This window comes from Talpa europaea (genome assembly GCF_964194135.1).
Source record: "Talpa europaea genome assembly, chromosome: 8".
Taxonomy (NCBI): Eukaryota; Metazoa; Chordata; class Mammalia; order Eulipotyphla; family Talpidae; genus Talpa; species Talpa europaea.
Window position 1 is genome coordinate 60,240,183 of NC_140075.1, and position 70,426 is coordinate 60,310,608.

At 46.2% G+C, this 70,426-nt stretch overlaps 5 protein-coding genes and 1 pseudogene across 13 annotated transcripts; 3 read left to right on the forward strand and 3 right to left on the reverse strand.

The window, feature by feature from the left end:
- Positions 1 to 2,979: 2,979 nt before the first annotated feature.
- On the reverse strand, positions 2,980 to 3,810 carry LOC311174937 (etoposide-induced protein 2.4 homolog; annotated as a pseudogene). Its single transcript has 2 exons — positions 3,205 to 3,810; positions 2,980 to 3,089 (listed from the first exon to the last, which is right to left on the reverse strand). The product of its transcript is annotated as an etoposide-induced protein 2.4 homolog (transcript).
- Positions 3,811 to 33,439: 29,629 nt separating this feature from the next.
- On the forward strand, positions 33,440 to 39,616 carry METTL17 (methyltransferase like 17; the record flags this gene model as incomplete). The annotated part of the gene is made up of 14 exons (XM_084240227.1): positions 33,440 to 33,541; positions 33,670 to 33,823; positions 33,905 to 34,039; positions 35,204 to 35,285; positions 35,553 to 35,634; positions 35,984 to 36,057; positions 36,541 to 36,635; positions 36,993 to 37,063; positions 37,248 to 37,355; positions 37,918 to 37,986; positions 38,628 to 38,678; positions 38,922 to 39,014; positions 39,240 to 39,424; positions 39,499 to 39,616. The coding sequence occupies exons 1-14, from the start codon at positions 33,461 to 33,463 to the stop codon at positions 39,614 to 39,616; spliced, it is 1,398 nt and encodes a 465-aa protein (XP_084096353.1). The 5' UTR covers positions 33,440 to 33,460.
- A 1,617-nt stretch (positions 39,617 to 41,233) lies between these two features.
- On the forward strand, positions 41,234 to 44,549 carry LOC311175704 (zinc transporter ZIP2-like; the record flags this gene model as incomplete). The annotated part of the gene is made up of 4 exons (XM_084240733.1): positions 41,234 to 41,490; positions 41,681 to 41,811; positions 42,056 to 42,103; positions 43,917 to 44,549. Exons 1-4 carry the CDS (start codon positions 41,376 to 41,378, stop codon positions 44,547 to 44,549), a joined length of 927 nt encoding a protein of 308 aa, XP_084096859.1. The 5' UTR covers positions 41,234 to 41,375.
- Positions 44,550 to 51,650: 7,101 nt separating this feature from the next.
- On the reverse strand, positions 51,651 to 57,271 carry NDRG2 (NDRG family member 2; the record flags this gene model as incomplete). Of its 8 annotated transcripts, none has more annotated exons than XM_084241159.1 (15): positions 51,651 to 51,817; positions 52,055 to 52,106; positions 52,253 to 52,288; positions 52,541 to 52,588; positions 52,875 to 52,893; positions 53,440 to 53,484; positions 53,964 to 54,067; positions 54,240 to 54,296; positions 54,485 to 54,571; positions 54,775 to 54,835; positions 55,741 to 55,803; positions 55,983 to 56,103; positions 56,316 to 56,421; positions 56,808 to 56,849; positions 57,194 to 57,268. In XM_084241159.1, the coding sequence occupies 15 exons, from the start codon at positions 57,266 to 57,268 to the stop codon at positions 51,651 to 51,653; spliced, it is 1,083 nt and encodes a 360-aa protein (XP_084097285.1). The 8 variants fall into 8 exon arrangements, with proteins under 8 accessions (XP_084097285.1, XP_084097284.1, XP_084097283.1 ...); XM_084241158.1 differs by having other exon boundaries at positions 52,845 to 52,893; XM_084241157.1 differs by having other exon boundaries at positions 52,842 to 52,893.
- Positions 57,272 to 64,837: 7,566 nt separating this feature from the next.
- TPPP2 (tubulin polymerization promoting protein family member 2) lies at positions 64,838 to 66,699 on the forward strand (the record flags this gene model as incomplete). Its single annotated transcript, XM_084240228.1, has 3 exons — positions 64,838 to 65,073; positions 65,302 to 65,455; positions 66,511 to 66,699. Exons 1-3 carry the CDS (start codon positions 64,901 to 64,903, stop codon positions 66,697 to 66,699), a joined length of 516 nt encoding a protein of 171 aa, XP_084096354.1. The 5' UTR covers positions 64,838 to 64,900.
- A 2,340-nt stretch (positions 66,700 to 69,039) lies between these two features.
- On the reverse strand, positions 69,040 to 69,498 carry RNASE13 (ribonuclease A family member 13 (inactive); the record flags this gene model as incomplete). The annotated part of the gene is made up of 1 exon (XM_084240229.1): positions 69,040 to 69,498. The coding sequence occupies one exon, from the start codon at positions 69,496 to 69,498 to the stop codon at positions 69,040 to 69,042; it is 459 nt and encodes a 152-aa protein (XP_084096355.1).
- Between the last annotated feature and the right edge of the window lie 928 nt (positions 69,499 to 70,426).

Consider the following 70,426-nt stretch of genomic DNA (forward strand, 5'->3'; position numbering starts at 1 on the left):
GGCCCCACTATTTAATTTTATATGCAGGGGGCCATCACAAAAAAAATAAATACTCAAAGAAATAGTGATATTTGAGAGCATGTTACCATCTTAACTTGGGAAAGGCGGGAGGGAAAAGGCCACATGCAGGGGAGCAATGAATTTTAGGGAAGATAAATGAGCCCTTGGGAGAACATATGGGAGACATTGATAGTCTATGACAATGTCTGTCTGGGTAGTGCTAACATTTCTTCTCATTTCCCCCCTGTGATATGACTGACATCTTCCTTGGCTGATGAAATCCAATGTCTCCTCCTCTGTTTGTTGATTCTCAAATGTCATCAGTTCCAATAATCCTTGTGCCATTGTGACATATCCTCGACCCCTTCATGGATTTCTTAAAGAAATAACTTTTTTTTTTTTAAAGACTTATTTATTTATTTATACATGCACTGGGTACAGTCAGAAGCGCGGGAGGGTGAGAGAATTTACCGAGTCAGAGGAGGGAGCAGAGCAGGCAGAAGGACCGAAGTACACTGCTGAGGGGAGCAGCGGGCGGCGGGAGAGGTCTGTACGCCATGTGGGACCCTCCTCCGGTGCCCAGGGAGCAGCGGGGGATTGAACCGGCACTGCAGAGGCTGAGGGCAGCTTCGCAACCCAGCGCTCAACCGCTGCGCCACCGCGGAGGTCCAGAAATAACTATTTTAAGAAAAATTGCATCAGCTTTTTCATTTAGGAGATAAGAGTTACAGACGTGGAAGGTGAGCAACTAATAGTGTTTGAAACTGGAGGTGACAATGTAAAGTCACAGTTTTCAGTAGTGACATAAAATAGAGCTGTGTGTGTGTGTGCGCACTCATGTGTATGTGTATGTGTGTGTGCTTGTATATGTGCCCTAATCTGTTCATTCAAAGAGCCTGACAATCACAGCAATTCAATGGCAACAAACACACTTAGCACACAGAAATTGGCTTTTAAATATCAGATACTAAACAGAACCTGAAAAAAAATAAATAACTCAATGGGCCCCTTAAAGAAATAGCTGATGCCAGGCCTTGGGGAAGTGTACAAGAGGAGGCTAAACTATCTTGTTGTGTCAGAAAGCAAGGAAGTACCCAAAGAATGATGGGTCATGTTAAAGCAACACAGAACCTACTAAAGGAGCTCCCATGTTTAAATCTGTAACAATTTGAACATCAAGACAAATAATGGTAATAACAGACTAGAATCTACTAAAAAATAAAAGGAAAATGAGACCATACTGATGTAATAAATAAAACAAAGAAATTGAAAGTTAGATGAAGAATAAAGGTATTTACTAGTTTCCAAGGACTGCCTACTTCCAGTGCTTACTACTGACCAAGGAGAAGGGTAACTTTATATCAGAGAAGCTTGGCAAACATTATCTTAATAAATGATCAAACTTAATCACATAAGTAATCAGGCAAGTCTAAATTGCATGTGTCACCTAATATGACACAAGAATATAACGTCATTTCCCTTATAGTCCTATCAAAGATACAAAACTTGAATTTGATCCTGAGAAATATCAGGCAAAAGCAAATTAAGAGATACAGAACAAAATAATGTCAAATCATGAAAGTCCAGAAAAGACCAGAATTTCACCCATTGACAGAAAATAAAGAGACATGGCAACTAAAAGCTAAATGTGATTCTGAACTGGAATCTTTTGCTATAAAAAAAATATTATTATTGAGGAAATTGGTAAAGCTCGAATGGGATGTAAGGATCAGAGGACAGTAACGTATGGGTCAGAGGACAGTGACATGGGTCACTTCCTGATTTGGGTTGCTGTTTGATAATTGTGATTAAGTAGGAGAATGTCCCTGTTTGCATGAAACACACAGTAATATATCTGGCAGGACTGATGGGCAGGAGGTGACAGGCATCTTATCTTCACTTTGGCTTCTGTCTCCATTGGTTCAAGATCGAGAACGTTCTTGGAATTCTACTTGCAACTTTATGCAAATTTGGATTTTTTTAAATAATCATATATTAAAAAAAACATATCACACTGGGAAAATCTAGATAGAGGACTTCTAATCTAAGAGGACCTGAGTCAAAATTGCAAATGCAAAATATTCAAAATGAGTGTGAGCTCATGAGAATGAGCACAAGGACAAGTGGGCTGCAAGGGCATGAGTGGGATAGTCTTGAGTTGTCATCTCAGATACCTGTGAGGACAGGCGAGGATAAAATACCTGGTGGTCTGCTCTGTTAATGGGCCAGAGGAAGTGAAGACAAAACAGAAATGGGGACCAGAAACAATAGGCTTATTCCAAGAAACATTCCAACAGGGCTCGTAAAGCTCTGATGGACTGGACTTGAAATGAAAAGGATGATGAACAGCAGTCAACATGATTTATGTGAAAATCCCATGGGGCTAATCTCCTCTCCTGCCTTGACAAGGCAGAATTAGGAAACAGAATAGTTTTCATCTTTACTTCAGCAAGGCATTCAGAGGGTCTCTCCAAAGAGTGGCTGCCACCTAACTGGTTAAACCAGGTCTTGGTGACGCTGTGACTGCAGCTGCCTCCTCAGGCCTGTTGTTCATCGTGTTTACAAATCATGTGGATGCAGGTGCCAAATCTCATCACAACAGATGGAACAACAGGCAGATGGCAGAGGGAGAAAATAACATGGATGAGAGAATGCAGATCCAGAAAGCTGTCGTCAGGCTGAAGCAGTGGGCCACGTTCATTACTATAAATGAGAAGGAAATATGCAGTGGGCCCCACCCTTGACAGAGTGGGTCTTGCCTTGCCTGGTAGGGGAGGTGAACAAGGAATAGAGCTGCCACAGCCTCCTTCCAGTCCCACCCCCCTCCCTCCCCATGACACGTGACTGAGTGGACTGTAGCAGCCTTCAGTTTGGCAGGAGACACTTGTGGTGAAGGGAACTTCTCTGCAGAGGTTGAGTTACTCAGGGAAGACTGCAGGTAAACTGTCTTGTGGAAGAGTCTGTTGCTTAAGAAAACTATCAAGGAGAAGAGGCACAACTGAAAAAGGTATACTTTGCCAGAGGTCTTTGCTTCACTGGTGCTGATAATGAATAAAGGGAAGAAAATAGAGAAGAGGCAGCCACTGAAACTGTATGAGGACTGCATTGCCCTGAGGAAAGCCAAAGGCAAAGCACATCCAAAGTAGTAAGGCTAATAATTCCTTTCTATGTTTGACAGCTTCTAGAGCATTACAATTCCTTTATTGAACCAATGATATTCAAATCAGTCTAGCAAGGAGAAAAGGGACATAGGAAGAAGACTAGCCAGCTGACCAACTAACATCCCCTGGATGAGGAAAAGAGCCTGCAGAGTATGTCAGCAATTATTTTGCTGATGCTAGGGAAAGGGTAAGGCTTCCTCCCTGATACCCCAAATGCCAGATCAGCTATGGCTTGAAACCAGATGGCTAAGCATAAACCGAGGGAGCATGCAAAGAACACTGAAATGTGATGAGAGGAAGAATTCCAGCCAGCATCAAACATCTCCATACAGTGATGGATCACCAACAATTTGGACTGAAACACGGGAATCAACACTTGATAAAACAAGAGGAGACTGAACCAGAATACTCCACCATTCCAAGCACAGCACTGGAAAACTCTACTAGCAATATGTGGCTCACTCTCCTGCTTCCTCTCTATACTCTGGGCTCTCCTCTGCATTAGGACAACACTTGCCCATCTCTGACACTGCCCTTCCCTCTTTTGCTGAATTCGAACATCTAGTTTTGAGATGGTACAAATTCCGCAGGCAGAGTCTTTGATTCCCCTAGCAAGGTCCTGCAGAAAAGTTTTGACACTGTCCACCATCTCTCCACCACCCATTCTGCCAGTTACACAGGCAGAGAGAAGCATTCCCCAAATCTTTCATCATGAAGGACCCGACAGCTCTACCACTTTGCCTGCAACTCCGGTTCCAGCCCAAACCAGCCCCTGGCCTCCAATTCCCAGTGCACCTGTCTAATTTAATAATTATTTATTAAATATCTACTGTACACTAGGGGGCCTCCCCGGTGGCGCAGGCGGTTGAGCGCAGCACTGTGAAGCTGTCCACAGCCTCTGCAGTGCCGGTTCAATCCCCGCTGGCCAGGGAGCTACCCACATGGCACAGCAGACCTCTCCTGTCTTTCCTGCTGCTCCCCTCAGCAGTGTATTTCAGTCAATCTGCCTGTTCTGTTCCCCACTCTGTCTCTGGTGAATCCTCTCACCCTCCCACACATCTGGCCTATACCTCAGTTCATGTATAAATAAAATAAATCTTTTTTTAAAAATCTACTGTACACTAGTCACCCCTAATAAAAAGATGAATAAGACATGATCCCTGCCAACAAGGGGCTCACAGTTTCAGAGAGGAAGCCAGACTATAATAAAAAGTTTTAAATGTATAAGGGCGGACTAGGAATTATTCCAAGTCTCCATGAAGTAACTGACACTTGAGAGTTGAAATGTGCATAGGGGTTCACCTGGCAGACAGGGAACTGTCTACAAGGTCTTAATATGGTGCATAGCTGAGCAGATAGCCAACATAGCAAAGCCTTCAGCATAACCTCCACGTCTGTGGCTCCAAGTCTTCTGCACGGAAGCCACAAGCCTCATGCTACACTGTTCCTATGGCTGGAATGCACAGGAAAGGGAGGCGGAGGTGGTGACCTCAGGAGATTAAAGCTATTGCTGTAGACAGGAGGAGCTAGAATGAGACACGGTCAGGGTCTGGGTTCACTGCAGGCAGAGTAATGAGAAAGAAGCCTTTATATTTATCAGGAATGAGCAGACAGACTGTGAAACTGAAAAGGCTCCATGAACCCATCCAGAGAACAAGCTGTCAGGCACTGGGACTTGCACAGGGGCTCCCCTCCCAGAGAGGACAGGCATGATCCTTCTCTCTCCCTTGGAGTGTTATGGAATATTCTATCATTACAAATAAAATGTTAGGATAGAAATACGATACAAAAACAGATACTGAAAATATTGAGCAGATAAAGAATGACCGTGCCAATATATTTTTTAAAACCTGAGGGCCTCCCAGGTGGCGCAGCGGTTGAGCGCTGGGTTGCGAAGCTGCCTGCGGCCTCTGCGGCGCCGGTTCGATCCCTGGCTGCTCCCCGGCCACCGGAGGAGGGTCCCACATGGCGCGCAGACCTCTCCTGCCGCCCGCTGCTCCCCTCAGCAGTGTACTTCGGTCCTTCTGCCTGCTCTGCTCCCTGCTCTGGCTCTGGTGAATTCTCTCACCCTCCCGGCTTCTGACTGTACCCAGTGCATGTATAAAACCAAACAAACAAACAAACAAATAGATAAATAAATAAGACATGCCTCTAGAAAATTAAAAAAAAAAAAATGAAAAACCTGAGGTAAAATGCATAAATTCCTAGAGAAAAAAAACCTGCCAAAGTTATCTCAAGAAGAAATAGAATACTCAACATCTCTATAACCATTGAAGAAATTGAAACAGAAGTTAAAATTTGTCTCAATGAAAAAATAAGGGTTAGGGGCCTCCCTGGTGGTGCAGGCACTTGAGCGCCACGTGTGAGGCTGTCCGCAGGCTCTGTAGCATGGGTTCGATCCCCGCCATCCAGCAAGAATCCCACATGGTGCAGCAGACCTCTCCTGTCGCGCCCACTGCTCCCCTCAGCAGTGTGTTTTAGTCCGTCTGCCTGTTCTGTTCCCTGCTCTGTCTCTGGTGAATCCTCTCGCCCTCCCATGCATCTGGCCTGTACCCGAGTTCTTGTATAAATAAATGAATCTTTAAATAAAAAGAAAAGAAAAGAAAAAATCATGGTTAGATAGAATTATAAATGAATTCAGTAAATAATAATATACAATTCCAATTATAGAAAATAAGATGGAATGGATACTCAATTCCTTTCTGAAGGAAACCATATAACTTGGATACCAAAATCAGATACAGTTTACACAAAGGAAAAACTACAAAGCAATTTCACTCACAAACATAAATACAAAACAAACAAAAAAATCTGTACCTAAATAAAAGCAAACTAAATTCAATACAGAATAACATGGCATCCTGATGAACAGGCGGCCCCTCCTCTCAGCCCACACTCATAGAGCTGGTGGAGTCCAGGTCCTGGTAGTGGCAATGGTGGATCAGTGTCTGAACAGGCAAAGCAGCCAATGACCCTGACATCACTGTTGGGGCTCTTGTGTGTGAACAAATGTTGGTGGTAGAGAACCCTGATGGAGTTTACAGAAATCTGCCATGGTGGCCAAATCCTCAAGAATGAAGCTGTTGTTCTCCTTCCATTTGCATCTGTCAGCCACTATCACTCATTATCATTTCAATTCTGGATGCAAATTATATTATATCCATGAGGAAACTTTGTTTAACAGCCTCTATATATGTCTATATGTCTGTTGAGAAGGGCAGGGCTGGAATGAAGATAGCTTAATCCAGGAGAAGGAAGGACAGATTAACAAGACAAAAAATAATCAAGGACACAATAGTTCTAAACAAACACCTATAACACGTGGGCCTAACAGACATCTATAAGACACTACACCCAAAAAAACATGAGTACACATTTCGCTCAAGTGCACATGGATCATTCTCCAGGATAGACCACATACTGGGCCACACAACAAACATCAACAAATACACAAAGATCAAAATCATACCAACTATCTTCTCTGACCATAAAGGCATCAAACTAGAAATCAACTATGAAAAGAAAGCAATTACATGGAAAATGAAAAACATGCTACTGAAAGACCACAGGATTAATGGGATTAATTAATTGAGATGAATGACAATGAGGATACAACTTTCCAGAATGTATGGGACACAGCAAAAGCAGTAATAAGAGAAAAGTATAGAATATAGGCCTACATCAAGAAACAAGAAAGAACCCCAAAAAACAACCTAAATCCACCTCAAAGTACTAGGGGAAAAAATAACAAAAAATGGCCTCCATGGTGGCCTAGGGGTTAAATCTCAGCACTATCACACCATTAATGCTATGGCCTGAATTCAACCCTGGTCAGGGAGCTAACGCATGTACGGCACAACAGACCTCTCCTGTTGCCCCCACTGCTCCCCTTAGCAGTATATTTCAGTAATTCTGCCGGTTGTGCTCTCCACTCTGTCTCTGGTGAATCCTCTCACTACCACTACCCACCCCATAACTCTGCAGATGATAAATACAGAGAGAACCCTTAAAATCCCATAATTCTTATATGTATAAATAAGTAAAAATAAAATCTTTAAAAAAAAAAAAACAAAGCCAGTAGAAAAAAGGAAATAATAAAGTAAAAATTCAAACAAAAATAAATGAAATAGAATTTTAAAAAAAGACAATCCAAAAGATCAATAAAACCTAAAAGCAGTTCTTTGAAAAAATAAACAAAATAGACAAACTTCAAGCCAGGCTCACAAAGAAAAGAAGGGAGAAAACTCAAATTAATAGAATCATAAATGAAAGAGGAGAAATTACAACAGACACAGCAGAAATCCAAAGGCTAGCTGGAGACTACTATGAATATTTATATGCAAACAAGTTCAACAATCTACATGAGATGGACAAATTCTCCAGTCTGTCTCTGGTGAATCCATGTATGTCTTTCTCTTACCTAATTGCTCAACAATTCTCTTACCTAATTGTCTTTTTTTTTTTTAAGATTTATTTATTTATTTATTATTCATTTATTTATACAAGCACTGGGTACAGTCAGAAGCGCGGAAGGGTGAGAGAATTCACCAGAGCCAGAGCAGGGAGCAGAGCAGGCAGAAGGACTGAAGTACACTGCTGAGGGGAGCAGCGGGCAGCAGGAGAGGTCTGCGCGCCATGTCGGACCCTCCTCCGGTGGCCAGGGAGCAGCTGGGGATCGAACCAGTGCTGCAGAGGCTGCGGGCAGCTTCGCAACCCAGCACTCAACCGCTGCGCCACCGGGGAGGCCCCCTAATTGTCTTTCCATGTATGTCTTTCTCTTACCTAATTGCTCTAGCTAGGACTTCCAGTTTATACTGAAAGGCAGTGGTGAGAGTGGACATCCTTGTCTGTTCCAGATCTTAAAGGGAAGGCTTACCTGTTTTTCACCATTGAGAATGACAACAATGTAGATTTCTCAACAATCTACATGAGATGGACAAATTCTTAGAACTATACAATCATCCAAAGTTGAATAAAGAAGAACTATAAAACCTAAACAAACCCATTTCAAGCAGCAAAATTGAAGCAGTAATTAAAACCCTCCCCAAAAACAAAAGCTCAGGACCAGATGGATTTACAAGTGAGTTCTACCACATGTTCAAGGATGAACTGGTGCCCACCCTACAAAAACTCAAAGAAAATGAGAAAGGAGGAATACTACCAAATACATTTTAGGAAGCCAACATTTGTTTTGCCAAGAGCAAAAACAACACACAGAAAAGAAAACTACAGGCCAGTCTCACTAATGAATACTGATGCAAAAGTCCTCAATAAAATCTTAGCAAACTGATTCCAACAATGCATCCATCAAAAGGAAAATACACCATAACCAAGTAGGATTTATGCCAGGGACACAAGGACAGTCCAATATCTGAAAATCAATTAACATAATCCAACTCATCAACAAAAAGAAAAATTAAAACTATACTCTCATATAAATAGATGCTGAGAAAGCATTTGATAAAGATCATCATCCATTTATGATGAAGGCCCTTGAAATACTTGGGATAAAAGGAACATACCTTAATACAATATAAGCCATATACGACAAACCCACAGCTAACGTCATTCTCAATGATGAAAAACAGGTAAGCCTTCCCTTTAAGATCTGGAACAGACAAGGATGTCCACTCTCACCACTGCCTTTCAGTATAAACTGGAAGTCCTAGCCAGAGCAATTAAGTAAGAGAAAGACATACATGGAATCCAAATAGGGAAAGAAGAAGTAAAATTATCATTATTTGCAGATGATAAATACAGAGAGAACCCTTAAAATCCCAGAGAAAAACTAATTAAAAAAAAAAAAAAAAAAAAACAGGGCCTCCCTGGTGGTGCAAGGGGTTAAGCAAAACACTGTGAAGCTATCCACAGCCTCTGCAGCACGAGTTTAATCCCACGGAGCTACCCACATAGCGCAGCAGAACTCATCTGTCTCACCTGCTGCTCCCCTCAGCAGTGTATTTCAGTCAGTGTGCCTGTTCTGTTCCCCACGCTGTCTCTGGTGAATCCTCTCACTCCCCACACCTCTGGCCTGTACCCCAGTTCTTGTATGCATAAATAAATAAATCTTTAAAAAAAATAAAATTAACCAGTTTAGTAAAGGAACAAGACAAAACTTGCAGGTAAACAAAAGGGGAGTGATAAAAACAGGAGAAGGAAGAGCACAAGGGACTGAGAGATGGTTCACAGGTGCCATGGAGTGGGGGTTGGGGGAGTATTACAGGGACTACACCTGAAGGGAAGAAATAAAATTTTGTATAAAAATAAACAATGACACAATAAAATGAAAAAATAAATAAATAAAAATAATTTTAAAATAAATAAAAGATAAAGCTCCTCTCAGCTTAAGCAGAGGGACAGCTGGTGCTTTCGTGGTAGGGCACAGCAAGCCCCAAGGCGCCCTCTGCAGGTCAGTGCAGCAGATGCGCCTCTGCTGGGGAAGGAGATGGAGCCACCAGGGCACAGCTGCAACTGACTGGCCAGGATCAGGAGCAGGATAAGAGAGCTTCTGAATTACATAGGCGTGGGGGATCAAACTGGCTTAGAAAGCATCACCCTAAGGTGCGGCCACGCCTTAGCGAAATGTACGTTCGCCCCCTCCTACCTCACACTCTGCATACCTAGCAAAGATTCCGCAGGTGAAAGGGAAACCTGCTGACACCAAGTAAGTCTCAGCCCAGGCTGTCCCAGCGGCCCCTGCACACATCTGGCAAAAGAAGCAATTATCCTGGAGGAGACAAAGTAGCCCTTCTCCTGTCGTCCCCCTAGGCCTCCTCACCCCATACCCTGCCATGTGAGGTGCCCCAAGGGTCAGCAGACTGGGCTCAGTGAAGGATGCAGATTCTGGAAGAAATACAGGTGAGGAGCACAGAGACACTCCAGTCAGGGCACTGGGGCACTGAACCCTCCCACCTGCCAGTGTAGGACCCGGGGGCTCGGATCTAGTGGTGCAAATGAACCCACTGGTTCCCACACAGGCTCAGCCTACAAGATCCTATGCCTGAAATGCCAGCCAGGGAGCCAGAGCCCAGAGACACTGCACACTGGATGATTTTGAGTTTTCAGAGAGTGAGGGAACAGTTATCTGCTCAGGACTCTGGCAACCTGCAGGCAGGGCACTGCGTGTGTCATTCATCCTTTGGAGCTCAGGTGAGTGCAGGATGAAGGGCTGCAGATCTTGGAGACAACTCCTGCCCTGAATCCCAGGGCAATAGCAACTGGATCTCCCTGGATCCCCGACCTGCTGTATCACCTGTGCACGTCCTGAGCCTGGGAGACAATAGTCAGACAGCAGCAGAAGTCAAAGGATAAGAATCTTGTTTCCTGTAAAAGAAGCAAGATTCAGAGTGTCTAACACATGTATCTGCCCCCTCACCAACAAATGTGGTAGTGGCCATTCTCTCTGCTCATGAAACCGGCTTTTTCTACATTCTCTCTCAGAAACTCACTTGGTCACACCATCTTCCACCTCACCCCCCTTCTTCCTGTCTTCTTTAGAGCTTTGTCTACCTTTCACCCCATTTCTCTATCTAGATTTGTGTCTAGATTTGTTCAGGGGGCTGAGGTTGAGGGAGCTGTCACACAAGAGAAGGGCCACATTCTACCTCCTACCAGACCTAGCATGGAGACCCCTTCTTCTCCCAAAACATCACTGGCCCTCAACTAATTGCTCCTCGGTCATCCAGAACTGATATTTTAAACTGCTTTAGGGATTACTGTTGTCTGATTCTCACAACCTTGTGAGTTTGGGCAAGTATTTTACATAGCATTCTTTTTTTTTTTATAAAGATTTATTTATATTTACTTATTTATACAATCACTGGGTATAGTCAGGAGTGCAAGAGGTGAGAGAATTCACCAGAGTCAGAGCAGGGAGCAGAACAGGCAGAAGGACCGAAGTACACTGCTGAGGGGAGCAGCGGGGGGCAGGAGAGGTCTCCGCGCCATGTAGGACCCTCCTCCAGTGGCCGTGGAGCAGCCAGGGATCGAACTGGCACCGAAGAGGTCGCGGGCAGCTTCGCAACCCAGCGCTCAACTGCTGCGCCACCGGGGAGGCCCTTACATAGCATTCTTAAAGAGATAAGTGTCAGAAAGTTTCAGTGACCTTTCCAAAATCAGATAGTTAACAAATGAGAAGAGTCTAGAATAATTACCCATAAAAATAAAGCCTCCCCAGACTAGAAACACATATTTCATACTGCAAACTAAGAAACACCACCAGCCTCTTCTTCAGGCTCTCATTCCACCTGCTCATAATCTTCTTACTTGGCTCCTTCACCACCCCGCCTTCCTCCTCTTCTCCCCAGGTCCAAGAAGGGCCACCAGGCTCCCTCTGTCCCCCACTGAGGATCTTCATGTTTAGTTGTGAGTCCTAGTGTGCCATTCCATTTACCAAGGCCCAGGCAGGTAGAGTTGGGGCTCTGGGGCAGATAGAGTTGGGGTTCTGGGGCTGAGGAGAAATTGAACCTCTCGCCTCTAAGGTGTGCTGGTGCCATGCCCGCTGCAGGGAGGGACTGGAACTGTCCCCGGGAGTAACAGGAACTGTCCCCCAATCTCCCAGGGGTGACAGTTCAGGCATTCAGTCTAGATTCAACAACCTCCAGTTACATGTGGGGAGATGGCCCAGGGTCCTTGGGCAAATCAGACCCATGCAAAGACTGGAGGATGAAGGAAAATAAAGAGGCAGCCCCAGCTCCTGCGGACCCCAAATGACTGACTCTCCTCCCTGTGCCTCCTTTTTGCCATGGTCATTGGCAAAAAGCTACATTGTCCCCCTTTATCCAGAAAAACAGTGGCTAAAGAGGAACAGAGCCTCACTAGAAATCATCAATCCTCTGCCACATGCACCCTGGCCTGAGAATAGTCAGATCCACCCATCTCTCTGTCCCAAGCCAGGGGCCTCTCTGACTTGAAGTCAGAAATCAAAGGGCCTCGGGAAAATAGTGTTCAGAATTTTCCAGGGAGAAGGGGTCCCTCAAAGTCAGCTAGAAGGAAGAGAACATGTGAGGGGCTCCTCGTTGGGGGTGAGGAAGCTGAGATCCAAGGAAAAGAGCCCACGCTGTTCACGTCAGTGCCCAACACCCGCCAGATCCCAGACAGAAGCCCTGACCCAAGCCTCCCAGAGCTCAGGCCTCCCGAATTTTGACACAGCCCACACTCGGGAGCAGCTCCCTAAATGTCTAAAACAGCCTCACGCACAGCAGCCCGGGCCACCCCTGCGCAGACCACAGTCTTGTGATTCCGTAGTTGGTTGTCTCCGGTGACCCCTCAGCCCTACCCAGCCCCTTCCTCCTGGATCCAGAGCTTCTGTGACTCAGACTCCATGAGACCCACACAGGCCCTCATGAGTATCCCTCCCCTGGGAGACAAATAGAAAGGTGCACATTCCCTGCGCTGCACAGTCCATAACGGAGGCTACAGAACCCAAGTGACGGGCGTCTGTGGTCCCTGAACCAGGCATCTCCTCCAGGCAGCCTGATGCCAGGTGTTTGTGTGGAGAGTTCCAGAGCTCCCCACATCCTGCTCTAGCAGCTGTCTACTTCAGGGTTGGGGGAGCTTCTCTTAAAGGCTGTGGGATCATGGGGTTACTGCAATTGGGATCCCACTGAGCTTGTTCTGTTTTGGAAGAGAAGGAATATAAATCAAACCATGCGTTGACACTTCTTTGTGTTACAAAACTTTTATTTCCCCAAGCTCCCTTTTCACTTTGTTTTAGATTATAAATCGCCACACCTCCAGGTGTGTCTGCTGACCCCTGGCTCTTCTGCAGGGTCCCTAACCCCCTCTTAGCAAAGCTGGTGAGCAAGGAGAGGCTGTCTCTCTATGGTGATAATGGGGTGTATGTTCACAGCCTCCCTCCTGCTCTGGCCAAGGACCAGGGGCACCTGGCCAGATGGAGATGCATGGAGAAGGAGAGGGGCCTTGCAGATCCTGTGTCCTGTAACTCCAGCCCCTCCTACCCCAGCAACATACTCTGCTTCCTATCAGGGGCTCAGGGCTACGAATTCTCTACATGGTGCTAAGAGGACTCAGGGAGCTCATCTCATGCTTGCCAGTCACTACCACAGGGGAGTTTGAGGCCAAGGTGGCACAATTGTCCTGTGTCTACTCCAGGGAAGGGAAGGGATAGATTGACTTCTAGCTGATTATTAAAACCAGAATCAGTGAAAAGAAACTGAATGTGGGAAAACTTTTTCAAAATTCAGCCTTGACACTCTTTAAAAAGTTCATTCATATAAATTGCCATTATGGAAAGCAGTATGGAAATTTGTTAAAAAGTAAAATTTAAAAACTGAGGGCCTCTCTGGTGGCCTAGGGGTTAAGTCTCAGTGCTATTGTTATAGAGCAACCCCGATATTAAACGGGTTCCTGGCTGTGGGTCCTCACCCGCGCGCTTTAAAGGGACTTATGAATACTCTACTACAGACACATGCAAAAGGGTTAATAAAAGGTTTATTTACAAGAGAAAAGGAAATAAGGAAAATGTACAACTCAGGGAGAAAATAGGGAAATAAAGTCTTTAATGCGTCCTACCCGATCCGACGACCTGGAAACCCAAAGTCACTCTCAGAGCTGGCCGGACGCTGCGAGCTGGCTGAGAGCCCAAAAATGGAGAGAGCCCCTCAAAACCCACTTGTATCCACCTGGCTGCTTAACCCCACCCTCAGGTCCCAGCCACCTTCCCTTTGGTGGTGATGGGATTTGGAGTTCCCAGTGTCTTTGGCTTTGACCTGGGGTGGGGGTGGAGTCCACAAAGCCTATATGGAATTTGCTTTGGGACAACCTTTTCCCCCTAACACTATCACCACTAAGGTTGGAGTTTGATCTCCGTCCAGAAAGCTAACGCACATATCATGCAGCAGGACCTCTAACCCTCTCCTGTCTCACCCACTGCTCCCCTCAGCAGTGTATTTCAGTCAATCCGCCTGTTCTGCTCCCCATTCTGTCTCTGGTGAATCCTCTTACCCACTGCACCTCTGGCCTATACTCAGTTCTTGTATGCATAAATAAATAAATCTTTAAAAAAAAACAAACTACCATTTGTAAAATATTTATGAAAAAAAAAAGGTTTTATACATAAGACGAAATTACTGGTTACAAGGGAAGGGGAGCCAGAGGTGAGCAAATCAGGTAAAAGGGGTCAACTATATGGTGAGGTACAGAAGAGGACTTGTAGCAGTAAAATGTAGTATATACAGATGTAGATTTATAATGATATATACCTGAAACGTGTAATGCTACAATACAATATTACTTCAATTTAAAAGATGTTTACTTTTAAAAGTCAACCTTGAGCAAGGTGGAGGTAACTTCCTGAAAATCCCTCCAGGCCTGTCCTCTAGCCATGCTGAGCCATGGCCAGCCACCTCCAGGTCTTGTTCTGGCCTTGCTCCACCCTCCCCAATTTGGTCTTCCAGGAAAACTGTTGCTAATCATTCCAGATTCATCAGGTGTCATTTCCTGTAGGAGACCTTACCTGTCTCCTGCCATACCTCCCCAGGCCTGCTCTTATGCCCCTTTCTTCCCTGCTCACCTTGGTAGTATCGCTTATAGATATGTTTCCCCCAGCAGACTGTCAGTTTCTGAAGGATACAAACGTCAGTTTCTGGCATCTCTGCCTAGAGTGTTATCTGTCAGATGGAAGAGACTCTTAAATGTTTACAGAATGAAGTTGGGCTCATGTGTCAAAGGACATAAACATCCTATTGAGACACAGGGCAAGCTAGGGTTATTAGGCAGCTTTAGGGACAGTGCAGGAGGGGACCTCTGAAGAATTTAGGGAGGCTTCAGAGATATAACCAATTCCATTAGGAAAAACAAATACCCCAGAACCACGGACAATATTAATGCTGTTAACGATGGTCCTGGTTTTCTTCAGGTGATAAAGGGAGGTGGAGACTAGCGAAATGGAGATTGGTTTAATTTATGGACAACTTAGTGAGCTGCACCCGGATTCTCGCGGGGCGTCGTACGGCATAACGGTCATCTGTTCCTTGGAACAGCCTGGTCCGGGGTTTATACGGACAGACCTTAGCTAAGACGTCCCTAAGTTCCCGCGAGGGACGCGAGTCGGACAGCGCCAGTGAGTGGCCCAGTGCATTTATTCCCAGAATCATGGGACAATCTCAAACAAAGAATAGAGACCTCTTTCTCTCCATCTTGGGCCATATGCTCGAAGGAAGAGGATTGAAGGTAAGTAAAAAATCACTTGTGGAACTATATGAGTTTATTTTAAAAGTTAGTCCATGGTTTCCAGAGGAAGGGAGTTTATCTCTAGAAAATTGGAAAAAAGTGGGCAAAGAAATAAGAAAATTTTATGACCAGCAGGGACCCACGGAGGTCCCCCCACAGGCATTTTCCCTGTGGGTTCAGATTCAAGACCTACTAGCAGACAGTACTGAGGCTGATTTATGGAAAGAAGAAAATATTAGTGAGCATGAGGCAGCACCGTTTGCTTTTCCTTCAAAAAATTATGCCACGGGAAAAGCCCCGTCAGCACCAATGATAGGAACAGAGTATGTTCACTGTGCTCCTCTTAATGATAAGGATTTTTCTGCTAATTCAGATTATGAGGAAATTTTAGATCAAAAGGATCAGACTGATTTGGAAGAACAAGTAGCTAGATATCAGTTAGATGAGTTCTGGGATCACCATCCTAGTAAAGGAATTTTTCCCATTGCTAGAAAGCCTAAGCAACAGCCTAAGAAAGTATTAGGGCCTCTTCCTCCAGGGGGCTTCCTTGGAGCAGCAGATGAAGACAGAAAGAATGGGGATTTTTCTTCTTCCTTCCCTGTGATTAGTGTAAATTAAAATTCAGGGGCGAGCCCTCAGCCCCGTAAAAAAAAAAAAAAAAAATGAGGGACATTAGTAATCAATAATAATAATAATAATAATACACAGACAAACACAGAATTAGAGCTTCAAGTGAATATTCATGCCCTGCCTCGAGCTACCCCTGGTAGTGCTGGCTTAGATTTGGCTGCTACTAAAAATGTAATACTTTCTTCTATGGATGGTGTCCAATTAGTGGACACCTACTTAAAAGGACCCTTACCACAAGGTACTATAGGATTGATAATTGGACGTAGTTCAAATTATAAGAAAAATTTTGAAGTGTTACCAGGAATGATTGATGCTGACTTTATGGGTCAAGTAAAAGTTATGATTAGATCATTAAAAGAAACAATTCAAATTCACAAAGATCAACGTATTGCTCAAATTCTTGTTCTGAATTATGTAAATTTGCCCAATCCAGTCCTAAAGAACAGCCGAGGTGAAGGTGGATTTGGCTCCACTAATGTGATAGCATGGGCTCAATCAATTACCAAAGATAGACCGCTACAAAAAATTTTTATAAATGGCCGCCCTATTATGGGCCTGTTGGATACTGGGGCTGACCGCTCCTGCATTGCAGGAAAAGATTGGCCTTCAACATGGCCTGTTACTAAAACTTCTTCCACATTGATTGGCTTGGGTATGGCTAACAATGTGGCACAGAGCTCTCAATTGCTTAATTGGCAAATGGGCGATAAATCAGGCAGCTTTCAACCATATGTGATTGCTGCTCTGCCATTCTCTTTATGGGGTCGTGATATTATGGAATCAATGGAAGCACTGTTGATTACCCCTGATTCAATAGATGAACAGGCTTTTTCATAGGGGCCATTGAAGAACATTTACATGCTGATAAAATTGCTTGGAAAACAGAGGATCCTGTCTGGATCGATCAGTGGCCCCTGACAACGGAAAAGATCCAGGCTATACAAACTATAGTACAAGAACAGATGCAAAAAGGACATTTAGAATCGTCCACTAGTCCCTGGAACACTCCAGTTTTTGTTATAAAGAAAAAATCTGGAAAGTGGAGACTGCTTCAGGATTTAAGAGCAGTAAATGCTACTATGCAAGATATGGGTGCTTTGCAACCTGGCTTGCCTTCCCCTGTGGCTGTTCCTAGAGAAAATCACATTATTATTATTGATTTACTGGACTGTTTCTTTACTATAAAATTGCATCCAAATGATTGCCCAAAATTTGCATTTAGCGTTCCATCTAGTAATTTTCAGAAACCCTGGCAGAGATATCAATGGAAAGTTTTACCACAAGGGATGAAAAATTCACCCACTTTGTGTCAAAAATTTGTGGATCAGGCTTTGCAAGCTACAAGAACTCAGTTTCCTGAGGCATATATTATTCATTATATGGATGACATTTTACTAAGTCATAAGTCTAAAGACTTACTTGAGCAAATTTTACAACATTTAATTCAAGATTTGACGGCTTTTGGCCTTGTTATAGCTCCAGATAAGATTCAAAGAAATAGACCTCTGAATTATTTGGGTAAAATTATTCATGATGATTTTATCATGACTCAGAATATTCAGATTCGAGTAGACAAACTCACAACCTTAAATGACTTCCAAAAGTTGTTGGGCAATATAAATTGGATTCGGCCTTATTTAAAAATTACTACTGGAGATTTACATCCTTTATTTGAAGTTCTGCAGGGAGATCCTAACCCACGATCTCCTAGAAGCTTGACTCCTGAAGCATTGCTGAAATTAAATCTGGTTGAGCAAAAAATATCGGAGGCTAAAGTTGTTCAAGTGAATTATGAATTACCATGGGATTTGTTAATTCTTAAAACTGTCTATACTCCTACAGCCTGCTTATGGCAGGAGGGCATAATTGAATGGGTGTATCTAGCACATTCACAGACTCGCGTGGTTACTGCTTATGCAACCATGTGTGCTTTTCTTATTATGAAAGGTCTCAGTAGATCAAAAGAATTATTTGGCAAAAGTCTTTCAAATATTGTTATTCCTTATAACAGGACTCAGTTTGATTATTTACTACAAAATGATGATGATTGGGGGATTGCTCTATTAAATTTTACAGGACAAATTAAATTTCATTTGCCTCAACATCCATTATTAAAATTTGCAGAAGAAACGGAACTTATCTTTCCAAAAATTATTAGTTTTGAACCAGTACCCAATGCAAAGATTATTTTCACTGATGGCTCTTCGTCTGGTGTCTCTGCAGTTTACAGTCCTGGAGATGAACCTTTACAAAAAGTTACTGAAAATGTTTCTGCTCAACAGGCAGAAATAATTACAGTCATTATGGCACTTGAGCAGTTTGCTCAGCCTTTAACTTTGTTTTCTGATTCTAAGTATGTGGTCTTTTTATGGTTTCCCCTTCCAAAGTTTTGCCATTTATTCTTTTAAAATAAATAAATAAGGTATTTCTAAATAATAATATTTAAAGTTCATTTACTATTACTAAGGTAATAAAAAATGGTTAAATATAACTATATAATATAACTAAAGGTTTTTATAAAAATATTATAAACCCACTGCAGCAAATGGGTGGGGGCTGCCCCTGGTCTCAACAAGCAGCTGCCTGGACTTTTTCTCCAGTGTTGGGAATCACTGGCAAGTCTCTACTGCCTTCCTGCTGTGGAGGACTGAACTGTTTTGGTTCATTCTAGGAAAAAAGTTTTATTTCCCTATGTTTTTTCTGAATTTTAAAGTCTAAACTGTCTAAGGTAAAAACTGCTAAGTTATTTTGGATTTACTAACAAACTATACAAAATGCTTATTGGTTAAATAAAAGTTTTTAAATTTACTTATTGGACCTGTAAAAGGTTAAGTTTCTTGTTGAAATTAATTAACCTTAAAAAATTTAAAGTAATAATACAAACATATTTGAGCTAAATTCAAACCTCAAATTTTAATAAAAGCCTAAAAACAGGCAAACTGTAAAAATTTCCCTCTTCTCCTGTTATCAAAATAACAGTGTTCTTTTTTGTTATAATATATACTTGCTCTCAGTATAATAAAGCATTGACAACCTAAAGCCAAAAAAAAAAAAAATCACTTAAAAATATAAACTCAAAAAATATTCTCTTATCTAAAAAAGTTAGTAAAAACTGCCTGATGGTTGTGGTCTCAAGCCCAACGTCTTTGATAATAATTAATATTAAATACTTATTCTCTACACAGTTTTTAACTCATTAAAAAACCTCAGTGACATCACAAAAATTAATAAAATAACTCTCTCTTAAAATATATACATATGGCCAAAATTTTAAATGTATGTCAAGAGATCTCTGTATTTGTTTGTCTGTCTTTGTGTTTTGTTTTGTTTTGTGTTGTTTTATTTTGTTTTGTTTTTTATCTCTAGAGAACTAATTATAAACGGCGCCTATATAAATTTTCATAAAAACAAATCTTATAATCACAATCATTTTTGGTAAACAAGAACTAGTTCAAATTTTATAATTCAAAGCATATATGCCTTAAAATTATGTTAAGTATTAATAATTTGCTTTGTTTAGATGTGTTTATTTCAAAAGTCTGGTATAAAAGGTATTTTTGTCTTTCTTATTAAGTCACCTGTATGTAAAAAAGGTACAAAGCTCTAATTTTTTTGTTTCTTTTTATTAATTTATTTAATGCTTGTTTAATAATGCTAATTCACCCATCTGGTTCCTGATAAATTAAACCAACACCTTGGTTCTTCCTCTTCACTGACTGAAACCTGAAAAGCCACAAATCACCCACTTCTTCACCACTTCCAATGGGACTCGTGCTTACTTGAACTTTTTCGTCTTTTTGCTGCTGTGAACACTATCCAGCTTTTCAGCACCAGACAACATATCTACGCCGAATGGAAAGACAATCTTCGTGCCTGCGTTGGATACCCCTATGCATTGCTTTTTGTATCTGCCAACACAATGAACATTTCCCGTCATGGGAATTCCTATTCTGTCACCTGTTCTCAATGTGTGTTGTCTAATTGCCTGACTCCTGATATTGTTCATAATTTTTCTACTATGGTTATGTTAAAAAGACCTTCTTATGTTATGTTACCTGTTGATTTACAAGATACCCTTTGGTTTGACAATTCTGCTTTGCAAATTATTCAGGAAGTCAATGCCTTAATCCGTCCTAAACATTTTGTTGCTGCACTTTTTCTAGGTATTTTAGCTTTAATTGCAATTGTAACTTCTCTTACTGTTTCTTCGGTAGCTCTGGTTCAGGAAGTTCATACTGCCCATCATGTTAATGATCTCACTAGAAATGTGTCTCTGGCTTTGGCCACTCAACGGGATATGGATCAGAAAATAGGACAAAAATTAAATGCCTTGGAAGAAACGGTCTTGGCTCTTGGTGAGGAAATTCAACTTATTAAGAGACAGATGTCAACCCGTTGCCATGTTCAGTTTCGTTTTATCTGTGTGACCCCTAAGGTCTACAATTCTTCCCTTAATTGGAATCTTACCAAAAATCATTTATTAGGCATTTGGCAGGACAATGATCTTTCTCATGATATTTCCACTTTGCAATCTGAGATTTCTGCTATCAGTCATTCTCATCTCTCTGAACCTTCGACTTCTTCTTTTGCTCAATCGTTTGCTGAGTCCCTGCAGTCTCTCACTCCGTCTCACTGGCTTCACTTTCTGATTTCTTTTGGCATTCTTGCTCTAATGGTTCTTGTTCTTTGTGCCTGTCTTCCCATCATTTCTCGCCTTTTGGTGAAGACGATTTTTGGAATAAAACGTGACATGTACGCCATGCAGCTTAAACTTAAAAATAAAGGGGGAACTGCGGCAGCCTCTGCCGCTGAACGCCAGTGAATTTACTGGAAAGAGGGAGGCTTTCACTCAGACACATCAGAGTGAGTAAGACCCCCTTCCCCTGTGCGCTGGACTGGACAGTCAATGACGGGTAAGATCGGGGGCAGACTAAAGAAGGCACTGGCCAGCCTCATGTCTGTGACTCCTGACGACCTAAGACAGGCGCAGTCCCCGAGGGGCTTTATTATGATAAACTTTGGCGTTCAGATCAAACAAGGTCCACATGCCTATAAGCCTAATTTAGGCAACAAGCCCGCAGTAATTAACCCCTCCTTTGATGGAAACAAGGCTGCTAAGAACGTCACCTGCAAACAAGCCTGATGGAATTACCGACAAAGCAGTTTTACCATTAGTCAGATAGCCATTGTTTCAGAATAAGTAGCAACCTAGCAACCTGTCTATAATCATACTACTTTTTCACTTACTTTGCCTTTTCCTTATATGTGTACAATCAGTTTCAGGAAATGCATGATAAAGAAAATAGTGTGTGGCAATGGTAGTTTTATAATAATCATAATACTTCTCACATGAGACAACACCAATCAAAATGCTTACGTAGAGAACATATTGCTCGTGATTACTAAAAGTAGGAGGTGCCAGTAGGTAAATATTAATGCCTTTTGATCATTGTGGTTTTGGGATACGAATCAAGAAAAGCTAGCTTAAAGAATGCTGTTCGGTGTAGGCAAAAGTGATTGTGTAGATTCAGTACCTGGAGATTGTTTACTGTGCCATGTCATGGAACAGCGATCACATGCACGTGAATAATAAAGTAAATGTCTTATGCCTTACAAAGTATTTTATGCTGAGAAAGAATTAAATTGTATGAAATCATCCATTGTTAAAATAGGTATAAAAGTGTATGATGATTTTGAGCAAATTACATTCAGATCTTCACTCTTGAAGTGTGTCTGTCTGTCATTTATGCGCCGATTCCTTGAGCATCCTCACAGTTTCTCAAATCCTGAGACAGTCCTGCAAGTCTACCGCTGCGTTAGTCCGCGGCAATTCCAGATTCATCAGGTGTCATTTCCTGTAGGAGACCTTACCTGTCTCCTGCCATACCTCCCCAGGCCTGCTCTTATGCCCCTTTCTTCCCTGCTCACCTTGGTAGTATCGCTTATAGATATGTTTCCCCCAGCAGACTGTCAGTTTCTGAAGGATACAAACGTCAGTTTCTGGCATCTCTGCCTAGAGTGTTATCTGTCAGATGGAAGAGACTCTTAAATGTTTACAGAATGAAGTTGGGCTCATGTGTCAAAGGACATAAACATCCTATTGAGACACAGGGCAAGCTAGGGTTATTAGGCAGCTTTAGGGACAGTGCAAGAGGGGACCTCTGAAGAATTTAGGGAGGCTTCAGAGATATAACCAATTCCATTAGGAAAAACAAATACCCCAGAACCACGGACAATATTAATGCTGTTAACGATGGTCCTGGTTTTCTTCAGGTGATAAAGGGAGGTGGAGACTAGCGAAATGGAGATTGGTTTAATTTATGGACAACTTAGAAGGGCAGCTGTTTAACTTCAATGTAGAGATGCTCACCAGGAGGACTAGGCCATAAAGATAAAGTGTAGAGATAAAGTGTAGAGATGCTCACCCAGAGGACTAGGCCATAAAGATAGAGTGACAAGCATGACAAATGGGGAAAGGGAAAGCTGTTAGATAAGGAATGTGAAATCTCTCACTTAGTAAGTGTGAGACCCTCTGGGAATTAGCCAATCAGGGAGAGAAAAAGTAAAACTTAAACATAATGAGGGAGAGAAAGTATATATTGCCAACATAATATCCCGTACCGGCTCATCTTGGCCCCTCCCAGGTACTTTATACCTGGGAGTCTTTCTTCTTTGTCTCTTTTCTTCCTAAATAAAACTCTTTTTTTCAAAGACAAGATTTGTCTCTCTCTGCTTACTTACTTCACAAAGTCTGTGAATTCCTTTCTACGGTTTCACGAGACAAGAACTCGTGGTAAGACGGCAGCAGTTGTTACACACGCCAGCATCACTATTGGATCTGGATATAGTGCAAACAGTCCTCAATAAAGTTTGCACCTATTTACAATGCCATCTACAATGCATAAACTATAAGTCTCACTGCAACCTTGCTACTTTACTGGGAGAAATTGTGTCCAGGCGTTTGAACATGCATTTCTTTACTAGTGAGGTCAAACAGTTTCTCCCATGTTCATTTCACTGCTCATACACCTCCACTGTGAATTTGTTATAGGGCAGCCCCGATACAAAACGGTTTGCCTGACTGTGGGTCCTCACCCGCGCGCTTAAAAGGACTTATCAATGCTCTACTGCAGGCACACATGAAAGGTTAATAAAAGGTTTATTTATAAGGGAAGGGCAAATGAGTAAATGTACAATTCAGGGAGAAAAGTGGGAGACAAAGTTTTAAATGCATCCTACCCGATCAGCCAATCTAGAATCCCAAATGGCACTCTGAGAGCTGGCCGCAAGCCAGGAGCCGTGAAGCCAGGAGGCGAGCGAGAGAGCGAGCCCCCCAAGGTCCACGTGTTTGGTTTTTATACTAAACCCGACTGCTTAACTCCAACCTCAGGTCCCAGCCACCTTCCCTTTGGTGGTGACGGGATTTGTCTTTCCCAATGTCTTGATGGCTTTGGTCTGGAGTGGGGGTGGGGTCCACAAAGCCTGCATGGAATTAGCTCAGGACATCCTTTCCCCCTAACAATTGCCCCTTTATGTCCCAGTAATGATTTCCTACAGCTTGCCAAAGTAAATTTCTTTCTCCCCCTAAGCAAGGAGCGGCAGGTCCAATCTTGTAACTGAGTGAAGGACATTTTTCCTAATCTATGTAAATTCATATCAATTTGCCCCAGAAGGAGAGTTTAAATCTAAGTGTGCTACAAATGCCTAAGGCAGTTAATATTCCCTACATTACAGACTCTGCCTTCTTGGTAGCAGCTACAGATGAAAAATTAAGTATTTAAAATTTCAGAAAGTAGTTAAAATTTCTGGAAAATTACAAGTCTATCAAAATGATCCTTTCTTTTTATTCCTTCAACTGTTTCTAGTTTATTCTCTGAAACATCTTCGATTAAGCCTCTAGATGGAGAGGGAAAGCAAGAGTAGGAGCATGGCTCAAGGTCAGGCCACCCTGCAAATTGCACAGCAGCTTTGTAGGCAGTTGGTTAAGTAGTTGTTGTGACACAAATTTGCATGTCAAAGCTTTTTCCAAAAAGTGTAGCCTGAGATCTTATTCTATCCCAACACTGTCACAATAAGCCTCCTTATTGCCTCCCATGCACAGTTATTTAAAGGACATATATTGTTTTAGCAGTGACAGTGACTTTATAGTACATCCCATATGGCATCAGGGTAAATCTAAATCTTACGCCACCTGATTCAGTTTGGCATAGTTTCACGCACTATTAGGACATTGAAGTCTGCCCTGGTCCATTTCAAAGTTCGCATGTACTGCCAGGCTCCATTTTTTAGACCAGAGGTATTTATTCCTTTATCTCTGAAGAAGCAGTTTCTTACCAAGTGAACTATGGGCCAGGCTTCCTGACTCAAGTGGAAACCACCCTCCTATTTCCATACAAAGCCAACTCAACTGCTTATCTGTATTTTGTTTCAAGAACATTTCTAAACTAGGCTCTGCATGACCAATGATTCTAAACCTTTCCTGCCCTGAAAACCTTCTTCCCCTTTTCTGGACTCCAAAGAAACTCTTCTTAAAATTAACCAATTCTCAGGCATTCAGTGACACGTCTCCTCAGATATCCATTCCATTTACTAAAATATATTTGATGAGCTGCTTATTAGGAATCTACTATGACTTAGGAATCTACTATGAGCTGCTTATTAGGAATCTACTTATTATGAATCTACTATGACCTGACTTTGTGTAAGTGCTAAAGATAAAGCCAGAACAACTCTTAGACCTGGAAAAGAAGGGGCCCTTCACAGGACCTCATATTTTTTTCTTTTTTTATATATAATTTTTACATCATTTTTCATTTTTGCACAATGCATGCATTTTTTTTTAAAGATTTATTTATTTATGCATACAAGAGCTGGGGTATAGGCCAGAGTTGCGGTGGGTGAGAGAATTCACCAGAGACAGAGTAGGAAACAGAATAGGCAGATTGACCGAAGCACACTGCTGAGGGGAGCAGTGGGCGAGGGTGAGTCAGGAGAGGTCTGCTGCACCATATGGGCTGTTCCCTGGCAGGCCGGGGGATTGAACTCATGCTGCAGTGGCTGTGGATAGCTTCATAGGTTGCATCTTAACTTCTTGCGCCACAAGGGAGGCCCAATGTACGCATTTTAATCTTGGTTATAGTCCCCTACCACCCTTATTCTGATCCTACTCCCTTCTCCCAGGACCTCACATTTTTAAAAGTCCCACTTGTAACTAGTATAAACACACAAAACAATAAATTTCTCAAAGAATAAAAAGGCATTCAGTCACTTCAACCTATAACCCTAACCCTCTGCTCTCATGACTGACAAAATTCTAACTCAAAGAAAACACTTCACATCTCTTGCCCAAGATCCCTAAAAGGTGATTACATCTGAGTGACAAGTTTTTGTAGGTTGTGCCTCTGCCAGGACAGGAGACAGACCCTGTCTCCACGTGCAGATGGTTCAGGGCAGTAATGTACATAGGTGAAAGAAGCACTAACTTGTCAAAGTTTCTCTGACAAAGAGCACGAATGCAATGCCTTTTAAGATCACGATGTCTCCTGGTGCCTGAATCTATTTTTGTCTTTCCCGTCACACACACACACAAAATACATGGTTTCAAAGGTTCTCACAAACAAGCACAATAATTGTATATAGTGCTGGAATACATGCTACGATAGTCAATAATCTCTTCACTCTTAAATGTGTACACATGTAAGATTGGAGAACATCTATGAAACATGATGCTAATTCTTTACAATACTCTATGTCTCTAGATACTGTTTTAAGAAGTTAATAGTACTCCTGTATTAGAATAACTCATAAAATATATGGCAATAATGTTAATTTAACATATGCAAGCCCATTAAGACTTTTTTTTTTTTTTTTAATTTATACAAGCACTGGGTACAGTCAGAAGCGCGAGATGGTGAGAGAATTCACCAGAGCCAGAGCGGGGAGCAGAGCTTGCAGAAGGGCCGAAGTACACTGCTGAGGGGAGCAGCGGGGTGGCAGGAGAGGTCTGCGCGCCATGTGGGACCCTCCTCCGGTGGCCGGGGAGCAGCCGGGGATCGAACCGGCACTGCAGAGGCTGTGGGCAGCTTTGCATCCCAGTGCTCAACCACCGGGGAGGCCCACCATTAAGACTTTTTAACACAGCATGTAAAGCACACGATTCATTTCCAAATCTAGGCATTACTTTAAGAATTATATAACAACACTAATTGCTGAAGCCCCGACAAAGCAACATATCTTTATATTCAAATTAATTTTTAAAAATGTATGATATTGGGGTCAAAATAAGGGGGTTGCAATTGTATTGGGGAATATAAAAATAAAATTTATTATAAAAAATAAAAATGGGGCCTCCCCGGTGGCGCAGCGGTTGAGCGCTGGGTTGCAAAGCTGCCCGCGGCCTCTGCGGTGCCGGTTCGATCCCCGGCTGCTCCCCGGCCACCGGAGGAGGGTCCCACATGGTGCGCAGACCTCTCCTGCCACCCGCTGCTCCCCTCAGCAGTGTACTTCAGTCCTTCTGCCTGCTCTGCTCCCCACTCTGGCTCTGGTGAATTCTCTCACCCTCCCGCGCTTCTGACTGTACCCAGTGCATGTATAAACAAAACAAACAAACAAATATAATAAATAAATAAATAAATAAAAGCATGCCTCTATTAAAAAAAATAAATAAAAATAAATAACCTGAAAATATATATATGATAATTGCAATGATTCAAAAAATACTGATGAACTTGACAGTCATTACTGTCAGAAGATAAATTACATGAAAATCTAGACTGTACCAATAGTAATATTACTGAAAGGGCAGCAGAAATACTAATTTTCACCAATTAGAAGGCCAATCTGTCTGCCTTCCTCCCATCAAAGAAAAAACATACAGTATACTAGTAATTTGCTACTGCTTTCACTCAAGTGATCTTGCCAGGACGATGGAAGGATGAATTCAAGGGGTCACAGTTGTATGGACATTTCAGACTTATTTTGAGTACAGAGGATGTGTATGGCTATAGAAAGGAGACTTGAGGAGAGTGCATTACCCTCCAGGCCCTTCACTATGATTCTGGGTCACTGATACTATCAACATTGGAGGTAAATCAGCAGAGGCTGGGAGATTTCAAGCGTGGGTGAGTCATGCACATTCTGCCTCCTCCTGTCCAATCTCAGGAGCCAGATTCCCTCTTAGCCTCCTCTGCTGTCAGCCGTGAGTGCTTTCCTCCCTTCCCTCCAGCATGTCCTTTTCCTTCCCCAAGGTCCTTACCAAGCAGGACCAGCACCATCTTCAGTTTGAAGCCTAGGTATCAAGAGCTGGAATAAGCTCAGAGACAGCTTCACAGAGAGTATTAAGGATCAGGAAAAGAAAACCATCTGATCGTTTTCAAATATGCAAATCCCCCAAAGAGAAGAGCCAGAGAGGCTATAAGAGAGAAGATGAATGTGGTTTCCCAACAGGAAACAGACCCCTGCTCCTGGCCCTGGTCACACAAGACTATAAGAATGGCTGCCAATATCGGAGTGGGTGGGTATGTGTGAGTGTGTTCATCCAGGCACACACACACACACACACACACACACACACACACCACTGACCTGAGGGAGGAGCCACAGCCACTGACAAAGGTTAAGCAAAAGGGCTGCTGACAGGGCTTCTGCACCCACACATCGGTCTGCGGGGATGCTCAAAGACACCAGCTGTACATTACTACAATGCATTGTGAATGAATGAATGAATAATTACTTCATGAGATTCAGAATTTTCAAGCTGAAACCATGAGGCTCCTGTCATTGTATCTTCTAGTTTTTACTCTCCTTCGCACTAGGCCCTCTCCAGTTGTTTTGGGCTTCTCTCCCTCAAGTCAGGGAAATACGTTCCTGGAAAATGAGGGGAAGAGAGAAACAGGAGTCTCAAGCATGAAACAGAGACAAAAAGCAGGGAGTTTATAGTTCTGTTTCTATGCTGTGTGTCGCCCATCTCTTCTCTGTGTCCTGATGTTGTAAATAGGTACAAGCACAGTATGGGTCCAGACCCTCTCTATGTGGCTACTGGGTGTGATCACAGATAACAAAGGAAAACTGAGGGATGAACTGGCCAAAGTTAAGAAGAATCATATGAACCACAGGAAGGTACTGTCTCTGTGGGCTAGACAGGAATGTCACGACCAACACAGCAGAGAAGTTAATCAAGGACAACAAAGCCCTCTCCCTGCTCCTTTCAGGAAGCCTCTATCCATCCCTCTACCTAACTCTTGGGATTCTCTTGCAGAGGCATCTATAGCAGACATACATGCTGTGAACACCCACTTCACACACACCTTCATGAAAGATATATACATACACACTCACATATGTAATCTTCTCCCTCTTTCAAAGATCACATGAGTCCAGGTAGAAGCATCACTTACCATCATTCCTATTGACCCATTGGGAAATTTTTTGTTTTCATCTAGTAACTGTGGACTCTGCAAGGTAAAAGATACAGGTCTCCAGAGGAAACTGTTGGATGCACATGTGCAGCAACCTCAGCCAGAGAAAGATATGACTATCAAGGGCTTTAGAACCCTAGGGAATGTTTCAGGTCATAACACCAGGTAAGTCACGAAGACCTAATGATATGACAGCCAAGGGTGAGAAGAAATCAGAATGTGGAGTAAAGGAGGGAGAGGGTGGGAGCCAGCACAGCCCTGAGATCAATTGCAGTGACAGAGGCAATAGTAGCTTGCCCTCCCGAACCTTTCCTAGAGGTCAGACCTGCATCTCAGTCTTACAGCTCTTCCTGCCTCTTCTGGCTTCCTCTCCCTGTCCCTTCGCTGACATGTCACCAATAAATCTCTTACAAATCTAATCCCATCCTAACATCTGCTTTGCTGAGAGTCTAAACTAACACAGACATGCTCAAAACTGATTTAAAAGGTAATCCATGATTTCAAACAATGTAAGAAAATAAAACAAGACATAAAAGAACAATGCATCAGAATTAGAAAATATGCAGAAAAAAGGGGGATATATTCAGGAAAAGTTACAAATAACAGTAAAAACCAGTTAATCGATGAAGACTAATCTATAAAACACATACACACAACTAAAAATAATGCCTTAAGAAAATAATGATTATAAAATGAACAATTTAAAAAAAGAAATAGATTAAAAGGGTAAAAAAAAAAGAAATAGATTAAAAGGGTAATATCTGAGATATTTGATGCCAGAATTTCTTTAGTTTCCCACAGAATCTATTCCAGTTGCTGCATGCTTTCCTTGTTAAGAGTCTCTCAGAATCTAGGGGCCTCCCCGGTGGCGCAGCGGTTGAACGCTGGGTTGCGAAGCTGCCCGCAGCCTCTGCAGCACCGGTTCGATCCCCGGCTGCTCCCCGGCCACCTGAGGAGGGTCCCACATGGCGCGCAGACCTCTCCTGCTGCCCGCTGCTCCCCTCAGCAGTGTACTTCAGTCCTTCTGCCTGCTCTGCTCCCCGCTCTGGCTCTGGTGAATTCTCTCACCCTCCCGCGCTTCTGACTGTACCCAGTGCTTGTATAAATAAATAAAAATAATAAATCTTTAAAAAAAAAAAGTCTCTCAGAATCTAATAACTAGTTATTTTCCTTTTGCATAAACTCAGCGGAGGATACTAGTTGGTCATTATCCATCTCAGGCCAAATTATCCAAACTTTCCCCCAGGAATCTTTATTTTCCTTATTTAATTTAGTACTGGAGATCTTTCTCTTTAATATCATCTTATTTCTCTACATCTTATTTTGGGTTTTTAAATGTAGAACCACTAATTGGAAATACTACCCAGGACAAGGTATAACCAATGTTAAAATGGCAGAATTCACAGATTAGGGAGGAAATAAATTTATCTATGCTTTGGGGGCATTGTATCCTGGTCAAATGATTTGATTCAGATCCTCAACCTAGTCTGTCCTGCTGAGCTTTTCCAAGCATGGAAACAAAAAGTGGTCACTTTGTCAGCATCATCAACAAATACTGATAAGTATTTTCAACGTACAAAGAATTGTGTTCACTGTTTTAGATATCTAAAAAGTAATCCTTGATCATGAGGATAGTATTGTGAAGGTTGTTGTTTTGTTTTAATAAAGAATACTTTGCATTAAGACCAAAGACACATAAATTTGGATCTAAATGAGCCTTTGAAATGTATTACTGATGGAAGGGAACAATTCCAATTAGGCCAGTGTCAGAATAAAAGAAGCATCTCTATGTTGTCATTTTAATAGGAAAAAACAGAGGGATATTCAGAGGCACCACCAACTTCTGCTCTTTACTTCTCAGTCTCCAGTGCTCAGGCTTATCTGGTCCCAAACACCCACACTTTCAAGTCTGTCTTTGACATAAGATACAAATTCATAATAATAATTAAAATGTGATTCTTTTTCAAGTTCTAAAAAAAAATGACAGCACATATAATATCACAAACATTTTGAGTACTTACTTTGGACAAGACAGTATCTCATTAAATCCTCTGCGAAGGATTCAATAACTCTGTAAAGTAGTAATTAATATCCTATTGCTCTAGAACTCAAATTCAGACTGGTAGATTCCAGATACCAAGCATTTCACGCCACATCCTGTAACTCTGTGACAAAAAATAACATAGCCAATCTTACACTATAGCTAACCCACAGAGATAGGGAGATCTTGTTTTGTTAATACTTGAGCCAGCAATTTCAAAAAAAGTATAAGAGTGTGGCGATGTCAGTCAAAGTTGTGGGGGAGGACACAGAACCCTGAAAGGGAGAAGAGCAATGAATGGGACATTTACAAGTTGTCCTAGCACCCTTTGTCTCCTTCCAGAGCATTCAGATTATAAAGTAAAGGCCTCATTTATTAGAATCAAAGCTTAATAACCCAAATGCAAAGGAGTCATTAAATTCTCCAACTGATACCATTTTGTACCATAATTATATTTGAACATTTGCATTACAGCAAAGGCAGTACTATACTCATCTAGTCACCCAATTCCTATCCTATCCCCAAAAGTTAAGATATATCCTAGTTAACTGATGCATTTGGATAGAAATCAAGGTTACAGTACAGTGAATTTTTTTTTTAAGATCCATTCATATATGCATACAAGAGCTAGGGCACAGGCCATGGGCATGGCAGCATTCACCAGAGATAGAGTGGGGAACAGAACAGGCAAATCGACTGAAATACACTGCTGAGGGGAGCAGTGGGCAAGCCAGGAGAGGTCTGCTGCGCAATGTGGGCAGCTCCCTGGCCTGGGAACGAACTCATACTGCATTGGCTGCAGACAACACCCTGCGCCACTAGGGAGGCCCTACAGTGAATTATTTTTAATGCTGCATATTAACACTTCAGAGCAATTATCATATTGTTCTTAACCAGTTAAACTTGTATTCCAAGTAGCAACAATGTGTGTGAAGTTAAGACTTGGGTTACTTGGGCTTAAATCTTGTCACTTAACAGGATTTCTGATCTTGAGCTTGGGTGTGATGTTTAACCACCTTAAGATTCACTTTCCTCAGTTGCAAATGAGATTAACAAGAGAATCTACCTCGCAAGATTCTAGGGACTGAAAGACATTATGTGAAAGCAGCCACTGCAGCATGAGTTTGATTCCCAGCCAGAGAGCTTCCCACATGGCGCAGCAGACCTCTCCTGACTCCCCTGCTGCTCCCCTCAATGAGAAAATATATTATTGAGCAAATGAATATATAAAGATTCCAGCAGAACTGCCAGTCCTGGTGCAATGAACATTACAATGCAGGCATAATTAACAAGTTTGCTTACTTACAGCTCCTTCCCTTTCAAGATTCTTGGCCAGGGCCTCAGCACTGTTATCTATAAGGTAGGGCAGGCAACCAGCTGGTCTATCTCTCTAAGGCCATTCCCAATTGCCTGCATCTTTCTCCCCTTTGCCTGCATCTTTCCCCCCTTGTCTTACCCCCCCCCCTTTTCTGGAGACTTTGCTACAAATGGTTGTACCTGCTGAAAAACAATGCTATCAATGTAACAAATACAGAGACAGTTGTGTATAAAAGAAATCCTTGGTCTTTAAACCTGTGCTCAGACCTTATGGGGCTACCCAGGTCTGGGACCTCATGCATGAGTAATAAAGCTTCTCCAGACCTCCCCATTCTTGAAGTACCGCTTGTTCTTCCTCTGCCTGGGTAAAAGACTAGAATTTATTTCTACAACATCCTCAGCAGTGTATTTCAGGCCTGTATCTCAGTTCTTGCATGCATAAATAAATATACAGTTTTTTTTTTTTAAAAGAAAGAAAGTGGGGCCTCCCGGGTGGCGCAGCGGTTGAGCGCTGGGTTGCGAAGCTGCCCGCAGCCTCTGCAGCACTGGTTCGATCCCCGGCTCCTCCCAGGCCACCGGAGAAGGGTCCCACATGGCGCGCAGACCTCTCCTGCCGCCCGCTGCTCCCCTCAGCAGTGTGCTTCGGTCCTTCTGCCTGCTCTGCTCCCCGCTCTGGCTCTGGTGAATTCTCTCACCCTCCCGCACTTCTGACTGTACCCAGTGCTTGTATAAATAAATAAATAATAAATAAATAAAATAAATCTTTAAAAAAAAAAAAAGAAAGAGAATGTCATCACAGTATCTGGCACACAATGCTCTGTCAGCTATTTATCTAAGAAGACCAGTTTATAATGAAGACAAACGAACACATAAATAAAGTAAAGCTATTAACTACTACCGGTTCGGGCACCTATATCTGGTTTTTCTTAAGTCACCTTTCCATTAGTGAACTCTCACCTTTTATCTTATTTTTTAAGGTTTTTTTTTTTTTAAGATTTACTTATTTATACAAGCACTGGGGTACAGGCCAGAGGCAAGGGAGGGTAAGAGAATTCACCAGAAACAAAGTGGGGCGCAGAACAGGGAGAAGGACCAAAGCACACTGCTGAGGGAGCAGCGGAGGAGACAGGAGAGGTCTGCCACGTTATGTGGGTTGCTCCCTGGCCGGCCGGGAATCGAACCCGCGCCGCAGAGGCTGCGGACAGCTTCACATCGCGCCGAGGCGCCACCGGGAGGCCAGAACTCTCACCTTTTAACACCGGAGTGTGGGGGGTATTTGTAGGGGGTGGTAGCCCAAGCCTTCAGAGAGCTCTAGAGCGAAAATCAAGGAACAAAGTAGTTAATACATCTAGAAATACCCTTTGCCAGTCACGGCCTGTGTCTAAAGACCCCCAAAAAGGCGCCACTCCTAACCCGTCCCGCCCCAACCCACTCTGCTCCTAGATTTCTGACTTGAAGCCACGCCCCCAACAACTCGCGATCACCTCGCTTCCGGCAGGTTTCCCCGCCCAGGAGTCCAAGTCCCGCCCACTTACAGCTACTCTACAAGGTGATTTACATACCGACTGTTTATTGGCTACTAGCAAAGCACTCGCTCTCCTCATTGGCTGATGCTGCCCCGGCCCGGAGGATGTTTGCAGCTGCCGGTGCCACTGAGGGTCGTGGGCATCCTGTACTTCCGCTTCCGGCTCGCCTCTGGCGCCATGGCGACCGCGAGGGGATTGAGGTATCCGTGGACATTAGGCAGATGGCGCCACAGTCTTGGAGTGGCTCCCCAGGCTCGAGTGAGTGTATTTTCCCTGCGCTGGGAGAGACTGTGGATCTCGGGAACAGCCCCGCTCCGCGGAGGGACCCTCTCAGCAGCCCCTCCCTCAGCCAGCGCCGCAACCCGCTTCCCTCTCCCGGCCCGCAGGCGCTCGCCGCCCTCGTGCCCGGTGTGTCCCAAGTAGATAACAAATCCGATTTTCTGGGAAAGAGGCCGCATCGCCGTCACCCGGGCATCCTGCAGTTGCCTCGCGTAAGGCTGCCGCAAGCTTTGGCGGATGCAGCGCAGTTACTACTGCTCGGTGAGTAACGGTAGGAAAGGAGGCCTGAGCGCTGCAGGCTGAGCCTCTGTGAGTGATGCTGCTCTTCGTCTTTGGCCGTAGAGAGCTCGATGCCCAACGTGGAGAAGCACGTGCAAGGACTGACCAATTATCTCTGGAGCCGTCATTTGCCAATGGAGCCAGAGGAGTTGCAAAGACGGGCTGTAGATCTTGAGAAAAAATTCCTGGAAAACCCAGGTAGGGTTTGAGGAAAGAACAGGCTACATTAAATGTCAGTGGGGAGTGAGGAGCAAGAAATAATTTTCTAGTCAAATAGATACTGCAGTTTCTTATTTGACTTTCTGACCAGAGCAGCTATCACAGTGATACTGTTGTAGGACAGGGAGAGGGGGAACCTCCCCCTTTCCTGGGGACCACCCTGTTACAATACCTTACTAAAAGAAGATAGATTATTTCAAAGATTGCCCTTGGGGCTCAGGTAAAAGTCTGAGTGTTTCTATATCCTGTAGGTTTTTTCCTCCAAGTTCACTGGATTAGGACCATCTACATTTTTATTCAAACAAAATGAAGTCCCCTGTATGGCTCCATGTCCACTACTGAAACACTCTTAAGGGACAGAATAAGTACAAGTAATCCAGTTATTTTCATGATTTTGTGAACTTCTTCATATTACAGACCTGCCTTTTACTCATCTTGTATTCCCCGCACTTCCCACAGTACCCGATTCATAATAGGCATTCAGTAAATAGAGTAGTACTGAACTGAATACAATCAGGACACTTTAGATTTTGAAGTTCTTATCTTACGTAGAGGAACATCAGAAATGTCACGATCTTAAAGTTTGGAGAAGTGAGAAAATATACAAAATATTGTCCTTATTTTAGTCTTTAAATCTTTAGTCCACTTCCCATTATTATAGAACAAAAAATGTGGGATAGGGTCTGTTAAATTTAATAACTACTATTATAAGAGGCAAAGTACTGGTACACTCGTGGTGGTGATCATCGTTTTTAGTCTTACCTGAAACTTTTCTCTAGGTTTGGCTTCTCTTAAGATTTGAGGCTAGGGCCTCCCCTGGTGGCGCAGCAGTTGAGTGCTGGGCTGTGAAGCTGCCCGCAGCTCTGCTGTGCCTGCTGCTCCCCTCAGCAGTGTACTTCGTCAGTCTGCCTGTTCTGTTCCCCACTCTGGCTCTGGGGAATTCTCTCACCCTCCCGCGCTTCTGACTGTACCCAGTGCTTGTATAAATAAATAAATAAATAAATCTTTAAAAAAAAAAAAAAAAAAGATTTGAGGCTTTTCCAGGTGGCAGTTGGAGAGGAATGGGTAGGCAATGTATTCAGATACTGGATCTGAGTCATGTTCTTCCTAGGTCCTCACCTCCAGTCCTTGTTCTCACCCCAGACTTGTCTTTGAATGAAGAGAAACTTCATCGAGCAGTGCTGCGTGCTTTACGCAAAACTACCTACCACTGGCAAGAACTGAGGTAAGGGGGACTAGAAAGGCTGCAGAAGAAAAAGTGACTTTAGAAGGGGCGTTGGGGGCGGGGGGGAGGAGAGTTGGGAAGTACAATTACCCAATTTGGTGTTTGCAGAAGCAATCTTGTTTGTAAAACTCTGCGGGACTCTTCTGTGTTGAGTGAATGCTCTAAGTTGGAAGATTTCCAAAGATTCCATGTTTTAAAAAATCTAGAAGGTAACTGTGGGATGGAAGTTATTTCCCAGTGGGCTTGACACACTGATTTTTCTGACAGCTACAATGAAGGACTAAGCCTGGTGTATATGGCAGCAAGACTGGATGGTGGCTTTGCAGCAGTCTCCCGGGCATTCCATGAGGTGCAGTTTTCTCAATTGCCAACCTACTCCCTTTTACCATCAGTTCCCTTATTCATAAAGTAGTATTCTGAGGTAGGGTTCTTAGGACATTGCATGTGCTTTTTTTTTTGTCCCTAACAGACTATGTTTTCCCTTTGAAAAGATTTTATGACCCAAGAAAAGTTTTGAATTGCTGTTTTAGGAGCTTCCTATTCTACAAAGTATTTACATTGAATCTCAAAAGACATTACATTTTCTCTGCCATGGTCCCCTAATTCATTACATTTCCCCTAATTCATTACATTTTCATTCCATGGTCCCCTCAATAAGAATCTACATACTCTACTGTGGGTATTTTAAATTTCTTCAGATCCGGTCTCGAGTTCCAGAGTTCCAGCCACAAACCTTGATGGACTTTGGCTCAGGTACTGGCTCTGTCATCTGGTGAGTATCTTTCTTCTGTCTGCCTTGCCTGCCAATTCTAGCTCTAGACAGCCGTGTTTGTTACTCCACTCTAGTATCAGGAGTCTGGGAAACCAGAAGGAGTTAGGAAAGTTGGGAACTAGAATGTTTCTTCCCTCAGATTAGACAAAACCTGAGAAAGCATATGAACTTAAAAGAAATGTCAAGGGGGGAAAAAAAAGACTGAACCTAGTTTTAAAAGGAAAAAAACCTAGTTTTTTAAAAGGAAAGGAAATGAACGTGGGGCATAGGTCTTCTATATCATCAGACTTTTGCTTTTGTTTTGCCAACAGATTGTTTTTTGAATCTGGCTTTTGTCATGAGGAACTGTAAATGAAATAAGAAAATAGCATTATTAGTTTTTCCAATTTTTTTAACATAGCATTCTGTTTCTTCAGGGGTAGAGTTAGTATAGGGATGACTCTTTGTCATGGCGAACTGGTAATTTATATTTTGCCTTTGTAGGGCTGCTCACAGTATGTGGGGCCAGAGCATACATGAATATATGTGTGTGGACAGTTCAGCTGCCATGTTGGATTTGGCAGAAAAACTACTGAAAGGTGAGGGCAAGGTGTAAAGAAAGGCTTTCCAAAGTCAGAGGCCTTAAGAAATATAGGAATACTAGAAAGGTTTTTGTGGGGAGTAGAGAAGAGGGCTAAGAGTTAAAGATGAGTCTAATCCAACATTGTGGTCAACAAGAGGGTGGTATAAAGGCCTTTGTTGGGCTATGGATAGTTCGGATTAACAGGACAGAAGACCAAATATTCTCCCTGCTCATTTTAGTATTTATTTACTCTGGCACATCTCATTCTCACTTAGCATTTTTCTTTATTCTCAGGGTCATGTTTCTTAACAGGATGTCACTTCAGTTTATTCCTATACATTCATAGTTGCCACATCTCCACTTTCTTCCACAGGTGGTTCAGAATCTGGGGAACCTTATGTTCCAGGTGTCTTTTTCAGACAGTTTCTGCCAGTATCACCCAAGGCAAGTAGTAATGTTTAGAATATGCTAAATGGAATTTGGCAGACAGAAATCTGTGGCCACAGCTTTTACAGCATTGAGTGTTAGAAGAGAAAAGAAAAGGGAAGAAATGTAGGGGGTAGAGCTTTGTAGTCCTCTTAGGATGTAGAGGTGTCGGCTCTGTCATGTTCCTTGTTTTGGTCCTCAGGTGCAATTCGATGTGGTGGTATCAGCCTTTTCCCTGAGTGAATTGCCTACTAAAGCTGACCGCACTGAGGTAGTCCAAACCTTATGGCGCAAGACAAGTCGTTTTCTGGTGAGGTGCAATTCCTTTTTCCCTTCAAATTTTAAAGCAGTTTCATGCCTTTCCTTCTCTCCACTGGAACTTTATTCTTTTTTTTTTTTTTTTTTTTTTTTTAAGATTTATTATTTATTTATTTATTTATACAAGCACTGGGGTACAGTCGGAAGCACGGGAGGGTGAGAGAATTCACCAGAGCCAGAGTGGGGAGCAGAACAGGCAGAGTGATGAAATACACTGCTGAGGGGAGCAGCGGGCATGGCAGGAGAGGTCTGCGCGCCATGTGGGACCCTCGCCGGCAGCCGGGGATCGAACTGGCGCTGCAGAGGCTGCAGGCAGCTTTGCAGCCCAGTGCTCAACCGCTGCGCCACCAGGGGAGGCCCTGGAACTTTATTCTTGACCACTCTTCCCCTGCATAGATCCTTTTATCCCTCTTAAAGGGCTCCACTCCCACCTTGTATAAAATTCCCATTTCTGTATAATGCCCACTGTGTCTAGGACTGCTGTTACACAGCTACTGATACTTATGCTTTTGTGAATTTTAAGGCTTCTGCTTTCTTTCCCCTTTTGTGAACAGATACTGGTGGAAAATGGGACAAAAGCTGGCCACCGTATTCTCATGGATGCCAGGGACCTGATTCTTAAGGTAAGCTTCTTCTTTCACTGTTCCCCTGCAGCTGGCCCTCTTGAAAGCAGTATAGACTCTGTCATATAGTGCTAAGGATGACTCTCTGAATTCTAGGCATAGAAAGGCAGTATATAGGGTTGTGGTTGGCATAATCAGGCCTGTAGGTCAAATCCAGCCTGCCACCTGTTTTTGTATGAACCACACTTATTTGTATGTCTGTTTGTGACTGCTTTCATAGTACAAATGGCAGAGTTCAGTAATTGCGCCATAGGCCAATTTTGCCTACTCTCCGGGCCTTTGGGGGGGAAAAAGCGTTTGCCCACCCTGATCTAGGGCATTGCTGCGCCAAGAACCTAATCTCCTTGGACCAGTATGAGCCAGTGTATAATCATAAATTTAATTGTCCTGGAGTGGGATTTGTTTGCAAGTGGAGGTTGCTGACAAAGGAGCTACCATACAGTGTGCCAAGTTCCTGCCTTTCTCCTGCTGCAAAAAGAAAGTTCTTTGTTTGGAGTATTAGAGAAGCAGCCAGCTTAACTTAAGGAACATAGTTAATAATAACTAGAAGTGAATGTTAAAGGAGTCCTCAGTTTACAGAATGCAGAGATTGAATTATGAGATGAGACCCCTCAAGCCCAGCTTAATATTTTTCATTTCAGGGAAAAGAGAAGTCACCATTGGATTCTCAACCTGGTTTTGTCTTTGCCCCAGTGAGTATTACTTCTACCTTTCCCAGCATAGAAAGATCTAAACTCAGCTGTGGCCAGGAAGAGTGAGAGTGTAACTCTATTCCTTTGTTCCCCTATCCGTTTCTTCTTCATGATGCTCCTGGCTGTCCCTGCCCTGTTCCTATGCTTTTTATCCCTAACCTGTCTTGACTTTCTCAATCTTAGTTTTTCAGTTTTATGATGCTTGGATTTTTATCTTACCTCATGTCTTTTCTCCATTCACAGTGTCCTCATGAACTTCCATGTCCCCAGTTGACAGCCTCTAAGCCTCTGGCCTGTAGCCTTTCCCAGGCTTACCATCCTATTCCCTTCAGTTGGGTATGTATCATACTGACAGTATTGCAGCAGGAAAAAAACAACCTGGGAAAACAGGAAGAAAAAGAGTCAGATGCAGAAGGAGTTGGAGAATTCAGAGACTAGGCTGGAGATTGTCGGACCTGAATGAGCATGACTTGTAGAACATGAAAAAGCCAAAGGAAAGGGAGTCCAGAATCTTTTTCCCATAATTCTTTTCTCTAAGCAGTCTCCGTATCTTTATCTTAGAACAAAAAGCCAACAGAAGAAAAGTTTTCAATGGTAATCGTTGCCCGGGGTTCACCAGAGGAGACTAATCGCTGGCCCCGAATCACTCAGCCTGTCCTTCGGCGGCCACGCCATGTGCATTGTCACATGTGCTGTCCAGATGGGCACATGCAGCATGCTGTGATTACAGCCCGCCGGCACGGCAGGTATAGTGAGTGTGAACAAAATTTGTGGGAGGTGGCAAGAACCCTAAGGCCACTGTAACCTCTCTTTTCCTTAGGGATTTGTACCGCTGTGCCCGTGTGAGCTCCTGGGGAGATCTTTTACCTGTGATTTCTCCATCTGATCCTTCTCCATCCCCTGCTACAGATACCCTAAAAGCTGACAAGGTTGTGTAACAAAAATGTTCTTCTCATGCCTGTCAAGGCTGAAAGCTACCTGGTATCCAGGGTGGGAGTACACGTATTCCTATATACCTGTGTGTGTTTGAGATTTTAATAATAATAAAAAGTTTTCAAATACTGAAAATGGATCTTGAAATTCTTAAAAGGTATGGAGGTCAGTTGTCATGGCCTATCCTGTAGTTAAAAGAATCTGGATTCAATGCCTCTCTTCCCACACAAATCTCAAGCTCATCCCTTCCTGCAGAATATTGCACTTCTACAAAAGTCCACGCTTCCCAGGAGGTGCTGGGGAGTAAAAAAATCATCCTGTACCCTTCAGGGTTCTTTGACCTGGTCTAATAAATTAACGTAAGACAGATTAGCAGAAGAAAACTAATTTTGTGTCTATAGGAACCCCACATACGTGAGAGCTTAGGGACAGTCAAAAGCAAGTTTTGGGGACCTAAAGGGGAGCAGGGAAATTCACAGGATGATGAGACTGTCAAATATTGGTAATTAAATGTTTACCCTGCCATGTGGATAGGCCATAAACATTTATTTGGGGAAATAACTCATGGCAAGGCCCCCATCTAAATTCTTGGTGGTAAAGGGAGACACACAGTTTCTCAACCCTTCAGGGTCTCAGTCGCCTTCAGCACAAAACAATCTGCATGCCAAAAGTGGAGGCTGTTCTGAATCCCTTTCTGGGATAGTGGGAAAGCCACCCCCAGCTCTCTGAGAACTGGCCCAACAGGTCTCAGGGCTGTTTGTGGGCCATCTGTTTAGGGGAACCAGCAACTGCCTAGCCTCTGTTTTTCTTCCTCCTTCCCTTCTGTCTTTCTCAGGGTTCATCAGCTCCTCCAGAGTTTACCTCATGCATTGTTTTCCCTCAAGAGTGAATGCCCATCAATACTGAAACTTTCATCTCTACCCTGTATTTCCAGGCAGGATCTTCAGTTTATTTGGATCATTTCTGTTTTCACTTAAGCCTTGCTGCTTTATGACATAACTTTGTCTTAAAACAATTCTTCTCCCACAACATGTATCAGAAACAGTTACAGTCAGTTGTAGTAGTATCAGTGTTGTAATACCAGAAGTCACAATTCCCACTAGACATTTCCATGCCTGGAGGTATTTTTCTGGAGTTAGAGAAAAGGGGAGTCCCCTCATCAGCTATTTTTCACAGAATGGTGATGGCATCACCTCTCAGCCCCACCTCCTCCTTACCCCCAGGTGGCCCCAAATCCCCTCTGAAAGGGTGCTGGTTCAGGTATCAGCATGGCAACCTCTAAGTCTTGGGGTGGGGGTGGAAAGGGGAGGGTATAGAAGGCTTAGATCAAATGTCCTGAGTGAGGCAAGCCCAGATTGTCCCCAAGACAAGCAACTGGGAAGTCACTATCATAGACTGCCCCATTTTGGATTGAGCCAGTCCCAGCATGAACTAAGACTGTCCACAGACTTGAATTAGTCATGGGACTGAAGAGGAGGAGAAGATAGAGCACTGGCTGCGCCTGGCAGGGAGTCTGGAGTTTCTGGTTTCCAAGATTAGGAAGGCTTGAGGCAGGGGAGGGGCCTGCGGGCAAGGGCAGGGCCCCAGTCACCTATGCAAGGTAGCACAAGCAGAGGCGGCACAGAGCAGAAAGAGGAATCCAACAGACTTCTGGAACTCAGGAAGTGGACCCTCCAGCTTTGACCACCCAAGACACTACTCCTGCTCCAAAGACTGTAACTCCATTTGTCATTCTGAAGTCCCTGCTCACCCTGTACCCCAAGGATGGAACCACTGCTAGGGGTAAAAATTGGCTGTCTGTTTGCCCTGCTGGTCCTCACTCTGCTCTGTGGCCTGATTCCCATCTGCTTCAAATGGTTCAAGATTGATGCAGCCACAGGTATAGCCCTCCCGTATGTCTATCCCCATGTAATCTGGTCTGATTTCACCCCATCACCCTATCATGATTCTCCCACCACTCGAAACTGCTGGACAAGTAGGGCACTGCCTATTACCCTTTAGTCTTTATCTTCAATCCTTTATCTCTCTCCTCATGGCCAAATGGATTTTCACTCCTGCCTATGTATTAGGTCGTCACCGCCGAGTCCTCAGCCTCCTTGGCTGCATTTCTGCCGGTGTTTTCCTGGGAGCAGGGCTTATGCACATGACCGCTGAAGCCCTGGAGGGAATTGAGTCAGAGATCCAGAGGCTCATGGAGAAGGTGAGCAGCAGAAAGGCTGAGCTGCAGGGCTGTGAAGCCAAAGATGAACAGAACCAAGAGAAGAAAGGGGGCGAGTGTTGGAGCCAAGGACACGGGTGGAGCAAAGGGAAGGTGCACATCTGCCATGTTGAGTGGGGTGATGAAACAGGCCGGGGAGCTTTAAGAAAAGCAGTGATGCTGAGGACAGGACAGGAAGCTGAGCTGTGCTGACCCTGTTCAATTGCTGCTTTTGTTTCCTCCCTAGAACAGGACAGAAAGTAAGGGAAAGCCTGATGATCCTGATTCGGCGCATGTAAGTATCTCCCACCAGCCTTACCTGGAAGACATGGAGAACCAGAAGCTCCTTTTCATAACCTGACCCTTTAGAGGGCAGTGAGTGAGGAATACAGGACCCCTCCTGTTCCTCAGCTCCAACACCACACAGGAAAAGAGGAGCCAAGCCAGTCCTTTGGGTTGATGGAATCCCAGGAAAAAGCTCTTGCTTTTCATGTCCATTCTTTCTCAACCTTGACATGTTTGATATTATCCCTTTTTTTTTTTTTTTTGGAAAATCATGTTCCGAATACTAAGCAAACAAAAATGTGACATAATTTTAATTGATGTATACCATTTGACTATAAACATAAGCAATTTTTGCTCTGATGAACAGGAACCCTAATAGCTCATCTGCAGAAAATAAAATTAAACCACAGTCTGCTATTGGTTTTTACTTGGCTCTGGATTACTCCCCTGTAATAATGTAATGCTGCTTCTTGGCACCCCTTTATTGTGATACTCTGATGTCCCTTATTGATTACCATAGTTTTTTCAGGAAAGCATGAGATCAGTGAAAGTGTCATGGGTTGTTTTTTCCCCACTGTCATCCCTTATGTTCCTTTGTCCCTTTCCTCATCTCTTGATCTCAGAGCCCTCACAATATATGTTGATGTCCTTTAATTTTTGAAGTGTTTTACTATTGTCAAATTGTCTACTCTGTAACTTCAATATTTGTTTTTATGGTTCTGACTTCTTTACTGCACATAGTTCTCTCAAATTGCCATTTTCTTGAAAATGGTGGCCTTTCATTCTTCATTATGGCTGTATACTACTCCATGGTGTGGATGTACCACATCTTTATCTATTCATCCATTGAAGGAGATTTAGGCTGCTTCTGTGTCCTAGCTGTTGTAAATAATGCTGCTGTGTGGGGCCTCCCCTGATGGCACAGGCAGTTGAGCGCAGCACTGTGAAGCTGTCAGCAGCCTCTGCAGCACGAATTCGAGGCCCAGCTGGCCCACATGGCAAGGCAGACCTCTCCTGTCTCACCCCCTGCTCCCTCAGCAGTGTATTTCTTCAATCTGCCTGTTCTGTTTCCTGCTCTGTCTTGGTGAATCCTCCCACCCTCATGCACATCTTTCCTGTACCCCGGTTCTTATATGCATGAATAAATAAATCTTTAAGTAATAATAATAATGCTGTGAACACAAGGATTTTTTGTTGATGGTTTCATATTCTGTGGATGCATCCCAAGAATGAGATTGCCAGTTCATACGGTAATTCCATTTTTAAGTTTTGTTTGTTTTTTTGTTTTTTTTTTTAGATTTATTTATGCATACAAGAGCTGGGGTATAGCCAGAGGTTTTGGGGTAAGAGGATTCACCAGAAATGGGAAACAGAACAGGTGGATCTACTGAAATATACTTCTAAGAGGAGCAGTGGGTGAGAGAGGAGACGTCTGCTGCGCTATGTGGGTTAGTTTCCTAACCTGGGATTGAACGTGTGCTGTAGTGGCTGCCGATAGCTTCATAGTGCTAAGACTTAACCCCTTGCACTACCATGGAGACCCCATTTTTAAATTTTCAAGATAAATCTATATTTATGCTTTCCACAATGGTTTCACTAGTTCACATTCCCACCGTGTAAAGGGTTCCTTTTTCTCTGCCTCCTTTTTGGTACTCGCTGTTGGCATTTCCCATATTCTAGCCCTATTGATAGGATATGTTGTTGCATGTCTGTACCTACTCTGGACTGCAGTCCCCTCCCCTTTTCATGTTCTGTTTTCACCATCTCCCATTCTCCTCAGTCTCCCTCCTTTCTCATCTCCCGGCCCCTCTCTCTCTTCCTAGATGGAGTACCCCTATGGAGAGCTCGTCATCTCCCTGGGCTTCTTCTTCATCTTCCTGTTGGAGTCGCTGGTGTTACAGTGCTGTCCCGGGACCGCCGAAGGATCGACAGTGCAGGAGGAGGAGTGGGGTGGTGCTCATGTCCTTCACCTCCACAGCCACGGACCTCTACCCCCGCCTTCTCAGGGTCCCCTTCGAGCCCTTGTCCTCTTGCTCTCACTCTCCTTTCACTCAGTGTTTGAAGGGCTGGCTGTGGGGCTGCAGCCCACAGTCGCATCTACCGTGCAGCTCTGCCTTGCAGTCCTCGCTCACAAGGGGCTCGTGGTATTCGGGGTAGGGCTGCGGCTGGTGCGGACAGGCACCCAGTCACGGTGGGCCATGTTCTCCATCCTGTCATTAGCTCTCATGTCACCCCTGGGCCTGGCAGTAGGGCTGGCTGTGGCTCAAGGAGATGCTGAAGGGGGCCGAGGCTTAGCCCAGGCTGTGTTAGAGGGGGTGGCAGCTGGCACCTTTCTGTATGTTACCTTCCTAGAAATTCTGCCCCGGGAGCTAGCTGGTTCTGAGATCCCTCTAGCCAAGTGGGCCTGTGTAGCTGCTGGTTTTGCTTTCATGGCTTTTATTGCCTTGTGGGCCTGAGAGATTCCTCACTTTCCTGATTCCCCACCTCCAGGGAACATGTGCCAAATGGTTTCGACCACAGACATTTCTTCTCTGACACTAAGTGACTTTCACTAGGCATCTGGCGCCTTCCTGCTTCTCCAAGCATGTTGCATCCACATAAGCTGGACCCCAGTTTTTCCCTACATGAGATGCCATTTCTCATCGAGGACTGAAAGAAAAGGATGTTTAAGTTAAGCTCCTATACATTGGAGAATTAACATGAAGACCGTCACTCCAGATTTGACTCTTGTCCCAAATATGCTGCTGTGTGTAATAAAATGCCATTTTACCGTTCCCTCAGCCATGTTATACATTATTTCTGTGGTTGTCTACATGCTGCCTGGCACAGGCAGTGGTGTAGAGGGGATTGGGAGAGGTAACAGTGGATGCAGTGTTTCCTTCTGGAGCCAGGGCACCTGCCAGTCTTGTCAGTTGCAGGCCATGACCCCCAAACATGAGAGCATTGCTGAAATTCCATCAACCCCTTACCACCTTGCCCGCACGTGTTGAGAAACTGAACCAGCCTTTCCAGCATTTAGAGAGGTTTGCATATAGAAACCATGGGGATCTAGATTTTCCCCACACTAACCACACCCGCCCCACCACTTTACCTCTTATCAGTCACAGCACGTGCTGTAGACCCTTGAGATCAAGTTAAAAGGAGCCTGTTTGCATCTGGTCCCGATTTTCCTTCTGTGCCCTCATATACACTCTGTGCCCTCATATATTGCTCTTCTTTGAGTCTCAGTCTCCTTCCAGCTGCCTCATGTGGAGGGGCAGGAAGCAGAGTGTTTGGAGAGAGAGAGAGGCGCCAGATAAATGCTGCCCTTCACTACTTGACTCTTCCCACCTGCCTGCCCCTATGCCCCTGACCCTCCCCCTAGACCACTTGTCTCCAGTTTGCGTAAGCCCTTTGTGTGCTACTTCTCTGCACACTGACTATTTGGAATTGAGGAGGATCAGGTTAACTATTGACCAGCCCCTGACCCATATGGAAGGGTTGTGTCAGACTTAGCGAGAAATAGGGAAAGAAAAGTTGCATCCCAAGAGCTCATCGCCCTCACCATTCACCCCTCTCACACATTCACTATGGGAGCCCAAGTGCCTACATGTGGACAGGGACGCCTGAGGGTCCTTGTCCTGACTCTCTGCTGTCCAGCCCACTCTTCCACCTACAAATTAAGATGCACAAACCTCCTCACAAGGCCAGCTTGCACACCCCTGGATGAGTGAGAGGGCAAAAGCTTCAGGTAAAACAATTAAAACATCTGACACAGGACATCATTTTCCTGAAGCACCAACCTATTCTGTTTTCCCTTCAGTATTGAAGACACACATGTGGTGACTCAGCAGTGCCTATTATGTAGTAGTGATAAAAAAGTTTCCATGCTGAGAACTGCTATGTGCCAGGCACTGTGCTGTCGCTCTCATATACATTCTTGCCTTCTCCACCTGCCAGGTAGGTAACAATCCCCACAGTAAATCCAGGGATGTGCATTCAAAAAAATTAAGTAAATTTGTTTTCAAATTTCAAAAAAAGCAGCTGAATCCCAAACTCCCTATGATTCTAATTTAAAGCCCAACTGTATAGACTCTCTTCTTCATTACTTTTACCTGTAATATCTTTACCTTACTTTTTCCTCACCATTTTACATGTTAGGATTAGGAAGAAAGCAGATAGCACACTGGAGATTGAGGTAAGTTTAATAAAAGGAGAGTGCAGCAACATGTGGGAGGGTTTGAACTGAGCAACAAATGATGGTGCAATACCCCGTGACTTAATAAAAATGCTGTTGCCTCGCCTGAAGACAAGGGAGCAGTTCCAGAGACTAGAAGCAGCCAACCACCAAGTACTATGGCCTTGGGTAGAGGGACACAACCAACCTGCAGGGACTTGATGAGGAAGCCAGAGAAATCTGTCATTCTCCTCTTTGACCTACTGCCAATATCTCCTATCAGCCATACACAGACAGCCTCTAAAGGACAAAAATGTCTGTTGGTGCACTGTAAATACATCAACCTCATGAGGCACAGGTCATAAAGAAATCTGAAGGCTCTGTTCTGTTCCCCACTCTGTCTCTGGTGAATCCTCTCACCTCTCACCCTCCTGTGCTTCTGACATACCCAGTGCTTGTATAAATAAATAAATAAAACTTAAAAAAAAAAAAAAGAAATCTGAAGGCTCAAACATGTCTAACACACCATCAGTTCTCTGCTGCTTTTAACTCAAGTGATCTTGCCAGGACAATGGAAGGATGAATTCAAGGGGTCACAGTTGTGTGGACATTTCAGACCTAATTTTGAGTACAGAGGATGTGTATGGCTATAGAAAGGAGATTTGAGGAGAGTGCATTACCCTCCAGGCCCTTCACTATGATTCTGGGTCACTGATGCTATCAACATTGGAGGTAAATGAGCAGAGGTTGGGAGATTTCAAGCATGGGTGAGTCATGCACTTTCTGCCGCCTCCCGTCCAATCTCAGGAGCCAGATTCCCTCTTAGCCTCCTCTGCTGTCAGCCATGAGTGCTTTCCTCTTTCCCACCAGCATGCCCTTTCCCTTCCCCAAGGTCCTTACAGCCAGGATCAGCACCATCTTCAGTTTGAAGCCTAGCGTATCAAGAGCTGGAATAAGCTCAGAGACAGCTCCACAGACAGTATCAAGGATCAGGAAAAGAAAACCATCTGATCATTTTCAAATATCCCCACAAGGAGCCAGAGAGGCTGTAAGGGAGAAGATGAATATGGCTCTGAGTGAGACTGAGAAGAGGAAGGATGCAGTAAGAACACCATAAGAACAATGGGAAGGAGAGCTGAGATACCCAAGGGTATGGAGACTAGAAGCCAGATTTCAGGGGTGAACTTTAATTCACTCAGCCTTAAGACAGGTTATCACTGAAGAAAATTAGAATCACAAGAGTTGAAATTTTAAAACAGGGGAGAGACCTGCAACACGAGGAAAAGCAAAAGAGGAGGTGCTGAGATAGTCACAGAATGCTTGTAGAAGAGTCTTCACGTCTCTTCAATCCCTGTGTCCCTTCCCCATCCCTCATTCTTCATAGTTTAGATATCTGAGCAGAAACAAAACAACGCAAGAGAATGAGACTTCCAAATGCCCTCCCAGGAGAGCCAGCTTTCCATTTCTGCCACCAGCAGAGGTCCCCGCACCTCTGCTCACAGGAGGAGGGTTGGCTTTGGATGTTGGGTTCTGAGATAATGTGTGAAGGGAAGATGAGAACAGCATTAAAGAGCAACCAGAGTTAAGGGAATATCCCTGAGCAGGTGGGCGGTCAGTCAGAGACCAACACACAACTCCGTGGGGCAAAACCCAAAGAGCTCAGACAACTCTGTGGGACAATTTGGGCCACGTCCCCCCCGAATCCTGATGGACAGGTTTCCTCTTTCCTGAAAGGAAACGTTTCCTTGCTCCTGACCCTGATCAGATGGAGTACAAAGAATGGCTGCCAGAATCGGGGTGGATGGGTGTGTAGGAGTGTGCCAAAGAGCCAGACACCCTCACATACACCCCCCCCACACACACACACACACACTCTCCATGGCCGATGGCCACTGGCAACAATGAAGCCAAAGGGCTGCATCAGGGCTTCTGCTCCACACCTCAGTCTGTGGGGATGCTCAAAGACTCCTGTTCTAGATTGTTTCCTTTATTTCAATTTTGTTCTGAATTCCTCTCTTCAGGTTTGCTGAATATCAACTATATAATGCATTCTACTTCACTATGTATTTATCCAATTTAGGAAAATTCTGAGGCAAGAGGGTGAAAACAACTTACACTGCTCTGGGCAACATTTCCCAGCCACACCCCTGGCCTCTAGTCAGAGCTGATTCTCACTATCCTGTCAGTCCTAAAAACTCTCTAGAAAGGCAGCATCTCCCACTCTGGCACTTTCTCTGACTTCTGAAGGAGCACTGTTTAAAATTTAATGTCCGTCTCTCCTGCTGCAGTTTCACTGTTTCATAAGCATCTTCAGAGAATCACCCTTTAAAATCTCTTCATGAGGAAAAAGAAAAATATCGGATGGTTTCATTTATAGGAGGAATGTAGGGAAACTGAATAAAGGGTAACAGAAAAAAAAAAGACAGAACTATTCTCTCACCCTCCTGCGCTTCTCACTGTACCCAGTGCTTGTATAAATAAATCTTAAAAAAAAAAAAAAGACAGAACTAGCAAGTAGAGGCACGCACCAGGGGAGGAGGAGGGAGGGGGTCAAAATGGAGGGGACAGTACAGGGGACTGTGATGACAATACACAGGGGATATGGTGGGAGATTTATGGGGACTACACCTGAGGGGGAAATCAACTATTGTACAAAAATGAACAACAATGTAAGAAAATTAAATCTCTTCATGGATGGAACTGGACTTCGAGTGATAAAGTTCATGTTATATATACACATGTTGATTTGTAGTGATGCAAAACCTGAACATTATATAAGAAACAGGTGCTATAGTGTACTGTAACTTAACTAAATAATACAAATAAGAAAAATCTCTTCAGGAGATTCAGAATTTTCAAAGTGAAATTATGAGGCCCTTGTCATTCCATTCTTCTAGTTTCATTCTGCTTACCATTGGGCCCTCTCTAGTTGTCGGGGCTTCTGGCCCTAAAATCAGGGAAATACGTTCCTGGAGAATGAGAAGAAGGAAACAGGAGTTCTAACCCTGAAGCAGAGACAAAAAGTAGGGAGTTTATTGTTCTATTTCTGGGGTGTCACTAACCTCTCCTCTGAGCCTTGAGTGCTGATCTCCAGAATAGACAGGATCCACAGACCCTGGTTTCAGGCCCTCCCTCAGCAGTAAGTGCCATAGAACCTTGCCAACCACAGGAGGGCACTGTGTCCCCTCCGGCTCATAGCAATGTCAAGACCAATACAGTAGAGAGGTCAGTCAAGGACAACAAAGCCCTCTCCCTTCTCCCTGCAGGACGCCTCCTTCCCTCTACCTAACGTTTGGGTGTCTCCTGCAGAGGCACCTAGGAGGGAGACACTCCCACTCCGTATACATACCCATGTACTCACATCACTGTAATTTCCCCCCTTTTGAAGACTAACATCATCATCTGTTAGGTAAATGTGCTGAGAAGTTCTGCCTTCCCTTCCATGGTGCACAACAGCAGCTACTGTAAATTGAGGCTGAAGCTGCTAGGAGTTCTTTGCCTTTTCCTTGTTTTGTTACCTCGGAGCTTGTTAGTGACTTCAATATGCCATTCCTTTAGTGTGGCATCTAAGCACTCATAGCTGTTGGCCTTGGGTGTAGTCACCCAACACACCCCTGGCCTTCAATAGCTAGCTCTGTCACCCTGCTAGTTGCGTAATATCCCCAGCCCCTACTGATCCTGCTCCACTGCATTTAAAATAGACTCACTCTTAGGAGAGAGTGATAAAAAGCTCAAGAATCAAGACCATCCCCACACCCCCGTCGGTGTGTAAGCCCCAAACATCAAGCTGCTTTAGTGCTCAACTCAGATTCCTTGAGAAAAGTGTATAGCTGTCTGTGGTTGTCCTTAATGTAGTCTGGCAAAAGAGCTGTAGCAGTCCGTCCAGAGTGCCACACAGTGCCCTTAGTGCTACGAAGAACCTAAGCCCGGATTTTTCTTTCTGTGTGTCAAGAGCCCAAGAGTCAACCTATAACAGACACAAAACATCTGAAATCTTAATATTATTCATAGTTGTTGAAAAGCTTCCCAGAGAATGACAAACATGGTCTGATTAACTCCCAAATTCTTGGGTTTATGAGGAAGGAGAAATTCCTCTTTTGTGTTGTGACTCTCTGGAAGGAGTTTTCAGATTGGAGTAGACTGTGAGCACCCCGACCCCTCCAGGCCCTGCCTCCATGTACTGGTTGTACTGATCTGCCCAAAACGGAATCTAGGTCACCCGTGGTGGGGTCCAGAAGGAGATGATCAAGGATAGCCTTGGCCACTTCAGTCAACTGCCTCTACTTCCTTCTCTAAGATCATGTTGGTTTTCTCTCTGAGGTCCTATGGCATCTCAATGTAGTCTAACTGATCAGTAAGTCTTCTAAGATCTAAGCAGCTCCTGCCTCCCATATTTGAAAGTATTATCAAATACAATAACATTCTGTTGGAATAGTGGGCCAGTGATTATGCAATTACATTTTGTCAAGTCTCTATCCTCTGTGAGTCCTTTCCTATGGTTTACGTCGCTTTGAGAAGAGAATATGAAAGTTGGGCAGGGAGAAGGTAGGAAAAAGTGGCATGATGCAGGCAAACTCAGATGAAGAAGAATGATGTTCCGATTCCTCTACAATTTATTGTTACAGCAGAAATTGTGGGAGACAGGAGGGCACTCTCCACACAGAACACACTATGTGGTCAGAGCTCAAGGTAGCCCTTCCCACCCCACTATGCCAAGCCCCAAGCAGCCCTGCCCAGCTTGGCTTCCTCCCCCCACCCACTCTAGACACACACTGTCTAGACAGCTACCAAAGTTAGTGCAGCCAATGGCCCCAGGCCCCTTTCCATTGCCCCGGCTCTAATCCTTCCTTCATATTTGTTCATTGCCCACCACCTCCCATTCCAACTTCCATTTCACACACCGGATGCTTCTATCACGTCCTGAGGACCACTGACCCACCAGCAAGCCTCCCCTGACGCACATTCATTTAGACCCAGGCCCTTCAGAGATCGCTTTGGTGAATGGAGACCCAGCCCCAAGTCCCCTCCCCTTGCAATATTAGATCAGGAGGGCAGAGTCTGGTGGAGACACCATAGGCAACTACCAAAACCTCTTATCCTTCATCTATGGACACCTAGAACAGGGAGAGGGAATACATGCCCTCTCCACCTTAATACCAGAATGAGGGAGAGGGAGAATTTAAGGGTCTGGGTTCCTAAGAGATATTAGGACATCTCTCCCAGGAGCTGAGGGAAATCACAGGTTAGAGGTCAAGATTAGGGTAGCAATCAAAGTCAACGTCATCTCCCACACGATCTGCCCCTCCTCCCTTGCTCACTCTGGCCCAATGCCCTATGCACCTCCCAGGTTAGTGCTGGGGGAGGTGAGGGTCGGGTCCCACACCAGGGCAACAAGGGTCATTCAACAGGAGACCTCCATAGTGTGCCCTGGGGGCCCCGAAGGCAGAGTCCCAGACTCGCTGCTCTGGGACAGGGTGCGTGAGCGGGACCGGCTGCCATCAAAGGACGCTGCGCTGGTCAGGGAGGCTGTGCGAGACCGGGACAGGCGAGTCATGCAGGAAGAGGCCACTGTGGAGACAGAAGGATATGGAGGCAGTCAGAGGGGAGATGGAGAAGAGAGGCTGGCAAGTCAGAGTGGAGTGCTTGGGTGGCAAGAGTTGTAAAGGGGGCCAGGGTGTCAACAAGATTGATCAGGCACATGAAGTCCAAGAATTAACCTACACTGGCTCCTCCCCCTCAGCACCCATCCTTCCTCCTGGGCAGCAGTCCCCCTTCCTTGTGACAGTCTTTAACCCCCATACTCACTGTAGCCCATGCCTTGCAGGAAGTACTTGAAGGCTTCGGTCAGCTTGCCTGGCTATAGAAGTAGATGAGGAAAGGGAGGCGGTGAGCTTAGAAGTGGAACTGAGCCCAAGGTCACGGCAGGTGTGGGGCTGGAGTGTGTGGAAAAGGGCACAGTTCAGTGCCCTAATACCCCATCCCATGGATGAAAGGGGTACTCACCTGAGTCAGCTGGGGCTGACCTCCAGAGTCAGCCATCTGTTCATGAAAGAGCCACCAAAAAAAAAATTAATGCACGTGTAAGTTTAATGAGCCCTGCAGGGAAGTAGAAAGGGGTCTCTCTTCCCAGGCATCCTCACTCTAGGCCCTTAGGGTTTTGTTTTCACTTCATTTACCTCACTTGCTCCCATGCAGGACCCTGGAGGCCTAGAGGCTGAATCTAGAGAAGATACATTGCTCTGGACAGGGGACCAGGAGTCAGGCTGGGCATGAAGTAGCAGGGTTACTGACCTTGAGGAAAGATGTCTGGGTAGGGTCCAGTTTTGAGTTACATTCCACCTGGAATAAGTGGTAGACTGAATGAATGAGGTCACCATCCCCACGGCCCCTCCCATCCAAGGGACCCAGGCACCCAGACCCCCAGTTCCATTCCCATCTGTCCCCCTACCATCTCCTTACCAGGAATCAACTTCTTATGCCCCAAAGTTACTCTCCTTGTCCTAAACAGAACTTGCCTCTTGGAAAAATACCCCACTGACCACCCCCCTACGCAGCCAGCCCTCCCGTATCTACCAGATAATTCCCCACTGACCACTGCATCTTCATGGGGTGCTTGGTCTCCTACCACCAGCATCACAGGGCACCTGGAGGCACAGTGTCAGGGAGGAGGCCATGAGCCCTGGCACTCCCTTTCAGAAGAGCAGCTGGAAAAACATCTGGCTCCAAAGAGGAAATAGCCTTCCAGTCCCACTAACCCACCAAAAGGATTCAAGGAAGATCTAGAAGGTTGTGATTTGCTAAATAGGAGAGGCTGGGGGTGGCAAGAAAAACTCCCAGTAAAAGACTCCTAAAGGACGCAAGCGCCTCGGGACTATCCAAGGGGAGAAAAGGCTTATCTCTTAAAGTCTTACTTGAGGGCCTCCGTGGTGGTGCAAGAGGTTAAGAAACAACCTATGAAGCTAACCGCAGCCACTGCAGCACGAGTTCAATCCCCAGCCAGGGAGCAACCCACATGGCGCAGCAGACCTCTCCTGACTTGCCTGCTGCTCCCCTCAGCAGTGTGTTTCCATCGATCCGCCTGTTCTGTGCCCCACTCTGTCTCTGGTGAATCCTCTCACCCCCCACACTTCTGGCCTGTACCCCAGTTCTTGTATGCATCAATAAATAAATCTTTAAAAAAAAAGTCTTACTTGAGAGTGACATCACCTCCACGCTCTAAGTTCAGGTCTCGGCGGCTAGTAAGAAGTTGAAAGAGTAGAAATGTTAGGCAGGCAATGCTACCACCCAGATGTAAGCGATCTTCCTTCCCCAAATTATAGCCAAACACTGGTGACTAAAAGGAGGAACTATAAGGGCAGGCAGACCTCAAGCACAATCTTTATAGTCACTTGTGCCCCAGGTCCCTGGTCAGAGTGCAGTGAAGGGGAAAGAAGTGCTCAAAAATTCTTATTCTGGGAATCCAAAATAAGAAATAAAATCCCAGGGAAGTAAAGAGGAGGAAGAGGGACAGCTCCTTGCAGTCCTTTCCACTGGGTCAGTCCCACAGCTGCACTCCTACTCCACCCCCAAAACTCTGCTCTTCTTGCACAACATGCTTCCCAGATTGCCCCTCCTCTATGCCTCCCCACTACCCCCAGTCACTGCTTCTATGTCCTTCACATGTGTGTGCACATGTGTACACACACACACGCATGCATACACTGCCCACACTCACTTGTTGTAGCTATTCCAGTACAGTTCAATGTTATCCAGGTTGGGCGCATGTGAAATGATATTTCTGTACTTTTGTATCAATTCAGAATTTCCAGACAGCTCTTCCTGAAGGAAAGAAGAAGGAGAAAAATTAAAATTGGGAAGAGAAGCCAACAGATGCTGGATGAGAAGAAGGAAACCCTCTTCCCCCCAGATCTTATCCCACTAAGGAAGTCATCCCAAGCATTCAAGTTCCTGCTGTTCCCCTCTACTTCCTCCATCTTCCATAACCACTAACCTGGCTGAAAAGATGTCCAAGGATCATTTCCGGAATGGAAGAGGTGAGGCCAGTTAGCTATGAGGAAAGGGCAGGCGAGAAAGCTCAGGACATTACAGGGAGAAGAGGCCCAGGCAAAGTGACATAGCTCCTCTCCTTAAAGTAGCTTCACCCCATCCTTAAAGGTCAGAGGTCAGTTACACTAGTAAGACCTTACTGGACCTAGACAAGGGGACACCCCACACCCAGCTTGGGCCCTTCCAAACCTTGTGGGCTGCCCAATCCATCCAGCCCTTGGCATTGGGGTCAATGTTGATGAGGACAAGGCCCTCAACTGTATCCGGATGGGTAAGCTGAGGGGCAGCAGAAGGAAGGAAAATTGGATTATGACCTCATAACCTGATAAGGCCACTGAGCTCCACCCACTCTTAGCCTCCCACAGTGCCTGCCCTTGTACCCACTTCCTCCCCCAATACACACTAGTCAATAGTATTCTCCTACTCCGTCTACCATGGTCCTGGCACCACCTCTCCCTTGCCTAGGGGCTATTTCTTACAGCATATCGTGACAAGATGTAGGCTCCAGCTCCAACACCAACTCCAATGATTGTGGCAAAACTGAAAGGGAAACATGTCTAATAGGCCCTGCTGACCAAAACTCTGGGTCTCCAAACTCCTCACCCTCCTCCCTAAGGCCACAGTTGCAGAAAAGGACAGAAAAGGACTTTCCTCTGGGGAGGCTGACAAGGAAGGTGCCAGGGCGCTAAAAATTGACGCCAGTAGTCAGCATGGCTCCCTGAAGTCTATCCCGAGCTCCCTCCTGAAGCGCTAGAGTCTTGAAAAGAAACATCCTTCCACCAACCAACCAGATGCTGTTTTCTTACACAGCTCTTTCTCCATTCTCCGTTTTCGGGAGCTAGTTCAACTTGTTCTGTTTTAGTTCCTGGTTCCTCTAGAGGAACTGGAAAGAGGGAACTTGAAGCCAGATGTCAAAATAGAGAGAACATTAGTGAACAACAGAGGAATGGGGAAACAGCCAAAGAGGTGAGCCAGAGCTGCCCAGCGCCCTCATGCCCTAGAAAGCCGAGCCCCGGACAGAGCCCAGGAGTGGCCGGCACCCGGTATGCCCACCGGCGAGGCCTCACCTGGCTCGCTCCTCCTCCTCACACCCTGTCCCTTAGTGTTCACCAGGAGAGGTGGGAAGAGAACAGATAGATCTACCTGGCTCCCCCAGGGATTGCTACCCCCTCCTCTTTCTCGCTAGCTTCCCTCATCAGAGTAGGCCCTCCTCAGCCTGAGGCAGGGCCACCCATAAACTTTTCCTTTTTCCTTTCCTCTATCATTTAGGGCTACTCTGTTATCTCAAGTCAAGGTTCTTGTCATCAATATGGTGGGGGCAGGAAGGAGGAAGGATATATCTGGAAAGGACCAAAATGCCAGGACCATGGTGGACACCAGAGTTTTGAAGGCCACCTTGTGCAGGAAAGAGAAATCTAGTTTGGAGGGGTTCCCAGGCTTCTCACTTTAAGTACTGCAGAATGCAAGGGATCATGTCTGCAAGCTGGTCCAGGGATGGGTACTGATATCTGGGGAAGAAAAGAATGTTAAGGAAATACCCACCTGCCCCCACGGCCCCCACTCAGGGTGCCCTACTGATCTTCTCTCAGAATCACCACTGCCCTCCCTCCCTCCTCCCCTGATAGAATTTCCCCACCTCAGCCCTATGCCTCACAGTCTGATGAGGAGGGAAGGAGTTAATTCTTACCCCAAAGGGAACACTGGAGCCCCCTCTTCCATTCCAGGGGCGTCCACATGAACTCGCACAAAGTTCTGAATGATTTCCTGCATATCCCCAAATTGAAACAGCGGCTGGAAGCAAGATTTATCTAAAGAGAATCCCCATCATCCCAATAGTAAAGTCAGACAGGGAAGAGTATCCCCAAGTCAGCACCCACCCTATTCTGTCATACCACAGCCAGAGAGGATAGTACTACTCCCTTCCTGCCCTGGCTCTTTACCTGGGGCCGTACCCTCCACCCCCCCCCCCACCCCCAGCCTCTTCCCAGAAAGGAGTGGGAGGGGAAGTGAAGGTCCTTACAGTTGAGTCCCACATCATGGTAGGTGAATATTGCTGGGCGTTTGGGTTTGGGGGTGCCATAGACCGTAAAAGTGACAGAGCCGTAAGGTGTCTCCACAGAATGAGTCTGCAGGAAAACAGGTCACCGTTAGGTAGGAGTTAGGCTGAGAGGAAAAGAGACAGGAGGAGCTCCACAAAAGCAAAAAGGGGTGGGGGGGAGGCAGAGAGGGTGAGGAGAAGAAGGGGACAGAGAATTAGAAATAGGAGTAGCAAAAATTTAGTTTAGAAATATATGACAACAGAAGATGATTCTGAGGATGGAAAAGGATAAAGAAAGATTGGTAAGCAACAAGGAACTGTGAATAGACGAGGGACGAAAGGGGAGAAAGAGAGAAGAGAAAGGACTAGAATGAAAAGCAAGTGACCAAAGAGAGGTGGAAAAACCAGGGCCCTCTCTTTACTGGGGGGGAAGGAGAGCCCCACCTCCACCCTGGGACCGCCCCACGCTGTTACCTGTCCCTGGTCCAGGAGGATTCGGGCAGCTAATTCAGCCTCCTGGAGAGAGACACACAGACACACAGAGACACACACGGAGACACACAGTCACACAGTCACAGATGGAGAGACAGACACAGATTCAGAGAAGTACGTAGAGAGAGACCGACAGAGACCAAGGACAAAGAAAGAGATGACAAGGGACATGGAGAGGATGAAGGTTAGTGTAGTGACAGGACAAGGGCTGGACCCTCAATTTTGGTGTATGGGGAGAGAGACGTGGGTAGAGGTGGAGAAAATAAGGGTGCGGATTAGAATGAGATCACGAATTGGGGAAGGCAGGAGTTTGGAGATGCTTGGAGGTCTGAAATTGGGGCCGGAGGAGTCAGAGGGAGTCTTATTACCTTGGCTACCTCGGGCGCCTGCCCTGGCAATAGCGGCTTCTCCTCTGTGATCTGTACCTCCTGCAGCTCCGCCATGGTAGCCTGGCAGAGTAAGAAAGCACCAAGATAGGGAGGTTACCTCCATACCCTACCTGTCCCCAAATGCTGGTTTCCTTTCTCTAGCACTGGACATATCAGGATACAAAGGGCCCCAGGAACTAAAGACTACTCTGGGACACAGAGAGAGCCCTTCCCTCCCCCAGCTTCCATGTCCAGGCCACCTGGGAGAGGACTTGGGAATGAGGAATGAGGATACCTCTTCAGACTGGCCATTCCCAGTGCTGCCCCTCAACACCCACATCTCCAGCCCTCCTCCCCTATCCCAGAGAGAAATACCAGGGTGGGGCAGCATCACAGCTCGGGTTTCCCAGGCTATATTTAGGGGTCACCCCACACTCCCAGTTAGGTAGGGGGTGAAACTCTCAGCTCAGTAACTGGGTATTCCAAAGATCCTATGGGACAATGAGGTGAACATTCAAGTTCACTGTGACCTTCAACTAAAGTCACAAGGTCAGTAGCTAAAAGGGAACGGGGTTAAAAATGACCTGACTAACATGAACAAGAGGGAAGAGGAGGAGACAAGAGACAAGGGACATCTGTGTCCAACTGACCCAATACCTCCCTTCCTCCCCAAAACTCTCCCTGCTGACTGCAAATAAACTGGCACACATTCAACTGAGTAGGGGCAGTGAGGAGCAGGACACCTGTGCTGACCTGCACGCTGGAGCCCTGGCAGCCCAGGGGTGGGTCACTTACTGGGCTCCTATTGGTTGGATGCAGTAAGGTTAGGGGTCAGGGTTCTCACTCTTCCTGGCTCCGGGGTCTGAGAAAACAAAGCAATGAGGTGAATGACATGGGAGACAGACCCTGGGTCTTGTAGGGACAGAAAGCCTCAGCCAAGACCCAGACCACCCAGGTCAGCAACCTTCCCCAGTCACTAGCCCTCCCCAATCTCAGCCCCTAAGTCTGGTGAGCCTCTTTTCTCTACTTCAACTAGAATCCATACTGGCGGGAGGGGGCTGCTGGGCAACACAGAGAGCTGGTATGTGGCCAGGCCAGGGGGGAGGAGAGAAGAAAGTGCTGATGTGGAGGAAAGCCGAGGCCCGTGTCAGAACCTCTGGATTCTAGTCTGGCTCTGCGGCTACCGGTGTGACCTTGGCCAAGCCAGCTGCTTACTACTCTTGGTCTCAATTCCCTATTTGCAAAGTACAAGTGGGGATTAGGGGATCCCCCAGATTTTTGACAGCTCGCGAATGAGAGGAGGGCAGCAGAGCACGGCTGGCCCCCTCCATCAATTTGGGGCGGGGGTGGGGGGACGGAATTCTTTAAAGCTCCGCGCCTTCGCTTCTCTCCACCCAGTCTCCCGCGAGTGAGGAACGAGGAGGGCGGTCCCACAATCTCTTCCCGCACCCGGACGACCGCTGCGGGCCGAGCCCCGGGAAGTCTAGCAAGGCGACGGGACTCGGGCCCGGGCCCCGGGACCTGTCCCTACACGTGCCCACGCCGCCGGGCAGCCGGGGACAGACACCCGCGCGCGGCCGCGGAGCTCCCCGGACCCCGGACACGGCCTCGCACACACCCCAAACACGCCCTGTCGCCCGCGCAGCCTCCGCCTTTGTGCGCCGCAGCCCAGCGCCCCCTCCTTGCGGGTTCTTCCCGCCAGCGGCCAGCGCCGAGGGACGGGGCGCAAACCGCCCGCAGACCTGGCCGGCGCCGTCCGGGCCCCGGGACCCCGGCCTGCCCCTCCCCCTACCTGCTGCGCGGCGGCCGCTTCCACCTTCACTTGCCTTTGACTCTCCGGCCCTCCCCGGCTCGGGCTCCCCGCAGACCCGCCCCCGGCCCGCCCCTCGACGCCCACGGGCCGACAGCTCCCAGCAGACCCGCCCAGACCCCCAAGAAACACGCCCCCCTTCACCCCGCCCCAGCAGGCCGCCGCGGGTGGGGGAAGCGGGGCTCTGCCGGGGGCGGAGGGGGGCGCTGGAGAAAGCGAACGCCGGGGCTCCCCGGCGCGCGCGCACCCCTCACCTGCCCGCACCTGGAGGCTGCGGGGTGTGCGGGAACCCCCGGCCCCGCGGGGATCCCTTGCCCGCTCTCGCCCCCACCCGCGACCTGGGTCTGTGGGTCGCACTTTTCTTCGCCCCCAAACTCCGAGGTAGCGAGTAGGGGAGGCGAGCCCGGGAACAGACGCCGCACGGTCCCCCCGCCCGGCTGCAAGCGGGCCGGCGGCGGGAGGCGGCGGCTGGGGTCGCCGCGGCGGGAGGGTCCGGCCGCCGCGGAGGGCAGGTGTGCCAGCCCGGGGCGGACGGGGGCATGGAGGGCACCGAAGCGCCAACTCCGGGGCGCCCAGGGTCGGGGTACCTCCTTTCCCAGCCGCGTCCAGTCGCCGGCGCTCCGGCTGCTCCCTGAGAAGTTGGAAAACAAGGCGGGGAGGGGGGCGGGGAATGCGGGGGGCCGCTATAAATAGAGGGATAGCGCGGGAGGGGGAAAGGGTGGCCAACGGGAACTCCCGGGTCAAGGCCCCAAGGGGGGGCGGGGGAGGGACCGAGGACCCCCGGGGGCTCGGACTCAGGGGTAAACAGGCTGGGGGCGGGGTTAACGCTGAGAGGGGTGGGGCGGGGGCTTAGGGGAGGACGCTGTGTCCCGGGCTAGGACCCAAGAGACCCCGTGTCTTCGGCGCTAACCCCTCCTAGTCCGGCAGGGAGAAGGAGGGTGAGATTGGCTCGGCCTGGCCCAATCGCAATGCCCAGACGGCGGTGATTTCATGGGGGTGGCGGTGGCGCCTTCTGGGCCTAGGTGGGTGTGCCACTAGGGACTCCTCACTTGCCCTCGTCTAGATGCACCTAGATCCCGCCCCGCCCGCCCCCCCATCTAGATGCACTTTCCCTGTCCCCCTAAGAGGAAGGTGCCCTGGAATGAAATACTTATGTTGCTAAGGGGACTCGAAGTTGACTTGGCAAAAGGAAATCAGAATGAATTTCTCCCCACCTGCACCCCCCTTCCAGCTCCCCTCCCCCTGGGGTCCCCACCCCATCCTCCTTCAGCCTGGATCCTGGGTTGCCATTTCAGGGACTGGGCACAAGGCCAGTTGGAAACAATGGCCAATGGAACTGGAGCTGCCAAATGCAACACCAGCACAGACTGCCCCCCCAAGACCCCCAAAGTTTCCTCCCCCTTCTGCCTGGGAACTACCACCCTCACCACCCACAACCCCCCTGCCATCCAAGGAATATCAATGCCCCTTTCATCCCCACTTGGCAGGGTCTATTGGAAAGAAGGAGGGGCCAAGAGGGAGGAGGTGACCAAGAGCAGGAGCACTGGTCAGAATCAAGCTCAACTTTCAACACCCCCAAATCTAAAGGACCCTCTCTATGTCCCTCAGTTGGAGCACCCAAATTTTCCTCTCTCCCCTCACCCACTCCTTTCATAATATTTCTCTAGAAACTAGCACAGAAGCTGGCACCTCACCTAGTCCTCTCTCCCCTCCGATTGCCAGTTTAATAGTCTCCTGAAAAAGGAAAGGCCTCCTGGAATTAAGATCATATCTAATGACAGAAGAGAGGTCTCACCAGTCCCACTGGAAGAAAGGGAGAGGGGCCTTGGAGTGACAAGTTTTGCCTGAAGCCTCCTCTGATGTATCTAAAGTAGTCTTGCTTGGAATGGGGGAGGGAAGGACCTGGAGGTTCCAGCATCTAAATTCGGCTCTGGGTCAGGATGACTCAGGGGGAACCTGATAAGGGGCCTACACAGGGCAGGGGCTCTGGGCAGGCAGGAGGTGGGAAATTTCCACTGGGATCCTTTTGCTTCCTAGGACTAAGGGTCTCAATTTGTTGCAGGCAGAAATGGGGTTGCTTCTACCTTAAGATAGGGTTCCTCCACGGCAGGATGGGTCCTAGCCTAGCCGTGGTAAAAGCCACCCAAAACAAAGATAAGCTCCCTTAGTTCTCTTGGTCCAGAAGCAGCTTCAAACTATACCTTCAATTAAGTAACAGTTTTAATTACCTGCAATGTACAAGCCACTGTATAATGTGAAGTCTGGTCAGACCCCTCTCTAGAAGCTTATGGTCAAGTAGTTGAGGGAGAGACAAAATTAGAAAAATTAAGGAAAATTGTGGATGTGACTATTTAGACAATGAGTCTTTTAAAAAATATTTATTTATTTATTTATGCATACAAGAGCTGGGGTACAGGCCAGAAATGCAGGGGGTGAGAGGATTCACCAGAGACAGAGCGGGGAGCAGAACAGGCAGACTGATGAAGCACACTGCTGAAGGGAGCAGCAGGCAAGACAGGAGAGGTCTGCCTTGCTATGTGGGTTTCTCGCTGCTGGCCAGGGATCGAACTCGTGCTACAGAGGCTACGCACTGCTTCATAGTATGGTGCTTAACCCCTTGCGCCACCAGGGAGGTCCCTAGACAATGAGTCTTATAGCAATAGTTTCCTCACCCTTCTCAAGTGGGAGACTGGAGGTTTCCACTCCCACATTATGGTTTTATTATCTTCTGATAGAGACACACCATGAATTCAGCAATACTTTCAAATAAGTTTGTGTAGTGTTCTGACAATTATAGCGACGATGTATATAGTAACACCTACATGTACAAAGCATGCTACTTAACTCAGTGATCAATCTTCTGTGTATGAATGGATTCCAGGGACCCTTACAATAATGCAGAAACCCTCATGCCAAAAAACTACAGCCCACAGGCTAGGAACCATTATCTAGGTATAATTCAGAGGAGAAAACAGGTTTTGTTCCTAGTGTGAACCACTCCACCAAGTGGGAGGGAGGGGCATTCTACCATGCAGAGAGCAAGCAGGGGGTAAAGATTGGGGGCAGAAATACACACATTGCTTTGAAGAATTGAATAATAGTTATTATGCACAAGGTACTCCCTACTTATTATCCCCCAGTACTACAAGTATTATTGTCCTCATATACAGATGAGAAATTTGAAGCTCCGAGATGTTTCGTGACAAGGCCATCCAGCCAGTAAATGACATATTTAGTATTCAAAGTCCCATCCAAGTCCATTCCACTCCAAGGCTGTGCTCTTTCTACTACCAGCTAGTCTCTGGCTCGAATAGTGATTAGGCTATTATGGCCCCAGGTGAAGAATAATTTTGATGTTTGATAAGGTAGATTGGGGCCAAGTGTGCAGGTCCTTGAATGACAGAAAAAAAGGTTTGGCACTAAAGATCCTAGAGTGTTCTTGAGCAGGAGTAGTGGAGAAAAGATAGTTTGGTGAAAATCTGAAGGGGAGGGGGAGGGGATAGAGCTGGATTGCAGGAGAGGTCGTGGTGAAGCATTCGACTTTAAAGCCAGGATAATCATCTAGATATATTAAGGACCTGAATGAGTGAAGAGTAGTAGAAATGGAAATAAATAAATAAATTTGTAAGGTAAGAGAAAAATATTTATAGGAACTGATGTCTAATTAGATGGAAAGGGGCCAGAAGTCACCAACCTCGTTGATCTATTTTAGGATCCCTGAAGTTCATCCGTCAATATAACTTTTGGCCAGAGAAAAGGCGAAAAGGTGGGGCCTCCCTGGTGGTGCAGGGTTTAAAATTTCAGCAGGGACCTCCCTTATTGGCACAGGCAGTTGGGCACCGCGCTATGAAGCTGTCCACAGCCTCTGCAGCGCCGGTTTGATTCCCAGCCAGCCAGCGAGGGTCCCACATGACGAAGCAGACCTCTCCTGTCTCACCTGCTGCTCCCTTCAGCAGTATATTTCGTCAGTCTGCCTGTTTTGTTCCTCGCTCTGTCTCTGGTGAATCCTCTCACCCTCCTGCAAATCTGGCCTGTAACCCGGTTCTTGTATAAATAAATAAGTCTTTAAAAAAATTTTTTTTTCAGCACTATCAAGCTGTCTCCAGCCACTGCAGCATGGGGTTCTTTCCATCCCTGGCCAGGGAGCTGGCCCACATGGAACAGCAGACCTCTCCCTGCTGCTCCCCTCAGCAGTGTATTTCAGTGGCTCTGCCGGTTCTGCTCCCTGCTCTGTCTCTGGTGAATCCTCTCACCTCCACACTTCTGGCCTATACCCCATTTCCTGTATGCATAAATATATAAAAATAAATCTTTTTTAAAAAACTGTAAAGATTTATTTATTTTTATACAAGAGCTGGGGTACAGGCCAGAGGCATAGGAGGGTGAGAGGATTCACCAGAGACAGAGTAGGGAGCAGAACAGGCAAACAGACCACAAGAACTGCTGACGGGAGCAGCAGGCACTACAGGAGAGGTCTGCCACGCCATGTGGGTGTCTCCCTGGCCGACCGGGAATCGAACCTGCACTGCAGAGGCTGTGGACAGCTTCACAGCCCTGCATTCAACCCACTGCGCCACCGGGGAGGCCCAAATAAAAATAAATCTTAGAAAGAAAGAAAGAAAAAAAGAAAGAGAGAAAGAAAGAGAGAGAGAGAGAGAGAGAGAGAGAGAGAGAGAGAGAGAGAGAGAGAGAGAAGAAAGAAAGAAAGAAAGAAAGAAAGAAAGAAAGAAAGAAAGAAAGAAAGAAAGAAAGAAAGAAAGCCACAGGAAAGCCCCTGAGGAATATACTTGACCTGCACACAAAAGTATCTGGAAGAGTTTCAGAGTCTGAGACACCCTTAGTCTGACGTGTTTCACCCTGTCCCACCCAGATCTGTCACACTTCGGGGTCCCTGCTCTTCCCTTCTTGGATCCAACTTTGGGAGCCCTTTAAAGTTCCCATTGAGGGCCTCCCTGGCAAGGGTTTAAGAGGCAACCTATGAAACTAATGGCAGCCACTGCAGCAAGAGTTCGATCCCAGGCCAGGGAGCAACCCACATGGTGCAGCAGACCTCTCCTGTCTCGCCCTCTGCTCCCCTCAGCAGTGTATTTCAGTCAGTCTGCCCGTTCTGTTCCCCACTCTGTCTCTGCTGAATCCTCTCACCCCTCACACCTCTGGCCTGTGCCCTGTTCTTGTATGCATAAATAAATAAGTCTTTAACAAATAATAATAATAATAATAAATTTCCCATTGAGGTTGGTCTGCCAAAGCCATTGAGATTTTCCATGTTCGTCACTCCCCCAGACCTGGGGACCAGAAAGAAAGGGAACATTGGACTGATGTCGACCCATTTCATTTATCCCCTCCCTGGGCTCTCCTCAGCTTCTGCTGTGGAGCAGAGCATAAGGCAATTTAAGCAGAACCTAGAGGCCTGGGTCAGGCTGTGCTGGAATGGTGAGGGAAATTCGATCAACTGGAGGATCAGTCCTCCCCACAAGACTAGTGCTTTGCGAAGAGTGGAGTGATGTCACATAGGCACTGCTGAGATCACAGAAGCTTCCCTCTGTTCCCCTTTCTCTTATATAGTCTTTCCAGCCAGCTGACTCCCACTTATCTGCACACACATATAAAGGTTAAGAGGGGTCAGACACCATCCAGACACCTTTAGGTATCTAAAAGTGGTGGTGGGGTGATTATTCGGTATGAAGCACCCACACTAGTCTCTCTGTGCTGGGAACGGTGGGTGGATGGAGTGAGGAGGAAGAAGGGAGAGAGCAACAGGGAAGAGAGGGCTTGGTTCCATTGCTGATTCTGGTTTTGTCTTAACCCCCATCCTTCTCACTCCTTAGTCCTCCTTTCCCCTCCTCCCTCACCCCCAAGTCTCCCCCCCTACTGTCCTCCTCCACCTCCTGTTGACCATGGCATCAGAAGCAGTTAAAACATTCCAGCGGTTTGCCGTTTTCGGAGACTCGTCAAGCAGTGGCAATGAAATGAACAACAAGAACTTCTCCAAGTTGTGCAAAGACTGTGGCATCATGGATGGCAAGATGGTCACCTCCACTGATGTGGACATTGTATTCAGCAAAGTCAAGTGAGGGATGAAAGATGGGAGAAGGGGTGGTGAGAAAACAGGGTTGTGAGACACAGAAGTGCTCATGTGGGCGACGTCTGCAGGGGGTCTCCTGGGCCCCTGGCACCAAGTGATCACCTGTCCTCAAGACACACAGTGTCAAGAGGCCAGGTCTGGGGAAGGGAAGGGCTGGGCACTGGAAGGTAGAGTTCATGTTCTAGAGTTCCTGGATTTCTATCTCACCACCAGGGCCAAAAATGCGCGGACCATCACATTTCAGCAGTTCCAGGAGGCAATGAAGGAACTGGGCCAGAAGCGGTTTAAGGGGAAAAACCCAGATGAAGCCCTGGAGGAAATTTACAAACTCATGGAGGGCAAGGACCCCGCTACCAGTGGTGTCACTGTGAGTGACCTCCTTCATCCCTAAACCCCTGCAGCTCCTCCTACAACCCTCCGACACCCCTAACCCCTCCCTCCAGGGAGACAAGACAGAAAGTGTCTGGTGCACAGTTGGTTTGGGAACAGACTTAGAGATCATCTAGTCATTTCAGAGATGAGGAAACTGTGGCCTAGATTCCAGACAAGGAACCTGGAAGTGACTTGTCAAAGGTCCAAAAGTATCTTTTTTTTTGTTTTTCAAAGATTTATTTATGTATTTATACATACAAGCATTGGGTACAGTCAGAGGTGCGGGAGGGTGAGAGAATTCACCAGAGCCAGAGCGGAGAGTAGAACAGAGAGAGTGACGAAGTACACTGCTGGGGGGAGCAGTGGGCGGCAGGAGAGGTCTGTGTGCCATGTGGGACCCTCGCCTGGTGGCCGGGGAGCAGCCGGGGATCGAACCGGTGCTGCAGAGGCTGCAGGCAGCTTCACAACCCAGCGCTCAACCGCTGCGCCACCAGGGAGGCCCCCAAAAGTATCTTAATAGTGAAATTTAGTTCATTCTAAGTCTCCAGTACCCAAGCCAGGCAACTAGGGCCTGATGGCTGTGGAGGGTCATCATTTCCCCCCACACCCCTCCCCCCCACGCCCCGGCCTCCTGATTTAATATAAGCTTGAATCTCTGACTTCCTGCCTCCCGCTCACCCTTTGGTCCTTCTCTGCCCCATCTGCTAAAATCTAGAGTTCAAGTAAGGCCTTCCCAGCAGGAGGGACCCTGCTGTGGGGTCCAGAGTTGAAGTTATCTGGCTGCAGCCTAGTCAGACAAACTCCTCTGGAAGCAGGAAAACCCACATGGACCCCACTCATTCCCGTACAGCAGAGACTGCTGCTTCCTCCTGAGTGGGCGGCTCTTGTCACAGTCCCTGCCCACAGTTACATCTGGGCCCTAAGAAAGCAGCGTCGCGCCAAGGGTAGAACAGGAGTTCTGAGCACTAGCCAGAGCAAAGGCCATCTTTAGAGGAGGGGCGGGACGGTCTAGGGGAAGGAAGCGCTCATCCAGTGTGCTCTGCCTTGCAGAAAGCCACCACCGTGGGCGGAGTAAGACGGCTGACAGACACCAGCAAGTACACCGGCACCCACAAGGAGCGCTTTGATGAGAGTGGCAAGGGCAAAGGCCTGGCTGGACGGGAAGATGTGACTGACAAGTCAGGTTATGTGAGTGGCTACAAGGGTGCTGGCACCTATGATAAGAAGACTGACAAGTAAGGAGTAGTCTCATCTTAGCCTCTCAAGCGTGATCCTTGTCTTTAACATCAGAGAGCTTGGGGGACAATAAACATCTGTGTGTGGAGCAGCTAATGGGCTCTGACTTCTACAGGGTTAGGGACAGATGGGCCCATAGGGAGGGGAAGCCACAGAGTCAAGTTTCTAGCTCTATACCCTTTACCCTACTTAGCCCCAAAGCATTACATTAGCATTCTCCCTTCAACAACTGCTTCTAGGGGGGCCTCCCCTGTGGCGCAGCGGTTGAGCGCTGGGTTGCGAAGCTGCCCGCAGCCTCTGCGGCGCTGGTTCGATCCCCGGCTGCTCCCCGGCCACCAGAGGAGGGTCCCAGATGGCGCGCAGACCTCTCCTGCCGCCCGCTGCTCCCCTCAGCAGTGTACTTCGGTCCTTCTGCCTGCTCTGTTCCCCGCTCTGGCTCTGGTGAATTCTCTCACCCTCCCGTGCTTCTGACTGTACCCAGTGCATGTATAAACAAAACAAACAAACAAATAAATAAATAAATAAAGCATGCCTCTATTAAAAAAAAAAAAAAGAGGGCCTCCCCGGTGGCACAGTGGTTGAGTGCTGGGTTGCAAAGCTGCCCGCGGCCTCTGCGGCGCTGGTTCGATCCCCGGCTGCTCCCCGGCCACCAGAGGAGGGTCCCAGATGGCGCGCAGACCTCTCCTGCCGCCCGCTGCTCCCCTCAGCAGTGTTCTTCAGTCCTTCTGCCTGCTCTGCTCCCTGCTCTGGCTCTGGTGAATTCTCTCACCCTCTCGCGCTTCTGACTGTACCCAGTGCTTGTATAAACAAAACAAACAAATTAAATAAATAAAAACATGCCTCTATTAAATAAATAAATGTTAAAAAAAACAAGTATTTAAAAAAAAAAAGAAACGTTAAAAAAAAAAAACTGCTTCTAGGAACAGGGCTAAAGAGCATATTTGCAGATGCGAGATGAACCAACCAGATGTGGAGGCAAAGGTGTTTGTTACGTGTGGTATCCACCCCCTCTACCTCCCAAAAGGGAGTAGCAACTCCCAATTTGATATAATGTGACTCAGATACCACCAACTAGACCCTGTACCTTCCTGCTCTGTTGCAATGCAGGTTTTGTTGGGGTACAGTAGAAACCAGCTCAGGGTGAACCAAGGACCTACTTAGCCTGACTCCTGTTATGAGTTTGTTCTCGAGCCAAGGAAAAGGGAAAATCCATTTGCAGAATCCACCCAGCTACCTTCATCATGGTCCACTTGCTCAGAAGATCGTATGGACGGCTAGGGGTAGCCCAGGGAGGCGGCCAGAATGGGCGGCCTCCAGAACTCTGTGAATAAGAGCTCCAGTGCATTGAAGGAAAAGGAATGAAATCAGAACTGACTCTGATGTGCTTTTGATTTTTAATTTTGACATGATTATAAATTCACAAAAAGATGCAAAAACAGTACAGAAGGATCCGTGTACCTTTCACCCAATTTCCAATGGTTATGTCCTACAAAACTCAGATGTGGTTTTAAATTTTCTCCAACTACCCACCTCACCCCTGCCTTGTTAGTGGAAACTCCTCGAGTTGGGGGTTTGTCAGGAGGAGCCTTAGGAAAGGAAAGAGGAGAGGAATAGGTCAGAGAAGTTCTAGCTTGACATTCCAGAGGGCCAAAGTGAGAAAGATGAAAGGTCAGAGAGAAGAGGACAGGTGACTACAGAAGCCTGGGGTGTGGGGGAGACATGGCCCTGGGCTCCAGATAGCAGGAGGGCAGCCAGGACAGCTTACATGAAGAGAAAATCAATGATTTCATAGAAAGGAGCAGACTGGGAATTGAAAGGGTTGCAGGGAGGCGAGGCTGAAATGAGCAGAAGGGAGTCAGGGAGGTTCTTCTGGCCAGAGACACCCACCGTGTTGGTGAGTGAGTGGAGGGAGCTGTAGGGTAAATGGGGAAGACTGGACAGGAAAGGCTGGTGGGGGTGGGGAGCTGAGACACTAAGCAGGGTGCCTGTTGCCATGGTGTGAGCTGAGGCTCTGGGCCTCCATCCAGGATTCAGAATCTGGCCCTGTCGATGGACAGTCACTGCCAACTGGACACAGTCAGCTTCTTGGGTGGGTAAGACTGTCTGTGGAAGAGGGAGGGAGGGGGTAGAGGACAGGGAGGTAAACAAGTTGGAAAGAGCCTAGAAGACAGTAAAACTCTGCATGGCGACCAAGGTTCTGGACGTTTCTCCTACCTTCCTGGTCTGGGAAGGGAATTGCCTGCCTCTGAAGTAAGGGAGGCAGGCTTGAGCCAAGAATCAGAGTTTAGTGGGAGAGGCTGGTCTGTGGTGGCAGTAGGGAGTGGTTTAGAATGCTAACCTCCCTTAAAGGGTACCAAAGATACCTATGGGTTCAGCCTCATCCTTTGCAGAACAGAGCAGGCAAAGCCTCTGGTTGGATAGGGAGGTATTGTAGTTGCAGCTGGCGGGCTGCTCGTTGGTCACAGAGCAGGTTGTGACTGGAAAGGATTCCTGGGTGAATATACAAAATGCATTGTAATTCTCACAGAAGCTGTCACTGTGCTTGCACAATGGCCGGATGTCTTTCCAAGGAGCATGTATCCAATAATGAACCTTTGGGCAAAACCAGCTTTGCATTGTACCCCGTACATAGGACATCAGAATATTACAGTAGGCTTTGCTATTCTTCAGGTTTTCCACTCTGGGATAGTCGATGTTTAAGGCACGGAAGTTCTTAACAGCTTTCCGCATATTGATGTCCATGACCAGAGTTGGCCCTAGAACAAGCTGGAGGGACAGGATCCAGGCCACCACTGGTGTCATTCCTCCTGCTGGTAGAGTGTTTGGAGGCAGAGGTGAGCCTAGAGTGACCATCTGTCCCTCCGGGAGACTCTAGTGTCCACCCAGCCTTCCCTGTGTGTCCTCCCCCACACTCTAAAAGCTGAACTGTGTCTATCTCAGAGAGCATCCAGCCCAAGTTTTCATGTCCAGAGAGAAAACACGCTCCCAAGTTCCCCTAGCCATGCCCCCCATTCCCTTGGTCCACCACGGGGTCTCAGCTTCATTCAGTCCACAAGCTGCAATAGTTACAGATAGGAGCTGCAGCTGCTTGTTAGGTAAGAAACTCTTCCCAACTATCCCTGGCCCTAGTCAACCCTTATGGTAAAAATACAGAGGAGCAGAAGGAGCTGCGGAGCTCCAATTCTCTAACTGCTCCAGAGGAAGCATAGGCACTGGAAGATGAACTGGGCATGGGCAGGGATTCTTACCTGAGACCAAAGACAGTTCAAAGGAAGAACAGACTAGAATGGTTTCTGGACAAAGAGCAGTTTGGGAGAATGGAGTGTCCCCTGATCCTGAGGAGGCCCTGTGCTGAGGAGGCTGGACGTGCGGGAGAAGAGATACACTGCTACCTGGTCTCCTCCTCCTGGTGTCTTCAGAACACTTAGTTCCAACCTCCTTGCCAGAAGACCAGGAGTTCCTAGACTCTCTTTGATGTTCTCTCTGGGCCGCAGGCCCTGCTCCCACGGAGAGGTGAGTGAAAAGCACTGTATGTTGTGTTTGTGAGGAACACAGTGCAGCTTTTTCCTAACCCTCAGGGATCAGGGTCTGCCACACTGTCATCCCACTTACGGGCTCCAGGAGGCCACCTACTCAAGGGCCTTCCATAGGATGCTTCAGTTTTAGATTCTAGTTTGTGCTTTAGTTTTAGATTCAAGTTTAGGGGGGCTGTGACAGACTTGAGAAAGAC